Source organism: Syngnathus typhle, linkage group LG16 (genome assembly GCF_033458585.1).
Source record: "Syngnathus typhle isolate RoL2023-S1 ecotype Sweden linkage group LG16, RoL_Styp_1.0, whole genome shotgun sequence".
In the NCBI taxonomy this organism is placed as follows: Eukaryota; Metazoa; Chordata; class Actinopteri; order Syngnathiformes; family Syngnathidae; genus Syngnathus; species Syngnathus typhle.
The window spans coordinates 3,445,001-3,515,000 of NC_083753.1; the positions used below are offsets into that span (position 1 = coordinate 3,445,001).

The 70,000-nt window shown below is 45.7% G+C and overlaps 2 protein-coding genes and 1 long non-coding RNA gene across 4 annotated transcripts; 1 reads left to right on the forward strand and 2 right to left on the reverse strand.

Moving 5' to 3' along the window:
• Window positions 1-12,714: 12,714 nt before the first annotated feature.
• LOC133169754 (uncharacterized) lies at window positions 12,715-18,222 on the reverse strand. 2 transcript variants are annotated; one of them, XR_009718449.1, is made up of 2 exons: window positions 17,614-17,743; window positions 12,715-13,592 (listed from the first exon to the last, which is right to left on the reverse strand). XR_009718449.1 is itself a non-coding variant. In XM_061302232.1 (2 exons), exons 1-2 carry the CDS (start codon window positions 17,879-17,881, stop codon window positions 13,031-13,033), a joined length of 624 nt encoding a protein of 207 aa, XP_061158216.1. In that variant the 5' UTR covers window positions 17,882-18,222; the 3' UTR covers window positions 12,715-13,030. The 2 variants fall into 2 exon arrangements, 1 of the variants encoding a protein (XP_061158216.1); XM_061302232.1 differs by lacking the exon at window positions 17,614-17,743 and adding an exon at window positions 17,820-18,222.
• Window positions 18,223-26,086: 7,864 nt separating this feature from the next.
• On the forward strand, window positions 26,087-35,103 carry foxg1a (forkhead box G1a). The gene is made up of 2 exons (XM_061302115.1): window positions 26,087-27,767; window positions 33,707-35,103. The coding sequence occupies exon 1, from the start codon at window positions 26,307-26,309 to the stop codon at window positions 27,735-27,737; it is 1,431 nt and encodes a 476-aa protein (XP_061158099.1). The 5' UTR covers window positions 26,087-26,306; the 3' UTR covers window positions 27,738-27,767; window positions 33,707-35,103.
• LOC133169715 (uncharacterized) lies at window positions 32,022-33,808 on the reverse strand. Its single transcript, XR_009718439.1, has 2 exons — window positions 33,666-33,808; window positions 32,022-33,568 (listed from the first exon to the last, which is right to left on the reverse strand). It is a non-coding gene; the product is annotated as an uncharacterized LOC133169715 (long non-coding RNA).
• Window positions 35,104-70,000: the final 34,897 nt, after the last annotated feature.

A 70,000-nucleotide genomic window follows, 5' to 3' on the forward strand; every position in this document is an offset into this window, starting at 1 on the left:
GGGTGCGCATTATACATGGGTACAAAAAAAAATTGATTTTTTTATTTTATTTTTTTTAGAAAACAAAACCAACAACAGGACTGACCGACAAAGTCGTGGAACAAAAAGACAGGGTTACATTACCAAAGACAGGAACAGAAAGCAAACAGACATCATGACAGTGAGGTAAATTTTGGATTCTATGCGTCACTGTATGTCACCTTAAATGGCGACCTTGCAGCAGTGAGAAGACCCTAAGCTATTTTTGCGGTACAGAGAAGATCTAGTTTCAGCAATGTGTAGGTGCTTAGAATATGGAAGGGCCATTCGTCCGTGACCAGGAATACCTTTGTCCATGCACTTTTAAGGGCATCGGAAGTAACCAATAGAGTGAGACTCGGACCACAGCTGTTGTCTTACGAGGTACAAATGATGGGGGAGAACAGATAGAGGGGGGTCAAGAACGCGAAGAGGAGAGCGCGAAGAGCAAGGGGCGCGCAAGGCGCAGGGGCGCAAGGGGCAAGAGCAAGAAGCGCGAGGGCCTTTTTGGGGCGAACATCTGTGCTGTCAAGAGCTGAACCATCTTTGCTTTTGGGGCCACTCAAACTTTTGGAGAGACATCACTTTGACATCGGTTGAATAAATCTTTTCCCAATCAGCCGTGTGTCACCGAAGTGCTTCCTTACCCGGACCAGCCATCGTCCACTGAGTGTTTTTTTGGAGACCAGCGAAACAACAAAGACCATTCACCACATTTTTGGCGTCACGAACAGGATTCGTGTTCCCCCGGGGAATTCGCGCCCGCTTCCTGAGCGAGAATCCAGCGGTCGACCAGCGGCTGTCATTAAGGTGAGATGCTTCGCCCGCAGTTGCCGCGATATGCTCGGTTCTTGGACAGGTGGGGGGTCGGCCCCTTGAGGGGGGCAGTTACAACCGAATCTGATGTGGCCATGAGCTGTCTCGGGAGTAAGTTGTCTCTCCCAGTCAAAAAGTCGTCATAATTCGACTTTCGAAGGGGGAGTGGCCCCAAATAGAAGCAGCAAAGGAAAATAAAATAAAAAAAAATAGAAAATAAATAAAAAATAAGAAATAAAAAGTGAACAGTAACTTAGAACTTAATGGGGAATGTGCACAGTGGAGTGAGTGACATGTCTGGTGAGAATGATGAATGATGAAAAAGAAAAAGCCCGAAGTAGTGTGGCTCGTGACGGGACAGGTTGTCAGGGACATCGCTGTTGACCGTCACAATAAAAGAATGGTAGAAAGTCCCATAAAACGTGGACTTTAGTTTGGCGACAGATCCGATGGAGGATAGAAATTTTAGCTGGGTGAATGAGGCGAAAACACAGATACGATTGAACACTGTTGCGACAGGAAACTACCCGCCCCAGATGCAGTTCCTGGAAAAGCCGAGACACTGCAGTCGCACTCAGTGGCCGTACGGGCCAAGTGCGCACCTGTGGAGAGTTTCGATGGCTGGGTTAGTCTCCGTCAAAAGTCCGACCAAAAAGGGAGGCTTGCGCTGACCGCGTTTGGCAAATAGGAAAAGTGCGCAGCCTTGGCATCCGTAACTGTGAGCATGAATGTGGAAGTGACCCGGTCAGACCCTTTTTTAAGGGTGCCGAAGTGGTCCGGTCAGACCCAGTTATGGGTGCCGAGATCCGGTCAGATTTTAAGGGTACCGAGGAAAATAAAGCGCGCGTAAGCCACGTCGTTTGGACACTGATCGAATTAGAAGTGTGTGGGGGTTACAAGGCTCCTCGATTTAAACGCTGGTGCAAGGAAATGAATAGGTAAACCCGGTGGGCTGTCATTTTCGAATACCGAGGTAGCTGGTGCGTTATCGCGGCAACGGTCCGATCCCGATTTGTCGAGGCGCACTGTAATAGCATGCACGTCTGTCAAAGTTTGATAAATTTGAGCCGGCGACAAAACCGATATTGGACGAAGGTTTTGTGCGGCTGCTGTGTGAAAATGGAAAACGTGGAAAAGAGGCCTCTGGGGGGTTTAGTAGTGATATAAAAAGTAATTTGTGTGCACACTTAAGTTAAATTCTGCAGAATAAAGGGGAGATATACAGCGCTATTAGGAACGAAACGAAACGACACAAAAGTTAAGTAAGACGTGCGTATTTGTCAGTGCATCTGCTCTGATGACAGTTAAAATGACCAAACTGCTCAACAGCAGTTGGAAAGAAGCAAAATGTGGAATGGATTCGAATCCCGTTGTATGTCTTTTGTGTCCGTGTGTAATCTTTGTGAACTTTGTCATCTTTATGTTGTCTGTTTGAGCTTCCGAATGAATGGACGCTTGATGTGTGTACTTGTTGGGCCCCGTAAGTGTGTGTGTAGGGGTGTGTGCGTGCGTGTTTGTGTGGGTGCGCGCGTGTCCGTAAGTACGTGTGTGTGTGCGTGAATGTGCTCATGAGCGCGCATGGGGGTGAGTTTGAGTGTTTGGAAAACCACCAAAAATAACGGATAGTAGAGTGCGCTCTCGTTGCTCTGGGGCGCGTGCACGCCTGCGGTGCCCGCGCGCGGGGGGAGATCTGGCGGTGGGTAGGGCAGGGAGTGGCCAACCTGTATCTGCCCACTGTGTTTAAGGCTGGCCCCTCCCCGCGCGGTGATGCCGAGGCGGGGCGCAGGGCCGAAGTTATGCCCAATTAAGGGGGCCTGCCCTGCCAGCAACGAGAGAAACTATGATAGAATGGTGAAAGACGGAATGCTGAAGGAGCAAAAGAATGCATGACCAACTGGAGAAATAGGAGCATGCGTGTGTTAACCAATACGACACCAATATAGATGTATCCAAAGAAAAACATGCTGGGACGACAGCAAGCGGTGGCAGAAGAGTGTGGCCCCCTCGTAAATAATGGGGGACCCCTCTAAGGCCAGCTGACGCTCCTTTTAGCATTCTGAGAGGAATAGGAAATTGGATCTGACGAAAAGCTCAACTTATTAATTTAAATTGCTGAAAGGATGACAAAATTGAAAACAAATTATTGATACTCGTTTCTTTGGGGCTCTCCTCAATACTTCTGATTTTCTCGTTACATAAAAAACCTGAGACGGCGGATACATCCGTTGTCTCATGGAGGACATAGAGACACAGCATGAACTTAGAATTAATGTTTAACAGCCGTCTAACACGTGGAGTAGGAGCATGCGAGGGCTAACCACTACAACCCAAATATAGGTGATTTGAGTGTCTAAAGAAAACTCAACCGGTCAACACTAATTTATGAGAGCAAGAGAGGTATCAAGTGAGGGCCACAGCAGCAGCTGGAATTAAAGGAATTCTCTGGATTTAGACATAGGACTGAATTGTATGCATGGAGAGCCTGCTCGTAAATTGCGTTGGCCCGACAAGGCTGACCAGTGCCCACTGTAACAAGACGTACAGGTCAAAAGCAGCAAGTTCAAAATAGAGGAGGAGATGCCAACGAGGAGAGATTGGATTTGGTAGTAATTTGTTGGTTCTTTTAATACTCTTGTAAAAGTATGCTCGGTACAAATAAATTAGCGATAGGAGCATTTTAGAAGTCCAAAAGCAAGAAACTCAAATGAAAATCACATTCTAGATTCGAGTAATGGAGCCTAACTGGAGCATGGGAAAAGTGAACAGCTGAGAAATGGCCTTCGATGTAGTGGCGGAGAATTAAAAATTCAAGATAGTCCAGTAATATCGGTAAGTGAGCATAACACCAATAATACTGAGGGCAAACCAGAGAGGATGCAATGTTTGGAACATGACTTAATTATGAATAATGTACATTCTGTACGCAAAATTGGGAAACTTTATCTGAAATTGAAGGCTCAAATCAGCAAAGGTGAAAAGATGATAGAGAGGATTGCATAAAATCAAAGGCAGGAAAACAAACAATAGAATGTAGCCTGAAATTAGGATGATCTTCTGGAAATCACAGTATAATTGAGAGAAACCACAGTTAAGACTTGCAATTTTAAGTTTGGGGTAATCTGCCACTTTAAAATTGTTCAAATAAGGTCCATCACAATACAGCCGAGAGCTCATGAAGGAAAGGCAACGTTTTTCTCAAATATATTAAATTCTTGTTAATAGGAGAATTGGAAGTTTGATTAACAAAAGGTACTAGGTAATTAATGGCTAATTGGAAGACGATATTTAAGTTTGGTTTCCCAGTCTGTCTTTTCCAGTATCCAGCAGTGACCCTGAAACTCGATCCCGAGACTCCACCGACAGCTGAGAACAACAAGAAAACGGTGCATGGCTCTGAGGCACCTTTGACCTTTTGCAAGAGCAAAGAAGGACTATATTTGTGCTTGGGGGGAGCACAACGCTCCGGAGGAAAACGACATCCTCTGAGGCGAGAGTGAAGAAACTTACAAGATGTGAATGGACTCAGTTGAAAATGGACTCATCCGAGAGTGAGGAATGAGTTGGCTCTGAGGCTACAACTAAAGACAACAACTTGAAAATGAGGTGCGGCGAAAGAACCATGAGACCTGAAATGTGCAACAAGCGAACTGGACTCCTTGCTGGGGCGTAATCAATACTTGGTGGGCTTGGCTCAAAGTGAATGGAAGCTTGCTTGGGCACTGAACTTGACACAACTGAGGAGTCTTGATAAAAGATAAATAAATAAATCAGGAACAAAATGTGTAGTGTTACAGAAAAAGGGAAAGGATCATAATCAGAGGATAAATTTGGATAAAACAGGCCAAATTGTATGAAGTAAGAGTAGGATCACATTTAGTCCACCCAGCTTAACAATTAGACATAGAGTCATTGACAAATTGGAGATGAAAATAGGACATTAGGACCCAATAGGATGCAGTCAAGAGGTGGCTAAATTGTACAATGGACCTGATTATTATTAATTAATAAAATTAGAAGTTAATTACAACTCACGGGGAATTCAGAAAGTCCGATAAGTTCAAGGAATAACAGCCATGGAAACTTTTGACAGTTAAGAATAATGCGGCATAAGAGTCACACAAAATGACAGTTAACGAGATGACAAACGTGATAGGACTCAAATAACAAATGCATTGACAAGGCAAAGTGAAAACACCATAGGGGAGTAGACTGTCGGAGGGACCCTTTTGAGTATCTTTACCCAGCGGTTCGATCAGAATGATTGATTAGGATAAAATTATTTAAGGACCATCTGAGGCTGCTTCTTTCCCCATGCTCACCCTTGGACAGGCTCAGCAGTAGAAATAACTGAATTTTTTAGGCATTTAATTGACAGTTTTACGGTAAAAGTGAGGTACGATTGTATGAAATATTTAATCGAGAAGAACATCCAGAAATGAAGTGTTACCTTCAATATTCACTGATTGCCTACTCACTTACACATACTAAATTTGTTTGGTGTGGAATGAGAGCTGAGCGATGAAGGTGACCGAATTGGCACTTGTGTGGTTAAGAATGTGTATGTGTGTCTGGGACAGGGTGAAAGGCCAAAGTATTTTGGAGTTGGGGTGAAAGGGTCACAGTTGAGGGTAAGATTCCTCTCACATGAGACTGGAACACCCAAGTTTGATGAGTGATGAGTTGTAACCTTAACCAACAGCTGATGGTTACTCAGAGGCATCATGACCAACAAAATAGTTCATGGAGAAGGCCCATTTCAGCAACACGAATGGACAAGACAGGACTAATATCAAACACTAGGACAATGGACGATATGACGTGACAGACTTGGACTCACCCGACGGGATGACTGACTAGGTGGATGACAACCAAACATTTGAAACTTAAGCTTGCTTGTGGCAAGTGCAAGCTTTGCTTTGTTTCTGTGCGTCACTTGACTTATTGCAGCATCAACCACCAGCCAAGGAGCAGATTGCTGGCTGTTGTATAACTTGTAATAATTTTGCAGGTTGGCGATTGCAGTCTTGGAGAGTTTATATTGAATGCACGTGAAAATGTTAACCCTAACCCTTTTGATTTTTGTGATGATTGAGGATTTTCAGGACAGAATCCCCGGGCGCCATGATTCGTTGTGTGTCTATGTTTTATTTTGATACTCTATGCCTGTGTACTTTTTGTGAGCACAAGGGTCCGCTGTCAGCAGGGCTGTATGCTCACTGGCAGGAGTGCGATGATTGTTGTTTTGTTGCCGAGTGTGGGGTGAACAGTCAATTTTCAGGAAGTTGGGGATGACAGTTCTGAATGAGTGAAAGGTTCGACAAACTGGCTGCAGGACATATGATGATGCGGTAGGACGTTTTGCCGGTTCCTTTTTGAATGCCTGATGACACATTGAGTGAATGTGTCAGAGGGGGGAGTTACATTTAAATGAGTAAGTAGATATAAAAGCTATTTGTGACATTCAATGTTTTTTCGGATTCAATTATTTTTGAGGCTTTAACAGGACGTGCCAGAATTCAACAGGCAGTGATGGAAGGAGCAGAAGAAGCATCTCGAAAGGAAAGGAGTTAATGGGAGACAACAGCCTGGAATGGATGCAAAGCGTGGCAACAATCTAGCGACAGTAACGGTTAAAGTGTCAACGGAAAAGCACGAATGATGACAAATCATACAGCTAATAGGGATTAGACTGCAGCGCAATAGACAACAAATGTTTGGAAGGTAATTAAATAAAATAGGAAACTGGACCAGAAACAAGCAATAGGGATAAATCCTTAACATATGAATGCATTAAAGCTGCTAATGAAGGGAAAGTATTTAAGAACACATTTTAAGAGGGTTAATTTGCATAACAAATGTTGAAAAGAGTTGGATAGTTAAATCATTTTGGGAAGATTACAGGTTCATTCAAAAGGGCGACTGATTTGAACAGTAAGATGACTTGAAGGGGAGACAAAGATAAGGTACATAAACTAATTAGGTGAACAAAACTGACAGGACTGATGCCCATTTGAGAATACTGAGAAAAATTGGATTCAAAGAGGAAAATTTGGAGTAAAAATTAAGATTTGAACTGGGAAAAGCAATTGCAAAGACTGATTGACAGGACTTCAGACAGGGACAGCTGCAGCAGGAAAGACTAACTTGAACAGGCAGAAGTTACTCTGCTACAGGACGGATCTTGCGAGACCGACAACACGACGAGAAATAAGGGGGATTATTCATAACTCCTAGGGGGAGTGTTTGTTTGTTTGTTTGTTTGTTTCAGGGATCACGTGGACCTCTGGATCATAGGAGTAGATGCCGAGAACGCCTCGGAGGTTCTACTGAGCACTTCGATGAGACGACGACCACCAGTCGTCCCCGTGCCCCAATCAACCCCAAAAGAGAAGATTTAGTTTGCAGACGACTGGTTATGGAGATGTCGTCTACTGGGGCTGACCGAAGGGGGCCGGGCGGACTTCCGGCCTACGCTGGGCATAGCTGCTTTTTTCATTGCAACTCAAGGTTTTGTGCTGTTGTCATCGTTAAATACTGGCAGTGGCTCCCGATTATTGCAGACCCCGTGGACGCTGACCGGGGCCTGGAAAGAGACTCTGAGGACGGTGAAGTGGACAAAGATTTTGGATGGACGGCAGGCCCTGAGCAGTGATCCCGGGGCAAATTCACTACTGAGCATTCAGTGGACTGGACTTTGCATCGACAGGCACTTACATATGCAAGGGGGGCAACACTGAGGGCGCTTCAACGTTTCAGTATGCTGTGATATTGCGTCAATATTTTATCAATCAGTACTTTATCTGATGACTACGTGCTGCAATTACTTTATCTTATTCATTTAACTTTTCACATGTTTACATTGACAATGCAGTTTGACTGTTTAGCGGTCGGTGAACTTGTCATTTCTTTTCCTTCTGTTTTGTGAGCTCATACTGTTTTGTGGATTGTGATATGTGCCGACTCCTTGTACCTGGCTGACGCCAGGTGGAAGGAATCACTGAGGATGTTAGAAAGGGCCTCCCTCTTTTTCCGTGTCATTAGACTGGCAGGGTTTTTTCTCGAGGGAGGGCCGGCAACTTTTTGAGGTTTCTAACGGACCACACCAAATTCATTGCTTCATTAATTATCGACGGTATTGAGATATTACCTAAGGGGGGTGGTTATCGTCATTTGAATAATGTGGACTTCAATTTTCTTTATTTGTGGTTCCTGAGAGGCCTCAGATTGCTTTCAGGGAGCAATTGGATAACAAAGTAGTTTGAGCTTTCCTAGTTAAAATAACCTTAAGTAGCATGCCTCGAGCGTGATATAGGCTGTGCAGGTATAGGCCAAATTGTAGACGTGATCAGAAAATTTGGTTGGGTGAAGATTTTTGGATGTTTACCGATGTCATCTCTTTTTGGACCGTTTTCGGGACATTTATAAAGTCCCGGAGGGGGGAATGAGGTAAATTTTGGATTCTATGCGTCACTGTATGTCACCTTAAATGGCGACCTTGCAGCAGTGAGAAGACCCTAAGCTATTTTTGCGGTACAGAGAAGATCTAGTTTCAGCAATGTGTAGGTGCTTAGAATATGGAAGGGCCATTCGTCCGTGACCAGGAATACCTTTGTCCATGCACTTTTAAGGGCATCGGAAGTAACCAATAGAGTGAGACTCGGACCACAGCTGTTGTCTTACGAGGTACAAATGATGGGGGAGAACAGATAGAGGGGCGTCAAGAACGCGAAGAGGAGAGCGCGAAGAGCAAGGGGCGCGCAAGGCGCAGGGGCGCAAGGGGCAAGAGCAAGAAGCGCGAGGGCCTTTTTGGGGCGAACATCTGTGCTGTCAAGAGCTGAACCATCTTTGCTTTTGGGGCCACTCAAACCTTTGGAGAGACATCACTTTGACATCGGTTGAATAAATCTTTTCCCAATCAGCCGTGTGTCACCGAAGTGCTTCCTTACCCGGACCAGCCATCGTCCACTGAGTGTTTTTTTGGAGACCAGCGAAACAACAAAGACCATTCACCACAACAGTAACACATGCAATGATCCGACGGTGAGCGAGGGGCAGACAGGACTTAAATACAAAACACGTTACATCGATTGAGGTGACACAGGAAGAGAGGGGCGACGCGAACAGAAACTATGGCAATCTAGACACATAGCAAAACTGGGGACGAGACATGACAAATCTCCCCCGAAATAAAACTTGTAATCACCTTTCTTCTTGTTTGTTGTCAATGGCTGCCCCGTGAGGATATGTTCCCCCCCCTTATTTTCAGAACGGTGAGTGCTGGACTCCAGCTGTTTTTTTCTGTCTTCCTGGGGGTCAGTTCAGGTTGTGTGGCAAATTTGAACAGGTTCCCTCATTCCTAGGCCAAATTACAGGGGGGGAACACATCCTCACGGCTGGCCCGTTAGGATGTGTTCCCCCTCCTTATTTTGAGAACGGTGAGTGCTGTTAGGAGGGAGCCGATTTGATTCCACCTCCCTGTGTGAAGTTTGCATTTTCTTTTCTCCGGGCATTCCGGTTTCCTCCCACATCCCAAAAACATGCTTGACAGGCCGATTGAGCACTCTATATTGCCCCTAGGTGTGAGTGCAAGTGCGGACGGTTGTTCGTCTCTGTGTGCCCTGCGATTGGCTGGCGACCGGTTCAGGGTGTCCCCCGCCTACTGCCCGATGACCGCTGGGATAGGCTCCAGCACGCCTGTGACCCTGTGGGGACAAAGCGGTACAGAAAATGGATGGATGGATGGGATAAATTACTCCTTTTGACCAGCAGGGGTGTTTGTGTGCACATGAAGCCTCGAGAAATGAAACTATTTGCAAACCGTTTGGTGGGAAAGCCTCAAAGCCCAAGGAAGCCTCATGTCCCCATCACTAGTTGTATGGACAAGTCTTCAGTCGATGATATCGTTTAATCAATCAAAAGGTTTGCTGCGCAAGTAAACGCTACCTCGTTTAAATTAAGCGGGAAAAAAGTACCGTAATTTCACAACCATAAGGCGCACATAAACGCCTTTAATTTTCTAAAAAAAACGAAGGTGCGCCTTTTGTGTGGACCAAATTCAAAAATCTGTAAAGTTGTTCTGTGTGGCTTCCGTAATATACAGGCGTAGACGTAGATCGGGACAAACAAAACAATCAGAGGACTAGACGTAACACGTTGAGGAGAACGTACCTTCGCTGCCATTTTTTTGTGTGGCTTCCACCACGTAGACCGGGACAAAAAAACAATCACAGGACTAGATGTGTCACGAAAAGGAGAACGTACCTTCGCCGCTATTGTTTTGTGTGGCTACCGCCACACAGAGATGTATATACAGGCACCCAATGAACCAATCAGAGGACATTACGTTATACGTAGATCGGGCGGTAAACCAATCACAGGACTTCACGTAAGACGTATAGTACGTACCTCCACCACCATTGATAAATAAATACAATCGTTTGTGCAAAGAAAACAGCATTAGGACCCTCTAAAATTGCAGAGACAAAGAGACATGCTTACGAGGCTTCCTGGAAAGCCGGGATCATTGCTGAAGAGCAACGTGACAACGACGGGACAATGATGAAGGAAATTGGTATGTCAGATGGCGAACTTTCCCAACTGTTTAATTTGGATACAGATGGGGACTTAGACGAATTTGCGTATGAATATTGATCAACAATAATTTGAGTACAGTAGAGTACATGGTTAACCAGTAGAATAAAGTACATCTGAACTCACTTTTATGTTCCCGTGACGTTTTTTGTTTTTGTTTACCGTAAATCATGGCATGCATGCGCCCTATCATACACTCTATATGTGTGTTAAATACAGGAATGGCACACATAACTGAGACTGCGCTTTTTAGTACGGTGCGCCCTTTGATCGTGAAAATACGGTAATTGCTACCTCGGCTAAAAAAGCTACAATTGGCGACCGGAAAGGGAGGTACACATCTTACGGCCTGAGGGGTTTGAAGTACCTCATTTGCATTTAATGAGACCACACCAAAACAGCTTGCTCTGAGCCACATCTCAGAACAAGTAGAAAAGAGGGACCTGTGATGGTATCAAAACAAGGAATTCAGACAAAAGCATCGCTGTTCCACTATATATAGACCACAACTAAATGAGTAAAACGTAAAACAGTAGATTTTATTACTGTCAAGTCAAGTCAAGTTAATTTGTATAGCCCTAAATCACAAGCAGTCTCAAAGGGCTTCACATAGACAAAAATTGACAATTATTCTCAAAGCATCCCCTGATCTTACGCTCCCAAAAGGGCAAGGAAAAACTAAAAAAAAACCTACCGAGGGAAAATGAGAAACCTTGAGAAGGGACCACAGATGGAAGGATCCCCCTTTCAGGATCATGGATGCAGAGAGGGCCCAAATGATACAATATGAAAATATATTAAATAAAAAGTGGATGTTGATGTCAGAGCGAAGGGCTGCCGAAGGAGCCCTCAATTGTCCTGGCAGTGTCTTCGAGGAGGTTGAGCTGCAGTTCCCCCATCCTGAATTGGCCCACGAGAATCCAGATAGCCGCTGTCAGCATGGGTGCCACCTAACCACCTCCCCGGCCGGGGAGGGGGGAAGGAGGGGGTGGAGAGGGAGAGAAAACAAACTCCAGCCGAATCGGCCACTACAGGTTAGTTAAAGGCCATGTCGTAGAAATGTGTCTTTAAACGTGTCTTAAATGTTTCTACTGAGGTAGCAGTCCTAATCAGGGCTGTGTACTCGGTCGGATTTTTGCACCGAGTCCGAGTCCGGCCTCTTGGCCATGAGTCCAAGTCCGAGTCCGAGTCCGGCTGTCCATTTTTTCTGTTAATTCATGTGACTGCTTAGTCTTTATTCAAGGCTAATTTAGATCAAAATCTAAATAATTACAACAGTTTTGTGATGGCTTTGTCTTTATTAAACATATAAACAAATACAATAAACAGATACTTTCAAATTTTAATCATTAATTACACCATTATAGCTCAGACATTTATCTAAACACAAATAATTAGTGACGACCCCTTATTTGGAAAGCGAAAAACCCATGTCGTACGGCGTCAGCACTATGTTGTTTTCAATAAAAACATGAACTCACGTTTGCGTCAGTCAATTTTAATTTTTATAAAGGATTATTCTCATTTGATGCCATCCGCGTTCTGCCATTGGAGCGGGGTGCATTCAAAGACCAGTCGTACAGACGGAACACTCATTCACTTCACCAAAACGCAACAATATAATTACGTGAGCTCTTTGCATAAACATCGATGCAAAGAAACTCCTCTTTTTGGGTACAGGCTACAAGGAGTATATATTACAAAGGAGACTTTCTACTTAATTGTGATCATCATTCATCCATCCATCCATTTTATTTTATTACTCAGGTATTTTCAAAGCAAATTAATATTGTTGCATTTATTAATTTGCTTTAACATGACAGCGCAATATAATTAAAAGCTGACACGATAGCAATGTCAAACGTGTTCATTTAAGAAAAAGCCACACACGTTTTGTGATCAAATCTTTCATAACGAGAATGATTTGAGTGAATTGATTTTACAATTTTTATCCCCCTCCCCACCATCTGTCACTTTGCTTGGGACAAAAGGAGCCTTCAGAACTGAAATTTTGTCTCAATTATTCATTCAAATGAATTCACTCAAATCATTCTCGTTATGAAAGATTTGATCACAAAATGTTTCCGTCTGTATGACTGGTTTTTGAATGCACCCCGCTTCAATGGCAGAACGCGGATGAATTTAAAGACATCAAATGAGAATAATCCTTTATAAAAATTAAAATTGACTGACGCAAACGTGAGTTCTTCATGTTTTTATTGAAAACAACATAGTGCTGACGCCGTATGACGCCGTACGACATCGGTTTTTCGCTATAATTCGGTATAATTTGACGTAGTCCAAACGCACCCAAAGTTAAGGTTTCATGGGAATATTATTGTCATAATAGTCTGGACCATATATGATATTTGTTTAATGGTAGTTGTTGTGTTCCTCAATAAAACAGTCTTTGTTTAACTTCAACTCCTTTATTTCCACATGTCCGTTTCTTGTTAGCTGCTGACCATTTGCTGTTCTCGCGATAACATAACAACAGCGATACTACATATTCCTCCTTTGTTTAGAATGCAAGATTTTTTTTTTCTTTTTACATCAATACAAGTTGTCTCACATATAACAACAAACAAACTTATAGTCTCTCTTTTCAAGTCTCTCTGTATCGGATGGGCTTTCTTATCACTCGGCCCTTCCTGGTAGTGATGATATCAGATACAGTTGGGTCCGGTTCAGGTGGTCTCTCGGTTGCATGGTCGGTATTAGCAATCGGCACATCCACAGAATCACTGTTGATTTGAGCATGAACCAATGGATGCTCAGGAACATCAAAGTCCATTATAATGGGCGTATGTCGTAGATGTTTGACATTCCTGATCACTTTTGATCCATCCTCTGTATTGACCAGCTCAAAAGAATTGTCGGCTGTGTTTCTCAAAAGAACATATCTGACATCTTTAAAAGTAGAATCCAGCTTTCCGTTCTCCATACTAGCAATGTAAACAACATCACCAACTTTAAAGTTGTGCTCCTTTGCTCTGTTGTACTGGTCAGCATACTGTTTCGTTTTAGTTTTGTACTCCGTGTGATGGCTTCTGATATCAACAGTTTTCTCCTTTTCTTTTGGTACTTCACTCGCCTTCTCCAGAGTTGGACACTTGGTGCGGATGTCTCGTCCAAACATAAGCATGGCTGGCGTCTCTCCTGATGCTCTGTGTGGTGTAGAGCGATATGCCATTAAGATTTGTGAAAGCCCCTTTTTCCACACCTTTCCTTCCCATTTAGTTGCTCTTAAGGCTTTCTTTAGGTATCTATGAAATCTCTCAATTTTCCCATTGCTCTTTGGATAATAAGGTGATGCTCTAATGTGCTTGATTCCACAGGATTTAAGGAAGTCTTCAAAACAGTTTCCTACAAACTGCCTGCCATTATCAGTGACTGCCTCTAAAGGGTAACCAAATCTAGCAAACACCTTCTTTACTTCTGCAACTACAGTGTCTGATGAAATGTCAGAAATGATGACAGCCTCTGGAAATGAAGTATAGTAGTCTATCATGGTTAGGATGTACTGGTTCTGGATAGGACCTATCAAATCAATACCTATCTTGGTCCATGGTCTAGGTGGTAGCTCTAATGGTTGAAGAGGTTTATCTTCATGTAATGGCTGGTTAAGAACAGAGGCGGAGCAGTTTCTAATCAGTCTCTCAACATCAAGGTCCATGTTGGGCCAATAGAATTTGCTCCTTAGATATTGTTTTGTACGGACCACCCCTTGGTGAGTCTCGTGTCCGATCCTCAGTGCTTGTTTCACCATTGCTCTCGGCAGCACTATCCTGTGTCCTCTCAGCACAAGTCCATCATACCTGCTGCACATCTGTTATAGGGCTGCAATTCCTCTGGAATTGGGTTTGGCCATTTTCCTGTCTCCAGTATTAACTTTAGTTTCTCCATTGTGTCATCCTCTGTCATTTTCTGTTTTATGTCATCAATACTTATGGCTTGTATTTCATTCAGGGTTACTGACAACACTCTGTCCACGTATGTTTCTACATACTCACAGCAGTCTGTCTCTTGTAATGGAAGTCTCGATAGTGAATCTGTAACATTGGTCTTTCCAACTATGTGTTCTATTTTGTAGTCATATGGTAGTAGTCTTAAACCAAGTCTCTGTATTCGCGGTGGTGACAGTGTTGCTTTCTCAGGGTTGAACATGTAAATGAGAGGTTTATGATCTGTTTGTAAAGTAAACTTGGCCCCCCATAGGTAAGGTCTAAAATGTTCCACTGCCCATACACATCCTAAAGCCTCCCGTTCTATCTGTGAATAACGACGTTCTGTTGGGGTCAGTGAACGACTTGCATAGGCTATTGGCTTGTTCTGTCCATCCGATTGTGTCTGCATCAAAACAGCACCAAGTCCAACTGGACTTGCATCACTGATCACAACAGTTGGTGCCTCTAGTTTAAAGTAGGCCAAGCATGTCTCACTCACCAAAGCATCTTTCATTGCTTGGAATGCTCTTTCTGTTTCTTTTGTCCACTTCCATGCTTGTCCTTTTCTAGTGAGTTTTCTTAGTGGTTCTGATAAATTTGCATAATTTGGTATGAACTTCATCAGAAATCCACAAGTACCTAGAAATGAACGAAGCAGTTGAATGTTCTCAGGTCTAGGCGCTTTGCAGACAGCCTCAACCTTTTTTGGGTCTGGTTTGATTCCTTCGGAAGAGATCACATGTCCAAGTATCTCTATTTGTTGTAGTCCAAAAGCACACTTGTCTCTGTTCAGGGTTAAACCTCTGTTCTTGAATCTCTGAAAGACTTGTCTTAGTCTCTGTTCCAGTTGCTCATCATTCTCTCCAAAACCCACAACATCATCCATGCAGCAAACTGTGCCAGGCATTCCGCATAACGTAGAGTCCATAGCCTTCTGATAGGCTTCAGGTGCACTTGATAGTCCAAAGGGAACTTTCTTGAAACGGTAGCTATGTAAGATAAATGTCGTCAAGGGTCTGGATTCTGGAGCTAGATCACATTGCCAAAACCCTTTCCTGGCATCCAGTTTATCAAACACTTTTGCTCCCTGCACTGCTTGTAAGATGCTATCTACTGTTGGTACTGAGTGTCTTTCCCTAATCACTGCTTTATTCACTTCCCTGAGGTCTTCACATAATCTTACTTCTGGCGTTTCTTTCTTGGGAATGATTAGGAAGTTAGAAACCCATTCAGATCCTTCATTCACTTTCTCTATAATATCTTGTTCTAGCATCTTGTCTAGCTCCTGGTTTACAGCTTCTATCATGTGGTAAGGGACTCTCCTTAGTCTCTGTGCTATAGGTGGTACTTTTTCATCGACTGTTACCTTGTGGCTGTATCCTTTAATCTGACCAAGTCCTTTGAAAACTTGTTGGAACTCGCTGACAAGTTTGTCAAATCTCTCTTCTTGTGATACTTTGTTCACCGTTTCTCCTGTGTTAAGTATTTCTAACTCAAAGCTTGTTTTTCTGCCTAACAGTGCTTCTACATCTCCTTCTATCACATATATGTTATCTTTGACTTCATTGTTTTTCCATCTCAATACTGCCTCAAAGTAACCTACACATTTAAGTGGAGTAGTTTGTGCATATTAGGGGTGTAACGATACATCGATACACATCGATTAATCGATATAATGCTCTACGATTCATTGGCATCGATGCTAAAGGTAAACATCGATTTATATCGCCGTGTTTGACCTCGGACATTAGACGCGACTTTAGTTTGAAATCCAGTTCATTGTTGCTTGCTTCCTCTTTCCGGGAGCGCACTGCGCGTGTTATGTTGTGAGCAGAGCACGCACGTGAAAGGGAGGCGATAACTAGAACGCGGCTCCTGGGCTGGTGCTATGGCTAGTGTCCAAAAAGACGAGGAAATTTGCTCCCCTTTAGGCTTCAAGTCATTCGTTTGGAAGCACTTTGGATTCCAAAGAAAAGATGGCTCAACGGACAAGACACGTGCAGTTTGTAAATCCTGCCATGCGGTGATCAAATATTCAGGGAGCACAAATCTCGCCGCACATTTAAAGAAAAAACACGACATCAAAGTTAAGTGTCAAAGTAAGCAATTTGTATACTACAATACTCTTGTAATTTCCTAAATAAAGAGTTTGCAGTACCTTGTTGATTTTGCGTATGAATTGTTATAAATCAGGATATTGTTCTATATTTTTTATTAAAAAAAAGAAAATCGACCGTAGAGCACTATATCGCGATATATCGTGAATGAATCGCAGCAGGCTTTAAGATATCGGCAAATATCGTATCGTAGTTCTTTAAATCGATATTATATCGTATCGTGACAAAACCCGCGATTTACACCCCTAGTGCATATGCATAAAATCTCTTTTTAGTCGGTTTAAGTTTTGTTAAAGTGGATAATGTTCTTTGGAACAGGTCCTCTCCTATGAAGTTTCTTCCACTTCCTGTATCTATGACCATTTTCAGCCATTGTCCATTTACATTGACTCTTTCTGTGCCTTCAGGATCTACAGCATGGATAAACTCATCTGAGTCTGAATCAGAAAGTTCCTGCACTACTGCTCTCACTGGTTTACCAGTCTTTGATTTATCTTTTTCCTTATTTCTGTCTTTATATTTGTCACTGTTACTTTCTCCCTGTGCTTTCTTTTTCTTCTTGAGACACATGTGAGCATAATGTCCCGTTTTCTTACAGAAAAGACACGTTGCTGTCTTAGCTCCACAGTCGTCTGCTGTGTGAGTGTCAATTCCACATCTGTAACACTGGGTGGTGCAGTTGGCTTGCCCTTGGCTGCCTCTCCTTCCTTGCTTCGCATCTCCGGTCCGTCTGGGATCCACACGCACACTCCTCTCGGTGAAGCGAATGCGGTCGTCTCCAGCTTTGTGATAAGCACTCTCCGTGAAAAGTTTAGATTCTGCCTGCGCTGCTTCAAAAGCTCTTGCAGTTGACAATGCTCTATCTAAACTCAGTCCATCTTCCTGAAGCAGTTTGTCACGCAGCTTTCTCATTGCACATTTTTCCACTATTTGATCTCTTATCATATCGTCCTCCAGTGCACCAAAGTCACATGATTTCGCCAATTCTCTCAACGCATTCACAAAAGCATCTACTGACTCATCAGTACACTGAGCTCTCTGTCTAAACTTGTGTCTCTCCAGGACTACATTTCTTCGTGGTGTGAAATACGAGTCTAGAGCAGCAACAGTCTGTGCATACGTACTTTTGCTTCCAGGTAGATTGGCAAAAATTCTTTGCGTAGGTGCTCCAATGCAATGCAGTAATGTGGCCCTCCTCACTAAGTCTGGTGCATTAATAGTTCCACTGGCAACTTCGAAAAAACTGTAGGAGTCCTTCCACAGGCTAAATTCTGTGAATAAATCAGACGCCCCAAGGTTCAACGCAGCAGGCGCGTTCAGTTGGCCGTACCTGGGTTCAGGTGCAGCTTGTCCCAGCGCGGCTCCGGCTCCGGGACCATCGCCGTTCGACATGGTCAACACGATACAGGTGTCTTCTCACTTTTTTTTTCAGTATGGACGTAGAATCCTAGTCGTCCTTTCTTGCTTCTGGGTTCGTGATAAACCGTTTCCTCGTCGCCAAAATGTTGTGTTCCTCAATAAAACAGTCTTTGTTTAACTTCAACTCCTTTATTTCCACATGTCCGTTTCTTGTTTGCTGCTAGTTCCTTGCTCGCTCTCTAGTCATTTGCTGTTCTCGCGATAACATAACAACAGCGATACTACAGTAGTTATTGATAGATCTTGAAGATGTCAAGTTATAGGTGCATATAGCACGTTCATTGTAAGAGGGGAAGAGATGTTGTCTATTTTGGGCTAACTCAAATTCCGTAGTAGAAAAACCCCGGAAGTGGGATGGGCGCATTCTGTGTTGTTGTGGTACGCCCTGTGAACGCACTGTGAGTAAGGAATAAAGCAGTTATCATTCACGTCGTTGTCCGACCTATTCTTGCTATCTAAGAACCTGGAAAATAGTAAGGATATAACATATATCACGGGTCATTACGGCGAGTTTGGTGGAGTTTTTACTGCTTCTTACAACTCCTACCGCGCTGACTGTAACGTGACACTCTCTGGCTGCGTCTTGCCTCTTTTTTTTATTGTCGGACTCGGTGGACTCGGTCAAAATCAGCACTGAGTCCGAGTCCGGCAAAAATGACCGAGTCCGACCGAGTCCGAACCGAGTCCACAGCCCTGGTCCTAATATCCATTGGTAGGCCATTCCAAAGCTCTGGAGCCCGAATAGAAAATGCTCTAGAGCCTGCAGACATTTTCTTGGCCCTCGGTGTCGCTAAAAGGGTAGCGTTTTATTTGGGCTTTCAATATTTCTGATTGATTGAATGATTTGCAAATCCGCCATGTTTATTACTCGGATTTCCGTTTGGCAACACCTGTTACCTTGTTTGGTTTGTCCTGCCCCAACAGATTTGATGTAATAGATTTAAAAAGTCATATAAAACGGAGAAAAGTAAAATATAGCCCCCCAAAACGATCATAACAGTGTCTCTGCAGCACCTGGAGGGATATATTACACTTTTTTACAGTCCTGGATACTCCAGATACACACGGAAATTATTTTAAAAACCAAAAAAGTGGATTTTCCATGATGTGTCCTTTAAATAAACAACATTTAATCACAAACGATGGCAACCGACAACATGACGCATCCTCACGCAAAACCACAAATATGAAGGCTGCGTTAAGGAGCTCGTTTTGTCTGCATTCCACTCCAAAAACACTTTTTCATCGGGGATCAACTTTGAACATGGCTAAAGGATAACAAAAGGCCACGTGCTGCCGTCACTTCCTGCTAGCGCAGGTATGGGCAAACTACGGCCCGCGGGCCACATCCGGCCCACGGGACCGTTTAATCCGGCCCGCCAACCCTGAATAAATTGTATTATTAAACATTAGTTTTGGTCATTTTGCCTGCAATGACTGCGTTTACCCAGTAGATGGGGAACCGCTCGCCTGCGCATTTACTACCGGAAGCCGTGTCAGAAAGCTCTGTGCACACTCACAAGTGCGTGTACGTACTCAGTAGTACGGACATGGCGCACTCGCGCTCTATTTGTATCAGTGCCGAATTTAGAGCGTGGGCTGTGACGACTGCATTCTTGTAATTTGCGCCCTGAGCTTTCAGATACAGTTTTACGCTAAAGCCACCCACAAACCTTCCCCTGGAATCCTTCCATTAAAATGAGTCGCCCAAAGAAAAGCAAGGTGGACACTGAGTGCCGAGTCTTTAAAAGAGAGTGGCCAATTTGGCTCGACGTACGTGACGTGACGTTCAGCCACATGAACATCTACATCAACCCGTCACAGATCTAGGTAAATGGACCAACACCTCGGATCTCTCCTAAGAATTGCCACAACAAATTTTACTCCAGACTATGACGCACTAGCAAAAAAGTGAGACCAACAATACTGTTCCCACTGAAAATGAAGGGGAGGCTCTCCAGTTTGTTGTAAAAAAATGCATTTTGAATATGATTTGTACAAAAAGCAGAGATTGAAACTAGCGACCATTCTCATTTTCAAACAATGCAGGATGCTCAAGGACATTGATGCACCACCTGTTTGCGACTAATCTTAAGGCTTACTTTAAGGAAGTGTTTCCCGTTTCCTCACCTCTGTTACCAGGTGTTTGCGAGTTAAAACTCTGCTCTGATTTTCAGATACCCCTCACCGTGTTGCCGTTTTGATTACTTCATTTGGATGTATGCTTTCACCGATTCTTCAAGATGATATATTTGGTCAGAATGTTTGCCGTTTCATGTGATCTCATAAGATAAACATCTTTCATTAATCTGACCTGCAGGCACTGAAGTGATAGAGACTGTTATTTATAATAACAGTGTCGTATTTTATGAGAATCACTGATAGCAGTTTTTTTGTGAATTTTTTTCTTCTAATGCTGTTAATATTTGCATTTGTTTTCAAAAAACTTTTTTTGAATATCCATGCTTTACTACCTACTAAAGGCCAAAACCCTTTATGCAATGACCTTTACAGGTCGTTTATATTACTCCACACAAACACTACATCCATCTGCTCCTGGTTCGGCCCTCCGGTCCAAATTTAGGACCCAGTTCGGCCCACAAGTCAAAAAGTTAGCCCACCCCTGTTCTATTCTCTCCTGCAGTTCGGCAAAACTACTACCTACATTTTGTGTTATACAAGCCACCGTTGGTATGTACCTTTCTACAAGTTATTATGTATCGAAATACATCCTTTGAGTTCTGAAATTATTATTACCGTTTTTTTCCGTGTATAGTGCGCCCCCATGTATAGTACGCACCCCTAACAATGGCATGCTGATGCTGGAAAAAAGCTTGTACCCATGTATAATACGCACCCAATTTTTATGAATTTTTTAAAAAAAAAATTTAAATTTCTTTTTTTTTTTTTTTTTTTTTTTTAAGTCCCAAAGATCGTCACACACGCAGGGAGGCAATGGGTCCCATTTTTAAAGTCTTTGGTATGGTCTTAACTAGGCTGGATGTCATTTTTTTTGTTGGCGTTGATTTCTCCGACTGCCCCTAAACGCACCACCGCGCTCCCTGCGCAGGGGAAAGAGGCGGCTCTGTATGGGAGAGACGTTGAAGAGGAATAAAAACAACCTTGGAAACCAAAACTTGCCCCTCGTCGTGACTCGGAGCCGCAACAAATGTTTCGGATTTGTGTAGGGTACATTGTGGCAGACGGCAAACTAGCAGGTGATCGAGCGAGCGTCTGATACAAGAGCATTGCGGTCGTATGGAGCGTGTTTGAAATGAACAGCAGAGACGAAAGGAACAAGGCAAAGTGTTGTGAAATAAAATATTACCTGTAATACGCATTTTGTTATTTGCTGATTGAAACTGCTAATTAAACTGTGAATTGAAACTAATAGGTGGAGAACTGAACTCTCGCTCTTTATATAGCTGACGTGTCTTGCGCAACCGTTCTGCGCATCTGTAATGGCGGCCTCCGTATGACGTCCGGTCCGCGATGGAGATTAAAAAACAAACAATATTTGACAATAACACACCATCGAGGATTGCACCATCGCATCAAACGATGTGTCGTCAATTATGAATTTTACTAAGTGTGTTGGGCAGGATGGCTGAATGCGATGCGCGATTGACAACAAACAAGAAGAAAGGTGAGTTTTATTTCGGGGGAGATTTGTCATGTCTCGTCCCCAGTTTTGCTATGTGTCTAGGTTGCCATAGTTTCTGTTCGTGTCACCCCGCTCTTCCTGTGTCACCTCAATCGATGTAACGTGTTTTGTATTTAAGTCCTGTCTGCCCCTCGCTCACCGTTGGATCATTGCATGTGTTACTGTCATTCTGTTCCTGTCTTTGGTAATGTCACCCTGTCTTTTTGTTCCACGACTTTGTCGGTCAGTCCTGTTGTTGGTTTTGTTGTACCATGACTTTATTTAAAAAAAAAAAAAAAAAAAAAAAATTTAAAAAAAAAAAATTACATTTTTTTTTCTTTGTACCCATGTATAATACGCACCCCAGATTTTAGGACAATAAATTAGTAAAATATTGCGCACTATACACGGAAAAAAACGGTATTATAGTTTTCTGTGATGTTAGACGATCTGTTGGGAAAGCTAACATCATGTCGGTTAGCATTGAGTTTCATGGCTAACGTTAGTCATTCTCCTGTCGCCCTATTGTGGCCGTAGTCAATGTGTTCATGTGGAATAAATATGTTAATAATGATTCACTAATTCATCGATGTCATATTGATTTAATTTATTTAGTTCGTATGACTGATTATACAATGTGGTTTGTATTCTCCCAGTTTCACCCTTTCCCTTGTTATTAAACCTGGAGTCAACCTTCAACCTGGCCTTCAGAGTCTTGATGAGTGAAAGTGGTTGATATTCAACATATTTGGAGGGCAGGATAGTCAGTCTGTCCTGTGATGCTATCCGTATGCTCACTGCTCTCTAGCCGTCTGACTCCCGTTGCCGACCTGTTCCGTTCGCTGACTTGACTTGTCTCGTTTTGCCTGCCGCCTGCCCTGACCATCTGCCCGTTCTTGACCACGTTCTGCTCGCCGCCCATCCTGACCGATCGCTTGCTTCCAACCACGTCCTGCTCGCCTCCCGCGCCGACTCAACGCTCGACCATGACTTCGCTTTACACAGGCACTTCCCCACGCTATGTGCCTGCCTCGCTGATGGCGAAGAGAAAAAAAGATGACGGTTACCGAACATTTCAGAGTGAGTGGACCGAAGAATTTGCATTTGTGGAGAGAGAAGGCTTTGCTACGTGCCACATATGCAATGACAAAACTGCATCAATGAAACGATCCAATATCAAGCACCACTGTGAGACACGACATGCTACATTTGCAACCAAATACCCAGCTGGGGACAGCAGAAAGAAAGCGTGCGATGAGCTCCAGAGGAAGGTCAAAACTAGTCAACAGCAACTCCGTGTATGGACCAGACAAGGTGACTTTAATTCAGCTAGTTTTCCTGGCGCCTTAGCAATTGTGAGGAACGGAAAGCCATTCACGGATGGCGAGTATTTGAAAACATTTATGCTTGATGCGGCTAATGAACTTTTTGACCAACCCAAGGTCACGTCTAACTGATGAGAGCCTCAACGCATGGATGAAGCTCAACCTCAACCAGACTAGTCTCATTAATGTTTTTTTTTTTTTTCTTTTGTAAAAAACGTAATTAAAAAGAATATGTTTGTACACACAAAAAATTGTTGGTCTTGCACAACACATGCATTTAATTGTATTTAGCCTATCGGTTTTTTTTAATGGCATGGCTCTTACAGAAAATTATTTTTAGAAAATGGGCATTTATGGCTGTCCGCCAAAAAGATTCCTGACCCCTGCTGTAGATGCATTGCTTTGACGTCAAGCGGCTTGGTGGCGCACTGGTTACCATGTCCACCTTTCAGTTAGGAGGGTGCGGGTTCGATTCCACCTCCAACCCTCCTTGTGTGGAGTTTATTCTCCCTGTGCCCATGTGGGTTTTCTTCGGGCACTCTGGTTTCCTCCCACATCTCAAAAACATGCTTTGTAGGCGGATTGAGCACCAAAATTGCCCGTAGGTGCGGATGGTTGTTCGTCTCTCTGTGCCCTGCGATTGGCTGGCAACCGGTTCAGGGTGTCCCCTGGCTACTGCCCAATAACTGCTGAGATAGGCTCCAGCATGCGCGCGACCCCTGTGGGGACAGGCAGTATAGAAAATGGATGGATGGATGGATGCTTTGGCGTCACCTTGTGGATTTGTGGGCAGTTACAACCCATTTTGAGTGGGCCCCTGGAGTGTTGCTATTCGGTAGGGTTCACTGTAAATATAGTGGTTCCCCACTTGCAGAAAAGCTCTACTTTTGTCTAAATGAAACATCCCAACTCATCTTAAAATAGTTTCTTGCCACAGAGATGCCCGAAGTTGGCGGCAAAGCGCCTCTATGTGCAGAAAAGTAACTCCCAACTGACTTCCTTGACACAGGTGCAAAAAAAAAAAAAAAACACACCAAGTGATCTCGAATTTTCTGCAAATAACAAGAGGATAGGCAAAAAAAAAATCAGACGCTTCATCGTCGGCTTTGAATTTTTGGCCACAAGATGTCAGTGTCGTCATTTGCAGAAGCTCCCGAGCGACGTGTCTGAGCAAGGCAAACGTACTTACATTTGTTGTAGAGATTTAAAAATCGTTATTAGACAATCCAAGTCAGACCACTCCTTCCTCATTCCTACCACTAAAATACAAGCTACGTATTTCTCTACAGCGAGAACGAGATTTTTTGTATTACAGATGATAATTATGGTTGTAAAAAACAAAAAGTTACTGTTATGTTTATTCTCTTACATAACCTTTGTAAAGAGCACAGATTCACGTTACTTTTGCTAGAGTGTTTTTATTTCCTTAACAAGCCTCATCACAATGATATTCATCCGCTGACCCAACACACCTCCACACCGCACGGAGAGGGGCAACAAAAAGTAGAGCATACCAAACAATGCAATATGCAAACGAGAAACAACACTTCCAAGTCAATACATAACAGTTACCTTCACATCGACTGTAAACATGAAGAATATTTTATATTTTTGAAACGTCGAATGTCAAGATTAGCGACATTGGGAACTTTTATGTTTGGGCCGCTTGGGGGCGCCGTTGTCCCACTTTAATTGGAAAACGAAAAATGGGAAGCAAACTTTGCATCAACTTTTCATTTGATGGAGGTGCAAGGCGTCGAATCTTATGACGACGGCCTGGCACAGGCCCTCGGAATGTTGCAAACACAACATTGTGGACATGAAGACTGACTGTGAGTCGACAGCAAGACTTCACATGAAGACTTTGTCTTCGAACGCATGATGAATACAAAGACTTCACATATGAGGACTTGATACAAACGTTTGCACAGCACAAACGCTTACAAATATCTGACGTACTAATCACACTCAAAATATCGAGGAAGCACAATACCTAATATGAAGACTTTCCTGCAGGAATTAACTCGAAGTTTTCTCTATGACTCAATCGGGATCAACTTCAAAAGGGAAGCTGCAATTTACTCGGGATTGGCACTTCAAATGACGACATCAGAACTTGACAAACAGGACGCAGGACGTGGTCACAAACGAAGAAAAACATGTCTTTCCAACTGGCACTTTTACATCCTTCGGGTGTCCGTGTTCTACTCAAGTAAAACAGATATTCATTGGTTCTTTACATGTTCGACTCATTTATTTATTTAAAAATGATTTCAAATAGGCTGGTTACTACATCTCCCGGGTTGTAGTGAAATGGTAAGAGCTCAATTGTTCATTTTGCACTTGATCAAAATTTGTAGTTTGTGCTTTTTATTTGAACACGAGTTGAATCACCACTTTTTTTCCCAGTAACAATTTATTTTATTTTTGGCTTAAATACATTTCGGGTTGCACCTTTTTATTTTTATCTAAGTCAGGAAATTGGATGACCTCTTTCCACCGATGGGGAAAAACATTATTTTATGTTTCAAAATGTGTCCTTTGTTTCAGTACTTCTGCTTTGACTGTTTCTTTTTCACACAAGTATCTGAGTACTCCTGGCTCGAGTACTTTAGCTTCCTCTGTTGATAGGCAGCCTGAGTCAGGTTACTCCTATATACTGCTATCGTTACTAAAAGTTGTTTAAAATAGTGCGTGTTTGATACGTTACGCGGCCCAAATCTTCTTCTATTTTATTTCTACGCCTCAGAGCATACACGTGCGCATGCAGCGGAAAGAGAACGGTTGTTTTCCCCACCGTAAGAAATGAAAAGCGCAGTTTTGGTGGTCAGTTTCTTTCCACGAAGCGAAATTCCGTGACGACGTCACATGCCACGCAGCGTTCTGCTTCTCTCTGATTCTCCATAATCACGCACGCACGCGTGTGTTTTCGCCCCATTTTGTGCGACGGGTGCAGCTGAGACGCGTCGCGAGTGGCAACGAGAGCCTGGAAAACACTTGGCCTCACGGTGCATGCTCGCGCCGGGCGCCGACTTCCTTGAGCGTGCGCGTGAGCTAGTGGCTGCAGGCGCGACGCGATTGGCTGCGCGCTGGAGCTCACGCGGCGCCGATTGGCCGACGAGCAGGAAAAGCCGACCAATGTGTTGTGCCGCTGCGGCTCGCTAATTAATTGCTGCTATCTGTCTCCTGTCCTTGTGTGCGTGCGCGCGAGTGTGTGTTCGTGCTGCGTGCCGCGCGTGTGTTTGCCTTTTTCTCCCCAAAGCGAACATGAACTAGTTTGTTGGGCTACACTTTCCTTCTCCTCCATCCATCCATCCATCCATCCATCCATCCATCCATCCACCCGTCCCCCCCTTTCCTCGCCTCCTTGCTCCCTTTCCCGTGCGTCCCGTCGATCGGCTCGGCGGCACACTTGCGACTCCGCTGGGTGATGTTGGACATGGGCGAACGCAAAGAGCTCAAAATGATCCCCAAGTCGTCCTTCACCATCCACAGCCTGGTGCCCGAGGCCGCGCAGAGCGACAACCGCAGCCACGGCCACCGTCACCACCCGCACAACGGCAGCGGAGGCAACAACCACCAGCACCACCACGTCCAGAACCACCACCCCTACCACCACCACCCCCAGAACGACGAGCTCAAGCCCGCTGCCGCGCAGCAGGATGCCAGCAAGACGGAAGGCAAGAGCGATCCACCACGGCCCGAAGGCTCCGGCGGCGGCCAGGAAACCCCCTTGGCGGACTTGGCGTCAGCGGCAGAGAAGCCCGAAGACAAGAAGGAGGGCAAAGACGAGGCAGCGGCTGGCGGCGGCGACGCCGGCTGCAAGGAGGCTGAGAAGAAGGGCGGCAAGTTCGAGAAGCCTCCGTTCTCATACAACGCGCTCATCATGATGGCCATCCGCCAGAGCCCGGAAAAGCGGCTCACGCTCAACGGCATCTACGAGTTTATCATGAAGAACTTCCCCTACTACCGCGAGAACAAGCAGGGCTGGCAGAACTCCATCCGCCACAACCTGTCGCTCAACAAGTGCTTCGTCAAGGTGCCACGCCACTACGACGACCCGGGCAAGGGCAACTACTGGATGCTGGACCCCAGCAGCGACGACGTCTTCATCGGCGGCACCACCGGCAAGTTGCGCCGGCGCTCCACCACCTCCCGAGCCAAGCTGGCTTTCAAGCGTGGAGCGCGCCTCACCACCGGCCTCACCTTTATGGAGCGGGCCGGTTCGCTTTACTGGCCCGTGTCGCCCTTCCTGTCGCTGCACCACCCAAGGGCGGGCGCCGCCGTGGGCTACAACGGGCCCGCCTCAGCGGCGGCGGCGGCTGCCGCGGCCGCGGCCGCGGCGGCCGCGGCCTACCCTGCCCACCCGGTGTCTTACGGAGCCGTGCTGGGCCAGAACGTCCACGGCGCCGGGCACCCGTTCTCGCCGTCGCCCAACGGCCTGAGCATGGAGCGGCTGGTCGGTGGAGAGCTGCCCTACGCCACGCACCATCTAACGGCGGCGGCGCTGGCGGCCTCAGCGATGCCCTGCGGCCTGTCGGTGCCCTGCTCCGGCACCACCTACTCCCTCAACCCGTGCTCGGTCAACCTGCTGTCCGGCCAAACCAGCTACTTCTTCCCGCACGTCCCAGTGAGCACCGCGGGCGGCGGCGGTGGTGCGGGCGGAGGAGGCGGCGGCGCCGGCGGCCAACCCGTCGTCCGGGCCCCGGCCTCCGGCTCCTCGCAGGCTTCCACATGTGACTCTCTGAGACCCCCCATGGGCGCCTCTCTGCCGTCCTTTTCGTCTGGACTGTCCGCCGGACTTTCTGACTATTTCACGCACCAGAACCAGGCCTCTGCGCCCAATCCGCTCATCCACTAACGGAACCGACAACGGCGAAACTCCGCAACTGTAAGTGGAACATTTAACAAAAATAATTTAAAGATTAGAACTAGGCAAAAGACAACCGGAAAGTTTCCAGGTATTTTTTATTATTATTATTGTTATTCTTAATATTATTCTTCGTGCTCTGTGTGTGCGTACGTGTGTGTGCGTGTGCGTGTGTTATCGCGCACACGCGTGTGTATAGTGCGTGCGCGTGGCACGTCGACTAGAATGTTAGTTCAAAATTTGTATTTTTATTTTTTTTTTAGTCAACATTTTCACTTAACATGTTTCAGTATTAAACGTGACACGGAGTTCTTATTTGGGGATTTTTTTTTCATATCTGACCGAAGAAATGTAAAACAAGTTGACTGACTCGCATCAACCCGCTTGTTCGTCCTTTCTCCTCCTTTGTTGTTGCCGTTGCCAACATGTCGACTCGTCCTCTGCAAATATTCTGCTACTTGTTTTGGAATGTCTTCTTCTTTTCTTTATTTGTTTCCTCTTGTGTCGCTTTGACCTAAAAAATAATACAAGAGTGCGAAGGGGGAAACATTTTGCAGTCTTGACGAAATAAAGCTAGCTGATCTTCCTAAACATTTTCTGTCATTTTTTCTCTTGCTGCTGGCGTGCACGCGATTTTTGTTTAGATTTGAGCAATAAATAAATAATGCGCATAGGCTTGCGGCATATAAGTGTGTCACGCGTTTTGTTTTGAGGGACAACGTGCACGCATAATGATGGGTGATCAGAAAATAAAATTGAACAAGAGCATTTGGGCCGCGTGAGGACGTCAAGTTCTTTTTTTGTCAATGCCAGGAATGTATTATATTTGTAAAAAAAAAAAAAAAGAAAGTGTGTTTTTTTAAATTAGTTAATAATTTTGTTTTGTTATAGATGTCAACAATTTTTTAATCTTGAAAAAAGAAAACCAGTAGATTAGTTCCTTCTAGAATTATTCTGCATTCTGGAATTTCCCCATGAGGGACGAATAAAGGAATATCTTCTTAATTTCTAGTAAACTTATTTGAATTTTTTTTGGGGGGGGGGGGGGTAATAATAGTACAAATGACTCCTAAATTATTTTGTTCGTTCAGAAACCAAAACTTTAAAAATAAATCCAAAACATATTGTGCCATTTTTAGTGAGTGATTTTATTTTTTATTGTCACAATGAGCGAACAGAAAAAACGCCCACCCAAAAAAACTTAACATAAAATACAATTTGCCATAAGCAAAACTTCGTTGTGAGTTGTCTGAAGCATTGAAGAAATCCGAAAGACGTTCAAGAGGAAAAAGAACAAGCACAAAGGAACTAGAAAAAAAGAACAAGCACAAAGGAACTAAAGTAATTTTGAAAATTGGCAAAATGACAAATATTTGAAGCACTCAAGACTTTCTTTTTTCCTTCATTGAAAATATTTGTTCGTATTAATGTTTAAATGTGATGTTTTGATGTCAAAAGAAATTTGGACTGCAGAAATTAATTTGCGGGCTGCTGACAAATGCAACTAAAAAAACTACAACAACAAAAACGCGAAGGAGATGTAAAATGGTTGATGATGCCTTAGTTTCCTCTCTTTGTCGCTTTTGGATGTAATAAAAAAAATAAAAGCGCGTTTTGAATGTGAAGGCGAGTATTCCTCTTGTTTTTTGTTGATTTCAGCTTGGCGAAATGTCTTCATGCAATCATTTTCCTTTTCTAAATGTTTTCCATCTCAAAATCAAATCAAATCTTGTAAGCTAATTTAAAACGAGATGTTTAAGAGACAGAATAATAATAATAATGATAATGATAACAATAATAATTAATATTAATAACAAAAATAATACACCAATAAAAAAAATGCAAGGAATGAGTACGTGAGTATTTTATTTCTGGATTGTGTGCCGAAGCTAAAGATACTAATTTGTGCTGAATTTGTTGCTATTCTTGGATGAACAATGACTCGAGCACAACCCTCCTTGTGTGTACGTGTGTGCGTGCGCGCGTGCCTTGTTCCGACGAACCGGTGTCAAGTGGCCCCAAAGAGAAAGAAGAAGCGCAGAACATGTTCTTCTTGTCGTTCTTTGCAGTCATTGAACATTTTGAGTTGCAATAGAACGGATTACCAAATGGGGGGGGGGGGGGATCAAGAAAGTTGAATAAAATCACCTTCGTTGGTCACACAATAAGAAGCCAATATTTATTCAGAACACTCAATGTGCATAATAGCAAAATACATAAGTGCATGCATCAAATGTGCAGTAGAGTAGAATTTAAAAGATGTGGAAACGAAGTAAAGGAAATTAAAAACAAAAATCAACATTTCACAGTTGCGCATTTATTTGTACAGCAGATCAAGATTCTATTTGAAAACAAATGTATTTTTTGATCGCTCAAAGATCTTGATTTTTTTTCAACTTTCAACCAAATCGTCCCTTATTTCTGATTTTTATGCAAATCCTCACCTCAAGGTAAACAAAACAAAACGTATATATATATATATATATATATATATATATATATATATATATATATATATATATATATATATATATATATATATATATATATATATATATATATATATATATATATATATGTATGTGTGTGCGTGTTGTTGTGGGTGTCATGGTGGTTCAGGTGATCCCTGGTGGGGGTGTGACAGGTTAAATGGCGAGGGTGAAAGGCTGCGGTCAGACTTCCTGCTGAACTTTTCGCTTGGGAACTTTGATTCAGCAACAGTTTTCATCTTCATCAGCACGATCATTTCAATTTTCTTGTCACCTGTCCCGCCTGCAATCAGTAAATCTTTTTTTCAGTGTCTGTCGTTCAAAAATGAACTTGCTAAATCTTTTTTAGTTCTTTTTGCGCATGGACATGCACGTATAGCTTGTTGGCTGCTTCCTCGTCATTCTTTTTTTCTTCTCAGTATTGAATTTCCCATGCATGTCCAAAATGAGTTTTTTCAAACCAGCCTTTTTGAGGCCCGCAAGCGGTCTTGCATGGGCGTACGTTTTTGGACCGTGACACATATGCGCGGTTTGTGCGTTTTTCTTGCAGGGGATTATTTCATCCGTTTTGTTTGTGCCTTTTACGGACTTGGAATATTTTGGCGGTGGCAGAAATTGGGAATGACGTTTGAGACTGGAAGCAGAGAAAGATGTTGGACAACAACGAGGACGTCGACGGCAGCGACCACCTTGAGGATTTTGATCTCGGGCTGCGACGTCGGCGTCTTTTTTTTGTCACACACACACGCGCGCGCGCGCGCGCACACACACACACATCCCATCATATGCGGGAATCGAACTCAAGGTGTCGGCACACAAAACAGACAAGTGCACCCCATCTCCTGATGTTGGCGTCTTCCGAATGTTGCCGGTGTTATGCGTAATGCCACCCGACGAGTCCAAATATGGGAAACGTCAGAACGTAAGGAGGCCAATCGGCTGGATAATTTCACGTATGCAATGCCAGCTCAATGCAACAAAAAAAGACAACCGGTGTGTGCGAGTATGATGTCACAATGAGCGAGCCAGATTGAGATTTTTTGATGGAGTGAATGTACCCAATCCCACATTTTGTCCCCAAATGTAGGAACAACGTGGAAAGTTTTTTAAGAACAAGGAAAAGAATGAAAAATATTTTTAAGTGCGGGTTTCATATTTGTCCTATCACATTTTGTCTCAAAGAAAAAAAAAAAAAATTGGGGGGCAAAAATAAACCAAGTTAGAGCAACATGATGATTGCGTGGATGCATGTGAAGTGGATCCATGTGAAGTTGCGCATGCATGGAAAATGTGCAAATGAGCATAACCTGCTCGACATCAGTATGCTGCATATTTGACTGATGTCATGTGAGCGAGAGAGCCACTAAAGAAGCGGCAAAGGTGACGAACATTCGACATGGCTTTGCATCATCAACAATAATTCAAATAAAGATTGGCACAGGAAGCTCATTGCGCCAACCGTGGGAATTGGTCGAGAAACGTCATCAACCAATGACTGGTGAGGAAAGGAAGGTCGGGATTCCACGTAGCCAATTGCGCAAAGGAGGTAAATCCGGGGAAAATATTAGCGTGTGTGTGCGTGCGTGGCTGAAGGATAGCACCGGAAGGTTAACAAGGGTGCTGTTGGATTTAATCCACAATTTGGGAAGCGTGCTCCCCGGGGCTCAAGACAAAAGCCATAGCCAATCACTTGTTATCCAATTCACACACTGCGTGCTCGTCTTCTTTCTTCAGTTTTAGGAAAATACTAAGACACCGAAACAAAATTTAGACTTACACAGGTGGGTTGAGTTAAATCACAATTCTTGTTAAGAAAGCTCTGTTTTCAGGAAAGTACAATACAGCGCTGGGCCTTTCGTGCGACAATGCTCAAGAGCAGAAAGTCTCCATTCAGAAAAGGCAACGTTCAAGGTTCTTTGGTCAGTTTATATTCAGTAGCACATGCCGGTGTGGGCAGAGTTTGATGGGTGATGAGTCCAGGGGGTGGGGCAAGTTCGCAGGAGAGTTCCATGGGAGTGGGTGCTGGTTCGGTGAGAGCTGGTTCCGTGGGGTTGGGTGCTGGTTATTGGCGATTTGATATGTGTGGGGGCTGTTATTTTCCATCCCGTCTTTCGGCCTTGGCCGATGACCGGGTTTTCGGCTGTTTTCCTCCTGCTCCAAGTGTCCTTCCTGTAAACATTTTCCTCCATTCTTGCACAAACATCCACTTTACCCACTGTCACACACCGTCCATTCATCGTCCTTCCACTTTTGTCATTTTGTACGGAATTATTTGAAATTTTGGGTGTGACATCATCAATTCGTTAATGTTCCCTGACTATGCAAAGTTCTTACTCACCACTTACCATGCATTTGTTTGTTTGCTCTTTTGACACTCCATGTACTTGCTTACTTCGTCACATTTAATCATGCTTCCAACTCTATCTTTTCATTGTTAGGCAAAACATTTCCTCCTGTCCAGAACATTCAGTAGTAATCCAAAGGTGGCGTCTAGGATTAGGCGACATACGACGTCACATCAAGCATTAATCAAAACATAAGATATAATCAAGTACTAAACATTCTTAGACGCCTTTGGCAGTGTCCGTGATTTAGAAAAACATCAGGCATGCATTAAACAGTTCCTTAAGCGTCGTTAAGCTATTCGGGCAATATATCAGAAAACATTTATTTCAAAGTGCACAGAAATACATATCAGTTCATGAAGTTATAAAAACCTTTCTCATTACCACATATCAAAAATGTTCAGTTATGTCTTCTTTATTGATTTGGTAGTAGGTATAATTATATGCTTAAAATGTTTCTGTTATTGATTTAATATGTGAATATACTTGTCTGCTTATGTACTTTATTCAATGAGGTGTGAGCATATCTGTTTTTGTAGCTAGACAGGACTTTTTGGTTTTCGACTTCATTTCATCAGTGCTAACAAGGATGCTAACAAGGAAGCTAGTTAGCACGATGCTAAAACGTTCAACTAGTGACTGCGTACGCGCGTGCTACAGGAATATAACAGTCGTATGGAAGTGCGTTAATAGAGCAAGTGTGTGTGTGTGTGCGTGAGCGCGTGTGCGTGCAAACAGTCAACGGCTCGTGAAAAATGCTTTTAATGAGCAAAAAAGCAGCTGTCTAGTTAAACATACTCAACTACTCCTTTTGTCCGAGTGCAAACTGTAGTGGCTGCCGCTGAGCACTGCTGCCTGTCAGACGTCGCTCCTTTCTTCCTTGCTCCCTTACTTTTTGCTCCTTGCTCCTCCCGCTCTTCCATCCGTGCAAGGCAAGTTCCTTCAACTCGCTCTTGTGCTGAGCTCCTTGAGCGGCGCCCCGAGCTCGCTGTGGGATGAATAAAGTTCTATCATCATCATCATCATCACCTCCACAAAGCTCCCAAGCGAGCAGGCACCAGCATGCTTTGACCTCTCCCATGCACCTTCTCACTCCTCCTTTTCCACTTTGCTTTGTGGCCTTCAGCACGTTGGGGTCCACCAGAAGGAAGCGGTGTGTCGACCTGGACAGACTGGACGGAAAACGCGTCCGACATCTTTGAATCCTTAACAAGGGCTCGTCTTCAACTTTGACCCATGACCTGAGAGTGGGGCCGGCTGGGGGAAGAAGGGGCTCACGGTGACGTCCGGTCACGACACACGCTCACATGGCCGGGACGGTCCAAGCACACGCCGGACTTCCCGCTTTGATCGATCGAGCAGCTCAATTCTTTGTCCGTCAAATTTCAAAACATTTGTCATGTTTGGTCTGTTTTCATGCTCACTGTTTTAACAGCAGCACCGTTTTGAATTGTCAACTTCAACGCTTGACCACCAAGAATTATTAACTCCCATTGTAGAACCAGGCTACTTTTTATCCAAGCACAAATGAGGAGGTCCCAAAAAGAATCATTAAGGTAAAGTAGAGACGGGCAGATAGGTCCACCGGTGCTAACGGGGCTTTTGCTACCTTGGAATCTTAGCCACCGACATGCCAGCGGGAAGCTAAGCTAATAACCGCGTAGAATCACTCATTGACTTTGCCACATTACTGCCTCGCATCCTGTGCTTGTTTTGTCACCGTGCCACCTATCTTGTCAGCCACTTAGCATCTTAGCTCCTCGGTATGTACCACAGTCCCGGTTGCTGACCAATCACAAGATCAAATGTTGGACATCTGTTTCTATGGTGACCATTTGAACACAACAAGCGCAACGCTCGCGACACTCAACTTCATTCTACCGTACCTGCACTGAGCTACCCGAATGTCTGAGACACTAGCCGACGTGAATCTCAGCACTCATGCACGGACACACACAACACACACGGTCGTTTCTTGTCATTTTGCCGTCCGTCTGTCATGGGCGTCGGAGTGTCTCGTTTTGGGAAAGCGATCTTCCTGGCGGCCGGCAGGAAAAACTGGTCTTGACAAGATCTCCGTCTCGATAGGATCTCCCTCCCAAAACAAAGCCTCGGCTGTTTTAGCACCGCCCCCTCAGCGCCTCGTCGCCAAAACACTTTGCCCACGTTGTACTCCGCTTTGGATGCTTTGATACCTGAAAAGGCTTCCACTTGTTCACCCCTTTCCGAAAACCCCTTTGCATCCCCCACTTCCTCCTCCATGCCAGCGGAGCGGAAAATGACAGTATTCTCCCCGCAACCCCCCCAAAGTGGGGCCCAGACGTCAAAGTTAGCACGGAGGAGCCAAGTGTCCGATATCAGCTAATGCGAGCAACAACTAACTAGCCCATTAGCAATGGCGACCACTCACATGCTATTTATTATTTAGTACACTTTGCGGATGTGTGTCCTCTCCTCGCACGCAGCTGGCTAAGCTAACGTTAGCATGCCCTAAAATAGGGGTGCCCAATACGTCGATCGCGATCGACCACCAAGCCACTATTGGTCGATCGCGTGATATTAAAATGTTTTTGGTTTTTTTAGTGGGTGTAAACGCGTGTAAAAACAACGGCGCTAACAACACAAACACGCTAGCTCGCGAGTTCCCTCCAATTGTCAGAACCCTGTTTTTTTCTCTTAAACTTAAGAAAGGGTATAAAAATGAGTGGGGCAGCTGGCCATTGTAAGAAGTATCACTTTCTTAGGGAATGGGAGTAGGACTTTTTTTTCACGATATATATACACACATATATATATATACACACACATATATATATATATACTATACTATGATGTAGCATACATACTATATATAAATTTATATATATATATATATAAAAAAATTGTTTTAGTGTGTAGATCTTTGTGACTTGGTCATTTCAAAAGTAGCTCGCGAGCTGAAATAGTTTGGGCACCCCTGCCCTAAAACATTTGTGGTTAGGGGCTCAGACGGTTGGCATACGTTAGTTGAACGTTTGCACCATTGAACGAACAAAGTGACGCGTGTTGCTACCTTTGCCGACGGTTGAAAATGTTTGAAGTGATGGCTCGGGCCTGAAAAGTTCAATCACATAGCACGTGAGCCAGCTAGAATCTTAATGATGTAGCATTTTAGCCAGTTAGCCAATTAGCTTGTACGAAGACGTCAGTCCACGTCAGATGTCGTATTGGGGGGAAAAAAACAAGTTGAACATGTTCATTATGTGTGCGTGCATGCGTTAATCAGCGTGACAAGCATGAGGGCAGGTGGTGTTGACTTTTCAAGTCCCAGCTGTACCTGCTCTCGCTAACAACCGTGCGGGTGTGTGTATGTGCATGCTTGCTGATCGAATCCACCAGAGGCAGCGGCGGCGTGCTTTCCCACTCCCCGTAAATCACACATCCACACCCTCAATACCCCCAACGCCATATTATATCTTGCCACTGTTGTTTGTGTGACTTGTGTGAATTTTCACAAGCCGCAGTGCGCGCTTCCCATGATGCTTTGGGAGAGGCGCGGTGCTGCTTTTGTTACAACACAAACACGTCCAAACAAACAAAAACAACAAGAGTCCCTTTTTGTTGAACAGTTCAAGATCCTGGCACGTTAACCTTCAGCCATGTTAGCAGCTAAAAAACATACCACGCACACGCATGCAAAAAGTAAGGACGGAGGGACGGTTCATTGAGGAAGGACAAACAAATGAGTGTATCCGCAAATATGGTGCCGGTCCTATGATGCTTTGGGAGAGGCGCGGTGCTGCTTTTGTCACAACACAAACATCCAAACAAAAAAAACTACAAGAGTCCTTTTTTGTTGGAAAGTTCAAGATGCTGGCATGTTAGCCTTTAGCCATGTTAGCAGCTAAAAAACACACGCGACGCACACTTTTACACAAATGCAAAAAGTAGGACAGACGGTTCCGTCACCGCTTCTGCCATTAAGCGAGTTCGCTAAAACAAAAAGACAGGCAAAAAAAGCAAGACAAAAGCCAGTCCGCCATCTTCGGAACATTCGGGCGTCCGTCAGCAACAGAACGACGGAGCGTCACGTCGCTCGAAAGCGTGGCTCGCCCTCGTGGACGGATGCCCACAAATGCAAATGCGGTGGCAAAATGCACGACATCTTTGTCATCATCATCTTCGTTATCGTTGTCGTCATGATCACGCCGCCATCCTCAAACTTTGCATTGTTTGTCGTGCGCATGAAGACGTCGAGGAGGATGAAGATTACGAGGATGACGATGACGACCGTGGTGACAACGACCGCGCCATCCGAAACGCAGAAAATTGGCATGTCTGTGAGTCGTCTGTCAGCCGTCCCCCCTTTTGTCCTGCTAAACATGTTTCGCTATTTCTCGCTGCCATTAGCCGCCGAATTTCTTCGCTTTTCTTCCTCGCCGCCGCTGTATCACAATGCAACAACTATTCAGATCACTCTCGCTTGGGGGTGGGGGTAGGGGGGGCTGGATGGCGTACGGGGCAGAGGGCTGATGCATTAGCGCCGCTTGAGATGCTTCACTCCCTTCGCATGCGAGAGGCTGACAGCGCGCAAAACCCCCCAACAAAATCGCTCTTGTGCGCCTTTTGTCACACGGCTGTCAATCAAACGGTCGTGGACAGTCACACACGAGCGCGCGCAAAAACGTACGTGTGTTATCGTATTCCTCCTCGTCTGCGGCGTCAACGTAATTGTCATAGTCATCTTCATCGCCATCATCGTCATCCCCGTTTTGGTCATCACGGCCGTCATCTTCCTTCAACCTTCCTTTCAAAGCAGCTCAACGTTTCAAATGAGGGTCTCGGGTTTGGGTTCCCAAGACATTGTTGCCCTTAAATTCGGGTTTAGTTTCCAAATTGGGGTTTTAAACTAGGATTCAGATTTCAAAGTAAATTTTTAATTCAATTAATAAAAATTTTAATTTTTGAGTTAAGGTTTCAATGCCAGGATAAGCGATTCAAATAGTTTTCGAATGGGCTTTTCAACGCGGCTTGGGCTTTCAAATGAGTCTTTTCGAAGGCCAAGGTTTTCTTTGCCGCATTAGCATAGTAAGCTAATGCGTAGCATCGATGGCTTCCTGTGCAACGCGGGAAGCGACGCGGGAAGCGACGCGGGACTTTCAAAGTCATTGCAAAAGTCTTTTCATTGGCAAAGAGCTGCTCCATTCATGCCTGCTTATTACACAATTAGCGGCCAAAGATTAGCTGGTCACCGAGCACGCCGTCACATGATGAGCGTTTGTCAGTTTAGCGCGTCGCGCTGATGTGTCAAAATGCACGGGGACAGGAAGTTGGCAACCCACTTAATGATCATGTCCTGACTTTGTGGCCCAAAGACACGAGCAAGTGAAGAATGCAAATTAACAACCAATACATTACAATCACACACAAAACACACGCACACACACAGATGTGAGTGGCAAACAGCGAGCGCCCAGAATGGGCGGAGTTCAGCAGGCGTGGTCACAATCAGTGTAGTGTGTGTCAGGTGTATGTGTTGTGGTCGTGTCATTGCAGGTGTCGAGGATTAACGCAGTCAAAACAAAGAAGAAAAGAAAAACAAGAGATTAAAGCTGACTTTCAGCAGTGTGCATTTGCGTGTGCGCTTGGGTTCAAGATGTTTGTACGTGATGCAAAGTGAACCCTATGTTCCTCTTTTGTTGGTGTTTGAAAATCAAAACGAAAATCTCGAAGCCTGTTTTGATGTAAGGCGACCACACCGACGAATATTGGCACGCACTCATGAATACGAATGCGGGCGGACACATGCGCCTCGCTCTCCTGAGATGGCATTTTTTAAAGGGAAAGACTAGCTCGCATGCCGGCACGGAACGCACATGACGCACTGGACAGTGATGAGCGTGTTTAGCTGGGAGGGAGGGGGAGGGGGGAGTAACTTAAGCTGTTAATGATGGTGCTTGGGGGGGCACTTACAAATGACTTGAAGACAAGAAGGTAACACGAGCACCTTCGGACTCACCCTGAAAAGCAACACAAGCTTTGTCCCTGCATGTGTGTGTGTGTGCGTGTGTGTGTGCGCGTGCGCGTGTGCGTTGACATACTTCCTGTGACTAATTCACCTGATTCCGACCTCCAACAGCCGCAACACAAAACAAGCGCTCCTTTTTTGCATCCTTTGGATTTGTAAGCACGCCTGCGTGCTGATGACTGCGCTTCTTCTCGCTAATTCTCTTCAGTCAGACCTCCAACAACGTTTGACCTTTCAACTTCATGCTTGTGACACTTGCTGTCATTAATTTACCTGATTCCTGTGCATGTGTATAGCAAAGTGTGAAAGAGCGAGAGACATGCATGCGTGTTTCAGAGAAAGATGAGCAAGAAAGGGAGCACTTGTTTTGTGCAAGTGTATGTTTGAGTGTGTATGTGTGGGGGGGGGAGGTTTAGGCAAAGGGGGGGTATGAGTCAGGTCGTATGTCAGCACAAATGCACGTGCATGTCTGAGCAGCGCATATGAGGGAGCGCTTATTCAGTCTTTGTGTTGTTGGCAGCATGAATGAGGCACAATTTTCTCAGAGGTGAGTCGAGTTATTCGTGACAACGCAGAGCGCTTGTTCGCTCCAAGGCCAACACGCGTGTCGCTCAAGGATGTCAATAAGGTGACATGTGACCATGTTGCACGTAACAAACGGGTAGCGCCAAGCGGTTGCACATTCTGCAGGCGGGAGGGTTTGATTTGTGTGTTTTTGGACAAGGAGAAAGTTGTGCAAAAGGCACAAAAGCAATTTGTCGAAACAATTGCGCCACATGCGCATTCGCAGGCCGCATCCCGCTGAGGTGAGACAACTGCTGTTCGCACTCCACGTGTAATTACAGCCACTTGGATAACACTGTGTGTGTGTACGTGCGTGCGTGCGTGGTGTAGGGGTCATGTTTGTGTGCGCTGGAGGAGGAAAGTTGGACCACAAAAGAGTTGAAGGATGAATCGGAGGGAGGTGAAGAATAAAAGATCTGACACGTCGACTTTCTCAACAGCTGAACCTGATCCGCCTGCCGTTTCTGCGCGTGCGTGTGCACTGTCGGAATTCCCAAAGAAACTAAAAAGCCGGAGGTGCGAGCGCACGCCGACAGAATCGTTAGCTGCGTGTAGCTCCATGCTAACAAGGAGGCTAACCATGCAAACCTGACGTCCTCGACATGTGAAGAAGAACATTTGCAACGTGCGTTCGCATGTGCGTCGCCGGCAGTGGCCTCCTGGCGGCGGCCCAGGATTGACTTTACGACGTGGCCTCAAGGACGACACCAAGAGGCGCAAAGAGGAATAAATGGAGACGTAATGTGAGCCGTCGATTCGTTTCACTACCGTGAATTTCAGACTATAAGGCGGTACTTTTTTCTCATATTTTTAACCCTGCGGCTTATAGTCCGGTGCGGCTTATATAGGTTTTTGTCCGGGATTTTTCTCATGACTAATATACTTATACACTCATAAAAAGGCTGTGTCCCTAAATAATCGTCTCTTTCCTGACAATCATCTTTGTGTATATTCTCTTACAAATGGTAATTAAACATTAAAAACCTTACGTGATCATGCGACGACTTTACATGCATTTTTTCTAACGGCCATCAGGGGGGGCTTGAGCAGAAAAGGTAAGAATGAGAGAGGTGGAATATAGGCGTCGAGGAAGACAGCAGTGGTGCGTTGTGCACGAGGAAAGTGAGCGTAAACAGAGCCAAATGATGGAAGACACTGGAAGGCATGCGTATGACGCAGCTTTCAAGTTAAAAGCCATTGAGCTGGCTGATAAAGAAGGGAACAGAGCGGTTGCATGTAAACTTGGAATAAATGAATCGATTTAAAGTGGCCCTCCAACTCGAACGGGAGGCTTGGATGACCAGCGGCGAGAAATGCATGTGACGCATGTGAAGAGCAACTTTCGCACAAGTCTGCCAGTGGATCCTGACAGCGTGGAGCAGTGTGAAAAAATCCACCATCACCAACGGATTTTGAAAAGCCGGTCTGCTGTGTGACGGAGAGGAGAGCACAAGCTCAGGAGTGAATTTGCCTCAGGACGAGAGTGACGATGAAAGACAACGAAAGAGAGAATGAGAAAGACTGTTGCGACGTACATCTGGTGCTATTCCAATCGGACACGGTGGAGGAAGATTTTGCTGGTTTCAGTGGAGAGGAGGAAGACAAAGACAGCTCTCAGTGACTTTGTTGAATGGTATGTTTTTTTTTTTACCCGTCTAGTTAGTGCTGTTAGTGTGATTAAAACTTTAAAAAGGCTTTCTGTGTACTGTCTTTCTTTGTAAATAACTCATGCGCACGTGCGGCTTATAGTCCAATGCGGCTTATATAAGTATAAAACAACAAAAAAAATCACGAATTTTAGCTGGAGCGGTTTATAGTCCGGTGTGGCTTATAGCCCGAAGTTTACGTTAGTTAAGCGAGCCACCTAAGCCTAACTCCGTTGCTGCTTGTCACTTCCGACCACACGGGACCACCCAGAGCTCGTAGATGTTGATGGTGAACTCGCAAGCGGACACCACTCAGAAAGAGATGTGACCGGAATGTCAAAATGTGCCACTCTCTCGAAAAGATTTGACTCGTACGAGCAATGACATGACTTGCGAGTACGCATGATTGTTGTCGGCTATCTTGTCTGCGACCGAGACGGGAGGCGGAACCAGAGTTGTAACTCGGACCGAGATGTCAAGTGGCAGCTTGACATAGCAAGACGAAAGCTGGAAAAGTAGCAGTTGCTATGTTTGCTAGCATCCTTGCATGGCGTTGCACAGGGATTTGCATATTGGGGCGCCAGAGTGCGCATGTCGCTCTCCTTATGGCTTTTAGTGTTGTCCTTGTTTAGCGCCTCTCGCAGTACTCCGGAGGAAGTGTTGTGGGGGTTGATTGACAGACGTGGCCGCCGGCCGCCAGACGCCGGCTGAGAATTGACTCGCGTGCACGCATCCACGCACGCACTCAGCGAGTGCCTTAGCGCTGTGGCATTATTTATTTGCGGCGGCGTATTTGCTCCACACGCGGCGGCGAGCTAACAACACGCAGCGCTCTTATGCAAATGACTTCACATCAAGGCGTGATATTTGGCAAATGTGAAATAAATTGATATGGCTCAATTAGATTGAAGCTCCCGGGCGTTCTCGCCTCGCCTCAAAGTGCTTCGCATTTACGTTGGGCGTCGTTCGCTCTTAATTATGCGCTTATGTGTGTCGACATTTGGCGGAACAGCCAGGAGGCTTTATGCGGCGCCGGTGCTCACCTAGCCACGTGCAGCTAGCGGGCTGCTAAAAGCTTCCTCTCGCGGGGACGGCTTCCGGAGGCAAAACCTCCGGCCCGATGACACCGCTTGCAAAGACGCTGTGACCACACGCCAAAGTCCAAAGTGGAAGATAAATCCCAAACATGCGTCAAGCTTTTGTTTGTGTTTTTCAATATGATGTTTTTTGCGGAACCTTTGTCAACTTGATGACAACTAACCCAACCAATTTGATAAATGGGAAATTTGGTGCAAACGCTACATAAATCCATTCAACCTTCTCTCCATCCATTCACTTATGACCGTTCGTCCGTCCATCTGCTCATCATCTCACTGTGCAGGAGACCATGTGCCTAGCCATAGTGTGAACATTCAGCTGCCCACCCCCCCAGTCGATTTGTTTCATCGGGAACGCCTGCATCGATTTCCTCTTTTTCTGCTCTGGCTGCTGCACACGTCAACATGCCAAACACGAGCTCCTAACATGACACACACCAAACTCACACACATGCGCACGCGCTGTGCAAGCTGTATGTTGACCTGCCGACAGCTGATTGGTGGATTGGATGCGGTGACTAAAAGCGTGCTGGTGATCTACTTTCCTTATTTCAATTACCAGCCTAAACGCAGCAATCAGCCACATAATGACGTACTCCGCCACGTGGGCGGGGGGGGGGGGGGGGGGGGGGGCAATATATGCACGATTGTGGAAAATCAATATGGAAAATATGAACATAAACTTGTGATGAAGACGCTTTGCATATCTTAAAATGCAGACTTGGTGCAACTTTAGCGTGTTAACTATTATGTTCAATATCTATTCATGTTTGTCATTACATGTTGTGTTGAGTTGTGTTTAGTGTTCTGTTCATTCATGTTTACGCACATTGACAGCATTTTAGCATGTTTTGATCATGTTAAGTAGCATGTTTGATAACACTTTAAATAGTATGTTTACTATCACGTGGATGCGCTTCATGTTCTTTGTTGTGGACTGTACTTTTCAAAGTAAACATGCTGCCCCTTGCTGGCATGGAGTGTGACTGCTTAGAGATTTTAACACTTAACCCAAAGAAGCCACCCCCGCTCCTCTTTGCTTTTCCCACCCACCTTGAATGCGTGCACCCCCCCATGTCTGCGTTTGATTGACAGGATGGACAGATGCTGCTCTATAAACAGGTAACCCGATCTCCAGAGCCCATCTGCTCGCGGCTCCTTCAATTCACACTTTACACACATGCACGCGCGCCAGAAAGATTGACGGGCATGCACGCGCGCACACACACACAAACACACACACACACACACACGCACACACACACAAATATGGCCACGTATCAAATAAATATGGCGAGGACGCACACAGTGACTGGTGCACCCAAACACGCGAGTGGGCGGGAAAAGAACACAACCAATCGAGCAAACACAACACAACACAACCGTGACCGACATCCAGAACCAAACAGAACAAAGACTCGCAACCAAACACAATAACTAAAATCCAGAACCAATGGAACTATAATCCAGAAACATGGCCCCTAAACATACACCAGTAACATAACAAAGAACCAAAAACAACCGTGGACCAGAACCATGATGCAAATTCAGCTGAGGCAAACGCTGATGTTGACAATGAGGACAACACCTCCACCAAGAATGTGCTTACGCTCAAAAAACAAAAACAAACATTACAACACAATGTTTTCCTTGATGGAGGTAATGACAAAGTCCTGATACTTGTTCTGCAACGCCGACACGGTCAGGCGGTGGCGGTTACTTCCCATGTTCAGCTCTTTAACGAGGTCAACGCCGTCAATCATGCGAACGCGCCACCTTGACGGAGAAAACGCTATGCGGTAATGACCACCTTGAGGCCGAGCTAATGGCTAACCACCTGGCGTACATGCTAGGCATCCGCATGCGCTAGGCTGTAATTATGCGCGGCCCCTGAAGGACTCATCATGTTGTTTAGCCATTAGCAAACGCTAGCATGCCGCCCTAGCGTCGCCCCGCCGCGCTCTGGCATTTCAGAGTGCTAATTATCACAAGTTGTTGGCGAATGCTACTTAATCGCGGCTGGGGGTCCGACGACGGCAGGGGGTGGGGGGTAGGTGTACGGTACTGCCGGTCCAAGAGTCCCTTGGGGGAGGGGGGGGGGGTTAGCGTGTCCGCAGAGTGCTTTGTTTTGGATAATAATAGATTTGTGGGCGTGGGTCACTTGAAGGCACCGTCACCTGCTAATAGCTTAGCGGCCCGTCCTCGCCCGCTGCCACGCCACAACAAACATCTCAAGTAAACAGGAGGACGACCACTCTGTTGCTAGGCGACCGCTACCGAGTGCTTGTGTGTGTGTAGAAAGCAAAAAAAAAGAACACAGAAAGAAAGAAAGAAAGAAAGAAAGAAAGAAAGAAAGAAAGAAAGAAAGAAAGAAAGAAAGAAAGAAAGAAAGAAAGAAAGAAAGAAAGAAAGAAAGAAAGAAAGAAAGAAAGAAAGAAAGAAAGAAAGAAAGAAAGGGCGGAAGCTTTTGTTTTCCAGTGGATCCTGAATACGCTGGTGACAGAAAAGGACGTGTTATTCTGATCCCACTTGACTTCTAGGCGGGACACGTCCGCTGCGCTACAATTGGCTGCTGCGCGGCAGGAAGGGCAGTTGCATTTTTCATAAGCGGACTATTTGCATATTTAGTAGCATGTAGAGTGGCACATTGAATAGCATGTTTATTAGCTTGATTATTTGCATCTCAAACAACAGCTTGATTCATAGTTTTAGTCACATTCATTTGTTTGCTTTAAGTCGAGCAGCATGTTTAGCTACACAATGTCAACATTTATTTTCATAGTTTCGCATCAACATTGATGCAGCCAACTGTACGGAGACACTTGTAACACATGCGTGTGCGAGCGCACACGCACAGCAAGACAACGGGCAGTAATGTGGCGCTAGTGCCGTTAGCATTGATTAGCATTGATTTCCAGCCCTCTCGCTTTAATAAATGTCTTGTGCAGCCCTGACAGGAAGTCAACAGTGCGGCTGGCAAATCGACCGCGGCGACTTCATCGCACGCCAGGCGCACTACTTACACACTACTTAGTCATACTGGGAGTCCATTATGCGCGCGCGCGCACACACACGCACACACGCATACACACACACGGACGCACGCATGCACACACACGCACGCACACACGCACACACACGCGTACACACACACGGACGCACGCATGCACACACCCACGCGCACGCACGCGCACGCACGTACACACACACACACACACACATTTAACTCTTCTTCAACACAACTGGCGTTGGGAGCCTTACTTCAGAATATGTATATTCCCATAGAGTTATTAGTCACCTGTTTAAATAATGGAGTCAGCAACATAATCCAAGCAGTAAAATCTTCATGTGATGTAAATAGAATTACTTTAAATACGAATGTACAAAAATAAAGAGACAAAAATAAATGTCAATGCGATAAGAGATGTCTCTCTAAAATGTGATACATAAACTGCGAGGCAGACGTGCAACTGCCGATTGGATCGATTGACGGAAAGAAAATATTGCGTTTTTTTCCCAATTCCCGGTGACAAGTTTAGCAGCCGGTACGGCACCGGGAATTTGATCGTGAACTGGTGAAAACACGGGTCAGACTTCAACGTACGATTGCCTAAACATCAGAATTTCCCAAAATGCAAAGTGCATTTCCAACACATTTTTGTCTTCACATGCGAAGGAAAACGCAACGTAGTGTTGAGTTTTGTTCAAGATGTCTGTCGTTGAGCAAGAAAAACAAAGATGTGGAGTTGGTTCTTTATTTGCAAGATCTTGAGTTGTTTAATGGCGGTCAGTACACAAGGCACTTCAGCAAATGAAACAACAACGCTATACAGATCATTTATACTGTCTGCGAGCAGGAACTAGGAAGTGAAGGGAAAACATGTCCTTATAAGGTAAACATCTGTTCTGTTATCACTTGAATGTTCTGTTATCTACTGAATGTTTTGTTTCTATGTGTCATGGAGAAATACTGAGCTTTGTGCCGTGTCTGTGCTCTGTGCCAATGTGTAATGGAAAGTTACAAAGCTCTGTGTGCTGTGTCAGTGTTCTGATTGTGTAAAGGAGGATTTGGCGCCCAATGTTGGGGAGGATAATACGCTAGATCTGGGGGTATATAGTGTACAAGATGGTGTATCGGTCAGAATACAGGAGGCAGCAAAGGACGTTTGGACACAGGGAATGGCCAAAAGGTAGATGGAGGGATGGACAGGTTTATTGAGTAGCAGGATTGAAGGTCATAATAGAATTGCAGATTGATAGAATTGCGGAATGATTGCGGAGTCTTTTGGTCATGAACTCGGCTTTTTTACTTGCTTCAACTATAACTAGAAAACTTCTACCCCACCATACCGCGAACTGCTCTCTTCCGGAGTGCCCTGCTCATGCGCAGAGAACGCCGCGTCACCCCATGGAATCACGTGACATGCGGAGCGGGAAAATAGGCAGAGCCGCTGCCAACACAGACATGCACATAGAACAACACAACATGCAAACGATGTCACAGCCTTTTGTACAGCCGCCCCCAAATGTGCAGGGCACATTTGTTTCAAACAAAGGCTCATCAGTCTTTATGAGAGTCCTGAGTCACTTCCGCTGGGAGGGCTGGTAGCACCACCAGTCGAGCTACTGGTCGGGTGTACTGCCGCCCTTTAATGTCGACATCAGCTGACCTTATGTGGCCATCGTCACTGCGATGAATCTTCGTCACATGACCAATAGGCCACATGGCACGGGGTAACTGTGGCTCGGTGATCATGACCACTGACTTCTCCAGGAGGTCGGGGGGGGAGGCTTGCCATTTCTGTCTTGTTTGCAATCCCGGTAGGTAATCCCTGATGAATCTTGACCAAAACTGGTCGGCAAGGACTTGGGAGTGCCGCCAGCGCCTTCGGCTCAGGATTTCGCTCTTCGGGTAGACGATCTGGGGGAGTGATCCATCAGGCCGCCCCAGTAGGAGGCTATTGGGGGTCACGGGGTCGACGTCAGACAGGTCAGCAGACACATAGCCCAAAGGTTTTGAGTTGAGAATGGCCTCCACTTCCAACAGGACGGTGGAGAGGACATCCTCATGGATAGGCTCAGTACCTAGACAGGTGCGGAGTGCAGACTTGACTGCTCGTACTTCTCTCTCCCATACTCCACCAAAGTGAGGGGCTGCTGGGGGGTTGAAGTTGAATTTGATTTTACGTGGAGCGAGTTGACTTTGTAGGGTTGGACACATACTTGTGAAGGCTTCCCGAAGCTCCTTCTCTCCCCCCTTGAAATTGGTCCCGTGGTCTGACCACAGTTCCGAGGGGGTTCCTCTTCTGGCAATGAATCGCCTCAAAGCCATCAGGAAAGCATCGGTGTCCATATTTCGTATGAGGTCCAGATGTACCGCTCTGGTGGTCAAGCACTTGAAGATGAGACCCCAGCGTTTCTCATGGCGTCGTCCAACCTTTACCAACATGGGACCGAAACAGTCCATGCCAGTGGCGTGGAAGGCAGGTTTATGCAACTGGAGGCGTGCGGTTGGGAGGTCAGCCATTTTAGGTATGGAAGGCTTGGCCCGCCAGCGCTGACAATCTACACAGGAACGTTGATAGCGACGAACTGCTTCACGGCCGTGAATGATCCAATAGGTCCTCCGCAACTCTGCAAAGACTCGCTCTGGCCCTGGGTGTTTAAGGTCCTGGTCATATTTCTTTATGAGCAGGCGGGTCACAGGGTGTGAGGCGTCGAGGACGATAGGGTGTGGGGTGACCTCGTTCTGGCCCTCTAGACGGCGTAACCAGCCTCCTACTCTGATTAGGTCGATGGAGGTGTCGATGACTGGCGCTAGAGTAAGAAGTCGACTCGAAGTTTTAACAGGCTTCCCTGCAGACAGCTGAGCACAATCGTCTGGGAAGGATTGCTTCTGGGCTCGTTGAAGGATGAGTACTTCAGCTTGTCGGTATTCTTCAGCGGTAGGTGAGTAGATCGGAGGGGCCTGGCCATGAAGCTCCCTTGCAGTAGCGTCCATGAGTTCCTGCCAGGTGTTGCACGTCTTGTCTTGTAGAATGGCAATGTCAGGTGAGGTGACGGTGGACCCACAGAACGTACCTTTCCTTAGTTCAGCGGCATCATCAGGTGGAATACCGTGTGGCATTTCTGGCCAGGTGGTTGGACCCTGTAGAAGGAAGGTGGGTCCTTGTGACCATCGATTGGGCTCCAACAGGGATATCAATGTCTTCCCTCTTGTCAGGTCGTCGGCAGGGTTGTTGTCTGAGTCTACGTAGCGCCAAACAAAGCCTTCCGTAAGCTCCTGGATCTCAGCTACTCTTGACCCTACAAACACCTTGTATCGACAGGATTGCGAGTGTAGCCAGGTGAGTACAGTGGTAGAGTCAGACCACAATACTGTGCTGTGTACTGGGAGAGCAAGCTCTTTCTTGAGGGTGGAAGCCAACTGCGCTGCTACAAGAGCCGCACACAGCTCAAGGCGAGGTACAGAATGCACACGCTTAGGGGCTATGCGGGAGCGAGCCAGAACAAAGGATAAATGTACCTTACCCTGGTTGTCTTCGGTTCGGAGGAAGGCTACAGCCCCGTAGGCCTTTTCTGAGGCGTCAGCAAAGATGTGCACTTGCCGAGTGGTCCCTTCGCGGTGGCTATCCGCAGGCGCATACGGACGTGGCATGGTAATGTCCGGCAGATGCTTGAGCTCCGCCTCCCAACAGGACCAAGCCTGTAGCAGGTCAGGAGGGAGGTTAGGATCGTCCCAACCTCGCTGCTTGTCCCACAGCTGTCTTAGGATGAGCTTGGCGCGAATGGAGAATGGCAGCAGGTATCCCAATGGATCGTACTGTGAGGCTAGGACTCTATAAATGTTCCTCAAGGTTGGTACATCGTAAGGGACTAACCGCTGCTTGTAGCCTAGGGAGTCTGCCTGCCAGTTCCAGCTGAGGCCCAGGGTCGACTCAAACGGGTTGGACTTATCTTGGGCTAGCCACAGGTCTAGACTGGTGGATCTGAGCTCTGAAGGTAGGTGGCTGAGAACATTTGGGTCATTGCAAGCCCACTGTCGCAATTCGAAGCCGCCCGAGGCGAGGAGTTTCCTGAGCCGGTCCACCCGACCCTTTGCTTCGCTGGGTGTAGCCACACTCTGCAGGTAGTTGTCGACATAGAAACAGTGCTCCACGGAGAACCTCATGTCATCGTTTGACTTACTGGGATCCTTGACATGTCTTTGCAGGGCGTATGTCGCACAACATGGGCTACAGGTGGTCCCAAAGGGGAGGACCTGCCATTCAAAGATCTTGGGTGGTTGTTCTACCTCTAGGTCTCTCCATAAAAATCTCAGAAGGGGGCGATCCTCAGGGAGGAGACGGACCTGGTGGAACATCCCTTTAATGTCCCCACTAACTGCAATGGGACCTTCTCGGAACCTCAATAGGACCGCTAGCAGTGAGGCACCTAGAGTTGGGCCTGGTAGGAGGAACTGATTAAGGGACTGGCCCAAAAATTGATGAGAACAGTTAAAGACGAGGCGGTTCTTCCCGTTATGGGTCACGAGGTGATGGGGGATAAACCAGCTCTCCGTTGATGAGGTGTCCTCGCTAATTTCCTGCACTGCGCCTGACTCGATGAGTTTCCGCATCTCCGCTTGGTATGCTTGTCCCTGCTCAGGGTTCTTAAGGAGGCGTCTCTCAGTGCTGCGCAGCAGGGCCATAACTGATTCTTTCGGTGCTTGCAATAGTGGCATAGCCGCATGGCGTAACAGGGGAGTAGCGTATCTAAGGATGCCACTCACCTCGGTACGTCCTGTCTTCGTCTCCAGCAGGGCTATGGCTTGCTGATCCTGCTTGGATCGTGTCACTTCCCTCTCTGGCCTGTAGGGGACTGTATCCACTTGCCAGAGTCTCTCCACATGCCTGTAGAGATCATCCATGGGTGGTGGAACAGAGGTGAACAGGCATTGAGCTGGGTGAGCTGGCCGCCCCGTCAACTGACACGGGCCCTGCAAGGTCCACCCCAGTCTAGTGCGGACAGCTGCTGGGCTACCATGAGGACCAAGCCTGACAGGCTCGATGGGGGTTACGAGGTGGGGCTGGTCTGAACCTATGAGAAGCAAGGGCTTTACTTCTCGGAAGGTAGGAATAGGGATTCCACGCAGGTGCTTGAACTTCCTCTGTAGGTGGCTAACTGGGTAGCTATGTGGGGCTAGATTAAGATGGCTGGCTGTAAAGGCATCAGTGATCTTAAACATAATATTAGGGTTGGTGGGAGAGGAGACCCGGAATGACACTGTATGGCCATGCAAGACTTGGATGTCCGAGCGCACTGTGCGCAGTGGGAGGTCTTCGGGAGCGCCGTTAAGGGCTAGGGACTTAGCAGCGGTGGGGAGCAGCATAGTCCTCTCAGACCCATCATCCAGTATAGCGTAGGTGTCTAACTTCTGACTACCATAGTGCACGTGTACTCGCACCACCTTCAACATGACTCGGTTCCCCACGTGTGGTCGGTCAAGGTAGAAGGACTCGGAGGCACAGGTAGTCAGGCAGCTTTCAGCCTTTGGAGGTGAGTCATCCTTAACTTTCTCAGGTCTTATGTTAATCTCGTGGAGAGCGAGAAGGTGCTTGCCTTGACAAAGGTCACAGGGTTTCTTGAGGTCGCACTGAGCGGCGAAGTGTCGACGGGCACAGCGCCAACACCGCTTGTGCTCTTGGATCCACCTCTTCAGCTCGTCTTTGGTGAGCTGGGCTACACCACTACACTGGCTGAGGTAGTGGTCTGTACTCTCACAATAGGCACAGTATACCTTGGACTTGTCTTTCCCTTTGACAGGTTTCTCTTTAACTAGTTTCACTGAGGGCTCCTGGCTACTATGCAGGACTGCTGTTTGCTTAGCCACAGGACGAATGTTCCATTTAGTGCTCTGCTTCTCCTTGGAGCTCCGGCTACTGGTAGGATCGTCAAAGTCCTGGCACCATGACTCGTGGCGAAGCCACTCTGACAGGTCCCGCAAGGTGGATGTGGCTCCAGATCGAGTGGGCTGGGAACGGCGGAAATCGGCTCGCTGTTCAGGCGGAAGCTTACTCAGTAGGCGAGCTACGTGAGAGCCACAGCTTAGTTCAACTTCTCCTTCGTGGCCCAAGGTCTGGAGGAGACCCACCAGTGATTGTATTTGAAGGGCAAATTTCTGGAACGCCATTGGATCACCCCGCCTGACCTCTGGGCCGTCCAGGACGCTGGATATCTTCTTTAGGGCAAGCTGATGAGGTTGACCATATTTGTCATAGAGAGCTGTCATGGTGTCCGTGTAGGGTGTTGGAGAGTTTAGATAGGCGTCAGATATCAGTTTGGCCTCTTCTAACTTAAGATGGTCTACTAGTACCTGATACTTGAAGAGTTCTGTAGCATTGGAGGGGAGGAGGTTCTCTAATGCTATACGTAGCCGGGCGAACTCACTAGGGTCCGGGAAAGTGAACTTGGGAATGGTAGGTTGGGGTCCTCTGTACACTGGCTCTGGGTATGGAGGTTGCATGTAAGGGGTGGTTCTGTGAGAGTGTGGCACTTGAAGATGTGGTTGACCAGTTGGGGATGCTCCTAGAGGTAAGGGTAAGTTACGCGGCGGTACAGGAGGAACGTGGGAGGACTCACGGCTAGAAGGAATGAACTGTGGATGACGGAATTGGGCTGGTTGTGGCTGAGGCCTGTAGTGTAGAGGCTTGGTCTCCGGTGGAGTCGGGTAAGGAGGTAGCTGATGAGCTCCCAGATTCAAGGCACTGAGGTTGGCGTTTAGGGCTTCCTCGGGTTCAGGCCATGGCGGAGGATCAGGCCAATCCTCCTCTTCCTCTGACTCAGTGAATCTCGAGCTGTTGCTCGTGGTGACGGCCCCATCAGGTGGTTTGGGACTGGAACATGCTGGTAGAGGGATGTTCACTTGACTCATGCCTATTCTTAGAGAGTGGGCCACGTCAATCAGCTGCTGAAGGTCACTACGGGCTTTATTTAGCTCCTTCAGTCCGGCATGGATGGCTTCGTGAGTCTCACGCAGAACCGCATTCCCATCTTGTACGGTGTGGCGGTTCGGGTGGTACTGGTCCTGGTTTGGCTGTTGTTGGTATGACTGGACAGGTGCAGATAAGGTTCTATCATCCGCATTCCTCCTCCGGGTGAAGCTTGAGGCTAGCTGAGGGGCTCTATACTGAGCAGCATCCTCGAAGCTCTCCGGGTGAAATTGAGGTGCACGCAAGGTGATCGTCTGGACTAGTCCCTGCTGTGGGTATGACGGTCTGCCTGTTGGGGTCGGTGTAAACGAGTCCCAACGTGGTTGGCCGCTGTGCTCATATCCCACGTAGTCCACCTCGAAGTCCTGCATCCAAGCTGGGGGGTGCGTCCGACGTTTTGGCCTCACATCCAGGTGTCTTTCTTGATCTTGCTCCATCCTGAACACTATATCCGGCTCGAAGGACCACAATGTAAAGGAGGATTTGGCGCCCAATGTTGGGGAGGATAATACGCTAGATCTGGGGGTATATAGTGTACAAGATGGTGTATCGGTCAGAATACAGGAGGCAGCAAAGGACGTTTGGACACAGGGAATGGCCAAAAGGTAGATGGAGGGATGGACAGGTTTATTGAGTAGCAGGATTGAAGGTCATAATAGAATTGCAGATTGATAGAATTGCGGAATGATTGCGGAGTCTTTTGGTCATGAACTCGGCTTTTTTACTTGCTTCAACTATAACTAGAAAACTTCTACCCCACCATACCGCGAACTGCTCTCTTCCGGAGTGCCCTGCTCATGCGCAGAGAACGCCGCGTCACCCCATGGAATCACGTGACATGCGGAGCGGGAAAATAGGCAGAGCCGCTGCCAACACAGACATGCACATAGAACAACACAACATGCAAACGATGTCACAGCCTTTTGTACAGATTGAGTAACTTAGTTTGTATAAATTAATAAGAATATTTACACATCGATATGATAAAGCAGTGTTTCCCAACCACTGTGCCGCGGCACACTGGTGTGCCGTGAGAGATGTTCAGCTGTGCCATGGGATTGTCCAATATTTACTACGGAGCGCATTGTAAACAGGATCGCCAAACCACTGGCCAGTTCGCGCAAGGCCTGGTCAGCCACTTGCTAATAGTGCATGCGTGGAGAATCGGAGAATCTTGAGATTTCATGTTGTGTTGGTCTGATTGTATTGCATCGGAACATATTCAGTTTATGTGTGTTGCTGTGTGCTTTTGCTAAGAGTGACAGATACTATGACTATATGGTTGTGGTGCGTTTGCGGTCCGATGGAAATCAGAGCATGCAGCTCAAACAGAGAACCTGGATTGTTAATTTTTCATCAACATAAAATACACAGTCAAATCGAGACACTTCGATTGTGATAGCCACTCAGCTGCTGTGACATTGTTCTTATTGTCGTAATATTTGTAGCATTAGTCTAAAAAAGTAAACAAAGTCATGTTGATTCTTTTGGATTTTAATCACAATCACTTTCAATAGTTTATTCCTTACGCTGTCTAAAACATTTTTTAAAAAGCTCATTTTTATTTAAAAAAAAGAAATACAATTAAAAGAATATTTTGTATTTATTTTTATTCAATTATTCGACTCTTTATACATATATAGGTGTAGGACTTTACGTCTTTCGTTGTAATATAACTGATTTTAATATAGAAGTTGGAGCAACACTTAACAGATTTTTGTTGGTGGTGTGCCTCGAGATTTTTTCCAATGAAAAAGTGTACCGTGAATGAAAAAAGGTTGGGAAACACTGTGATAAAGTATATAAGTTTGTAATAAGAGAATGTACACATTGCTGTTGCTCCCTCTTCAGTAGGAAGCGTGACGTTTCGCCGAGGGCCGAAAAGAATATGCTAACACGCCAGCAACCTCATTTGCGAGCTCGCTTTAAGAGGAGGTTCCGAGTCCGACTCGATACCAAATGTCTGTCTGCTGCTTTAAGACACGCACGCACACACGCACAGACATGCACTAACGTGTGTGTGCGCGTGTGTGTGTGTGCATAAAATAAACTTGTTGTGGGAGTCACTTTGCACATTTTTGATCCAATTTCGCAACATTTCCAAACGTCGGAAACCTGACGCCATATTTACCCTTCCTCCTCGCTTCCTTCCAGAAGTTCTAATGCGTCCGGGTGCGTGCTCACGCACGTGCGTGCGTGCCTGCGTGGGAGCTCGCTGATGAGATTTGCATTGAGCGCAGAAACACTCAAAGCATCAAAGAACAACATCAATCTCACCGCTATTGGCTGACAGGATGGCGAGATGGTGGCGCGGCCAGGAGGATGTAACCCTAACATGTAATCACACACGCACACACAACGACCAAGGCGATGAGTTGGAAGTTTACTGATGTTGAAATAGTTCATTTGGTCATTAACCCAAAGAAAAATAAAACAGTAAAAAAAAAAAAAACACAAAGAGAGAAATTTGTTCTATCAAGTTAAATTTCATTTCTAATTGATTTTTTCCAAATTCTCGTTTGCGGTGACACCCCCCCATCAACGCCCGCCCACCCACTTTTATGTTGCCACTTTTATGGCAGATCGTGTTGGTCTGCCGACAGCTATGTTGTTGTTGTCGTGGCCGGCCAGTCAATACGCAGGAATAAAAACGTAACCAAGCCAATCAATTAGGCCCACTTCATTTTCATAAATGCACTCATCGTCCTTGTTGTCGCGACAACAGACCACCCCCGGGATGCCCGGTACCCCCACCCCTCGGCATGCCCCGCCCGGAACGCCTGGATGTTCCGGCGGTGTCGTGTTCGTAGGGATGGATGTTTGGAAGCCGTCGAGATCCTCTTACATCTAAGAACTCTGGATCAATAACAATATTTTGCCCCTTCGCCATCCTCTTTAAAAGGCCTGCATTCATTTTTAATGGCGGCCGGCTAATACGCGAACAGATGCGAACGGGTGAGGGCGGTCAGCGTTGGGTCGCTGTCGGCGGCTAATTGGCTCCTTGATGGCAACACTTGATCCGCACGATCCAATCGGACGGCGGCGTCATAACGCGGCGAAAGGCGACACCCGGGAAGCGGACGCCGACAACAGCCGGGAAACAACGGCCGGCAACAAACACAAACGGCCCGGGAAAACAACCGCAACAAACATTAATGTACACGGCTGTCAAAGCACAGTGGTTGGGAAACACTGCTTTATCATATCGATGTGTAAATATTCTTATTAATTTATACAAACTAAGTTACTCAATCAGAACACTGACACAGCACACAGAGCTTTGAACACAGAGAGATGAAAAGAAAAAGGACAATAATTATTCGAGATCTCCACAATGATAAACTTCAAAAGGAAAATAGCAACAACAAAGCAAACGGTGGCTAACAAACCAAAAACAAACAACGTCCCGAACAAATGAAAAGGAAGAAACAGGCCTGAACCCGGACGACGGCAACGAACAGTGTAGACTTGCGATGCCTGACCCCAGGTGACCCTGACAGGAAGCGAGCCAGCAGGCGGCCACGTTATTTTCTTGTCACTGCGTCGCCAGGCTAATTACCGCTCCAGAGATTAGTCGAAGCTTAGCTTTTGTTCAACCCCTGCTGCACTAAACGAGGAATGCTGTGCTAACATGCTATTGCCACCTAATGCTAAAACCGCGTACACACACACACACACACACACACACGCATACACACACACACACACACACACACACACACACACACACAAACGTAGTGGTTAATGACAACTTTGCTAAAATGTTAATACATAGTACATAGACAAACACATAATAGTAAAACACATCCACTCAGACACATTGTGAGCAGAGAAACAAACATTTTCTCACATGTTAATGTTAACACACACAAGCACTCAGGCTTTCCACAAGCCTTGCTACTTGCCTTGCCTAACTGCTAACCTCACCGCTAGCCTCGCTACTAGCCTTTCTGCTGGCATCACGGCTAACGTGTCTACTGGCTTGGCGACTGCCTGTGGTTGTTTAACTAGTCATATGCCGCTTGTTAGCATGTTAACACGTTAGCTGTGGTTGTGTTGACCTTGTCTACTTGGTGTGAGTGAAGAGCGTTGAAGAGGCGAGCGCGACTCCTAATCCTCTTAAATCCGAACGTGTGTTTGTTAACGCGTCTTTTCTCCTGCGACATTTTAATCTGAGCACAGCTCACCAATCGCATGCCCTGGGGGACTTGGGGGTGGAGCCAAATGCAGGCAGGGGAGCCAAGGATAAGTAAATAAGAAAAAAAATCGTGTGAAGTTAAAGAATGAAAAATCTGACCTCCAGCGTTTAGTCAGAGCTGATGCATTCGGCAGGTACACTTGAAGGATGGATGGTGACCTTTGAACCCGGCCCCCGCGATCCTGTGTCCGCCTGCCTGAAAGTGAACACTCTCATCTTTCAACGAACTGCAATTACACACACGCATGCACCTGTGCACGCACACACACACACACACACACGTGCACACACACACACGCACACACACACACACACACACACACACACACACACACACACACACACACACACATTTGCAAACACACAATCAGAATTACAAATGCTAAGAGAATGTATGAACAATGTTCCACACCCTTCAGCCGTGTGTGTATGTGTGCGTGCGTGGGTGCGAGAGAGTGTGTGCGTGCGTGCGAGTAAGTGAGTCACTCAGTCAGTAAGTAAGTCAGTCAGTCAGTGAGTCAGTGAGTAAGTGGAAGCAATGGGCTAGAAAAACAAACGTTGCTAATTCCTGGTCACACCGCGTGACTTCAGATGGGTCCCGGGAGACGGCGGCGCCGACGGACGAAGGACGGGTGCGGATTTCGGGCAAAGCGTTGTCACGGCAAAGCCTCGACAGCTCAAAGCCGGACGAGCAAGCTCGACGCCTCAGTGTGGCAAACGGAGACATGTCATGGAAAATCCAGTTTTTTTTGCTTTTAGATTCTTTTTCTTGTGTATTTGGAGTCTCCAAGAGTGTAGAAAAGTGAAAAATATCCCTCCAGGTGCTGCAGAGATACTTTTAACATTTGTTTGGGCGGGCTATTTTTTACTCCGTTCAGTTTTCTCCGTTTTCTATTATGTCATTTTATCTATTACATCACATCCATTAGGGCAGGACAAACCAAACAAGCTAGCATTAGCTTACTTCATAGCTTGACTGCAGTGCTTGTTTACAAGACGTGTTCATAAATATTGTGAGGGGATTTAGTACGTGTTACGTATCTATGGACAAGTCTTCTTCCGTTGACATCTTTTAGTCCAGGGGTCCCCAACCCCCGGTCCGCGGGCTGGTACCGGTCCGTGGGTCACTTGGTACCGGGCCGCCAAGCCGCACAGAATAAACAACTTTTTTTATCGACGATCAATTAATTTAGGTCAAGACGTTTCCCTAGTCGAGCCCGCAAAGCTAGCAAAAATGAGTAAAAAATTATTCTGAAAAATATAAAAACATTTGTTTTTGTTTTGTCCGTCGGTTCAGGTCAAGACGCTTGTCTCAGTCACGTGACATGCCACCTCAGTCGAGCCCACGAAGCAAGCAAATATGAACAAGAAACAGATGTTTGGAAAGCTTTTTCGGAAAGGGAAAAAAGCCCAATGAGGAGACGGAAGAAGAAAAGGCTACGACTTCTAAGAAAAGGAAAGCTGAATTTAAAAGAAATTTTCTAGAGTCCTACTTAAAATATGGATTTAGTATAATGCATAATATGTGGCGACAGGCTAGCTAACAAGGCAATGAAGCCTGCTTCAGCACATGGAGAGACAAACCTTAACCACTTCGGGTGTCATTGTCTCCGATTACGCCTAGATAAGGCCGGCTCGTTTCTGAGAAACGAGCTCAGTGCTCCCACTAATTCAACGCAATGGTGAGTTTTATTTTTATGTCGTTTATACTTGTTTTTATGCCAGTCATATCATTTTATTTCATCGTATTTATATATTTATATTTATTTACCGTTTTTTTCCGTGTATAATGCGCAAAATCTAACAAATTTATTGTCCTAAAATCTGGGGTGCGCATTATACATGGGTACAAATTTTTTATTTTTTTTATTTATTTTTTAAGAAAATCACGGTACAACAAAACCAACAACAGGACTGACCGACAAAGTCATGGAACAAAAAGACAGGGTGACATTACCAAAGACAGGAACAGAAACCAAACAGACATCATGACAGTAACACATGCAATGATCCGACGGTGAGCGAGGGGCAGACAGGACTTACATACAAAACACGTTACATTGATTGAGGTGACACAGGAAGGGAGGGGCGACGCGAACAGAAACTATGGCAACCTAGACACATAGCAAAACTGGGGACGAGACATGACAAATCTCCCTCGAAATAAAACTTGAAATCACCTTTCTTCTTGTTTGTTGTCAATCACGCCTCGCATTCAGCCATCCTGCCCAAAACACTTAGTCAGTAAAATTCATAATTGACGACACATCGTTTGATGCGATGGTGAAATCCTTGATGGTGTGTTATTGTCAAATACTGTTTGTTTTTTAATCTCCATCGCGGACCGGACATCATACGGAGGCAGTATGACTGCGCATGCGCACTATGGATCCGATGCGCAGAATGGATGCGCAAGACACGTCAGCTATATAAAGAGCGAAAGTTGGTTTCTTCCTATTAGTTTCAATTCACAGTTTAATTAGCAGTTTCAATCAGCAAATAACAAAATGCGTATTACAGGTAATATTTTATTTCACGACACTTTGCCTTGTTCCTTTCGTCTCTGCTGTTCACTTCAAACACGCTCCATACGAACGCAATGCTCTCGTATCAGACGCTTGCTCGATCACCTGCTCGTTTGCTGTCACAATGTACCCTACACAAATCCGAAACATTTGTTGCGGCTCCGAGTCACGACGAGGAGCAAGTTTTGGTTTCCAAGGGTGTTTTTATTCCTCTTCAACGTCTCTCCCATACAGAGCCGCCTTTTTCACGTCCGCACGCCTTTTTCACATGTCCGCACTGATCGCGGTGGTGCCTTTACGGGCAGTCGGAGAAATCAACGCCAACAAAAAAAATTACATCCAGCCTAGTTAAGACCATACCAAAGACTATAAAAACGGGACCCATTGCTTCCCTGCGTGTGTGACGATCATTGGGACTTAAAAAAAAAAAAAGAAAAATTGGGGTGCGTATTATACATGGGTACAGGCTTTTTTCCAGCATCAACATGCCATTTTTAGGGTGCGTATTATACATGGGGGCGCATTATACACGGAAAAAAACGGTATATTATTTATTTATATAAATGTATTAATTATTTATATAAAGGCCGGTCCGCGAAAATATTTCCGATACGTAACCGGTCCGTGGCGCAAAAAAGGTTGGGGACCACAGTTTTAATCAATCGAAATGTTTGCTGCGTAAGTAAAAGCTATCTTGGCTAAAAAACTACAAATATGTCGACTGGAAAGGGAGGTGCACATCTTGCGGCGTGGAGGGTGTGGGGTGTGAAGTATCTCATTTGCATTTAAAGAGACTGCACCAAAACGGCTTGCCCTGAGCTGCACCTCAGAACAAGTAGAAAAGAGGGACCTGCGATGATATCAAAACGAGAAATTCAGACAAAAGCATCCCTGTTCCACTTTATATAGACCACAACTGAATGAGTAAAACGTAAAACAGTAGAATTTATTACCGTGATATGTGGGCTTTAAACAGTGACGTGCGGTGAGGGTTGGGGTTGGTGAGGCACTGTTAGTGTTTTCTTCACGGCAGTTTTTAGCTGTGTGTCCAGATCTCAACCTGGAGAAGGGGATTGCACTCTGTCAGGCCTCTACACTAAAACCTGTCCAGCTTGGGTGTCCCACCTGAAGATTAAAGCTTCTGCTGGTATTGCTCTTAGGGTCACTGAGGCACGCAAACCCCCTGACCACAATAAGGTGGCAATCTCTCAGGGGGGGGCATATAATATTAATGTTATATTAACGATTATTTGGTTGTCGTTAATCATTAGTTATATCACGGGTCATTACGACGAGTTTGGTAGAGTTTTTACTGCTTCTTCCAACTCCTACCGCACTGACTGTAACCTGGCACTCTCTGGCTACGTCTTGCCTCATTTGCATACTCACAGTGATTGGATGTTTACGGAGGGGTGGGGAGTCCTGACAGCAGGCTGTGTGAGGACACACTGCACCGACATGAGAGAAGAGAGGGGGCTGATTAACGTGTGTTTCTATCAGCGGATTTTTCACTTCTAAAAGTTTGATTTGAGGGGGTGGGACATCTGTTTGAGGGGGCGTTGCCCCCTCTTGCCCCTGCGTAGAGCCGGCCTTGCTCACAAGTCAGATTTACATGCATACATGGTTGTTATCCCATTCTTGATTAAATTTAATAACATTTTAAACACACCACTGTACATTTGAACACACCACTGCAGTATTCTTACCTTTACTTGTAAATGAAGTCCAGTCTCCTGTCTTTCTGGACGGAGATCTTGATGACAGGGACAGCAATAAAGTCGATTTTTGGCAGCACAACCACAAAGCCAGTCTTTTTTAGAGTACCAATCCTTTTGAAGCGAACGTGTTGTAGTCCGTCCCGGGAGGCCCGTAGTTTGAATTAATCCTCGCAAATCTGGCGTTGGTCTTCCCTTACTTATGATTTAGTGCTTTGACTGAAAGTCAAGTTTTGAAAATGTTCTTATTTTCGAGATTATATCCTCCATTTTCAAGGAAAATAAAGCCAAATAGCAATGCGTTAGCACCGAATGTTCTTTTCTTTTTTTTCTTCTTAATTTACTCTCGCATTTACTCGTGTCGTGAACTATTAGCCGCAGGCTCACTATCGCCCCATCTTCGCAGCAAAGATACTGGCTGCCTCAAGGCTCGTATTTTCACCCGCTGACTGCAAGCAAGCACGCGCCGTTTGCACACGCTCAGTACAGTGTGTGAGTGGTGCACACTCTCACACGCACGCCCTGAGAGGCACAACCTGTCACTGCCGTAGCCTCCATGATTCTCGTCTCCCGTTGTTATTTGAACAAGAAATACAGCTATTTTGACTATGAAAATGATCCAAATGTATAGGAAACACACCAAAATTGCATTAAAAGCATAGACCACAGGACAGATATTATCCATCCATCCATTTTCTGAACCGCTTAATCCCCACGGGGGTCGCGGGAGTGCTGGAGCCTATCCCAGCCGTCATCGGGCAGTAGGCGGGGGACACCCTGAACCGGTTGCCAGCCGATCGCCGGGCACACAGAGACAAACAACCATTTGCACTCGCTCCTAGGGACAATTTAGAGTCTTCAATCGGCCTACCAAGCATGTTTTTGGGATGTGGGAGGAAACCGGAGTGCCCGGAGAAAACCCACGCGGCCCCGGGGAGAACATGCAAACTCCGCACAAGGAGGGTCGGAGGTGGAATCGAACCCGCACCCTCCTAACTGTGAGGTGGACGTGCTACCTAGTGCGCCACCGAGCCGCCCAGACCGATATTATATTATGTTTTATTATATTATTCATTTTTTAACAACTTATGGTGACTGCTGAGGAAACCATGTTGAGCCCTTTACCGCCCCTGGTGGCAAGGTGAGGCACTGCCTCACCTGCCTCCTATGAGTGCACGTACCTGGCTTTAAAACGTCAAGCTATTGGCTCGCTGCAAGCCCGCCTAATTCTCCCCCAGGCTTCGCTCGACTTTGCACAAAGCAAAGTCATGTTTTGTGCCACTACAGGATCGGCCTTCAAGCGCGTTTTGCCGACGAGAGATGCATTTGAGTTCCTCGAATGCTTGAACCCGTGTCACGGCACGAAGTATTGGAGTGCTCGTAAAGTAGTAAGAGAAGCGCAAGTGCGAATTAACGTCCCGTCATGAAATGGCCCTCATCAATATTGATGCTGATCTGCTAATGAGACTTTGCAAGTAACGTGCACGCACACACGCAAGCACCGAGGTCACGGCGGCTGGACACCAGCCACTGTGTCTGTGTGTACTTGTTTGCGTGTGCGGAGCGCACTGTGATTGCATGGCCGCTACTCTGTGTGTGTGTGTCCATCTTTGAATGAATGCATCTCAGTCCATCTGTTTGGCGGGAGACAGGATTGTGAGGCCATCTGGGCTTTTCTTGTGTGCGTGTTAGCCTTGAGGTGTGTTTGATGCAAAGGTGATAAGATCGCATGCACGCACGAACGCACGCACGCACACACACACACATCCACTGCTTTGCGAAGTGAGAACTTGAGTTCTGCCATTGACGTGCACTTCATCACTGTGTGTGCGTGTGTGTGTGTGCGTGCGTGCGTGCATGCATGTGTGTGTGTGTGTGCGTGCGTGCAGTTTGTTTATGCAGTCAGGTCAGGCACAAGGCAGGAATACACACACACTCACGCTCAACACTCTTGTCACGCCTGATGTTAGCGGTTAGCCTTTCAAGCTAGCCACACATTGCCCAAATACCGCTCCAGTGCGTCAAGTGGAGTGCTTGACAGTTTAATTCAAGTTCATTAAAGAGCAACTTGGATCAGACATTGGAGGTTTTAGATTAGCAGTTTTGCTATCTTTGTGCCACTTATTTAGCAGTTAGCATCAGCAGTACTTGTTGGCGATACAAGGTTAGCCTAGCATTTTCTATTTCGATCCCTCTGCACCAGAAGTTAAGGACCACTTCTTCATCTGCGAGGCCCTAGTCCAGGGCTAGGGAACCCGAGTCGCCCGAGAGCCCTAACCCGCCTCCTCTCCATGTCCCTCTCTCTCCTCCGACACGCCTGACTGAAATGGTCGGCTGAGCTGCAACCTCGACAGGGTCTCGATCACTTTAATCAGGTGTGTTGCAGCGGGTATACGTGCGGGAAAACAGGCAGGATCGAGCTCTTGTGGAACATGGACTCCTCCCCTAGTGTCACAGCTCATGTTAGCATTAGTAGTTAGCATGAGCACAATGTTGATGCTAACATAATGCAGCACTGACAACGACTTGCTTGACGACATTGAATTTGATTCACGACCAACTCGGAGGATGTTTTGGAGCTACGCTGTTTGAGCCGCATCGGCACCAGTTAGCATACGCGCCAGTTCGCGTATATCTGCGCAGAAGGGAGAGGCATACTCTTAAGGGGAAACTCATTTTGTGAAGCCTGCGGCAGATGTTCTCTTAGCTGTCGTCACTCCTTGCAATGTGTGCGCGTTTCCAGCTGTTTCTGCGCGCGTGTATTTATTTTACACCGCATTCACGTAGCCTTGCACACACTCGCATGCACGCACGCGCACACTTCGGGTCGTGCGGATGTTGATCCAAACGGTCCATCAATCGAATCTGTGCTGAGAAAACAAACTCTGGAAGTGATGATTATTCCTCATTGACAGCTGCATGTGCGTGCGCGCAAGTTGAACTTTAGTGCGTGTAGCCTTGTTCTTTGACTTTGTGTTCTTGCGTTACGGCCGTATTCGGAACCTCTCAAACTTGGCCGTTGGGCCGCTTATTGTTGGAGGCAAATACAGAAGGTGAAAATGCAGTCATCAATAAGGAAGCTCCTTTGCTTGACGAGGTATTTTTTAGTAGTTGGGTTGCGCACACACGCACATGCGCACACTCAAGTGGACGCATGCAGTCTCACATGTGTACATTCATGCAAGACACGCACATTTAGCCATGCACACGTCTTGTGCACCCACATACGGCACGGAAACACCCACATACACACGCGCACACACCCTCCACACCGCATGGAGCGCCATCTCCATGGCAACGTGACCCGGCCGTGGTCTCCATCTGCAGGCGTCTACATATCTACGTGGCACGTGTACATATAGATGAGTATTTATAGACAGACGAGATAGACAAGTGGCAGCATCTCGCTCACCTTTCATCTGTGCTTGCCCTCCCCACCCTGTTTCACTCAAGGGTGAGTGACAGCCGCACTCAGGTACAGGCACCAGGCACGGGGGGTGGGGGAGGCTAACAAAGGACATTGTTGGACAAGAGACAGCAGTGTCGAGTGTGAAGTGACATGGTGACATCAGACATGAAACATGACACCAAAAGTATGAGACAATTTGAAACAAAACACGTAAGGGATGAGACATGTTGAGAAATGGCATGACAGAATGAAAAATGAGAGACATGACAGGCAAACATGACATATGATGAAATGAGACTGAGACAAAGTAAGACAAGAGACATGAAGAGACTTATCAAATCGGAACTTTTTGCTCTTTCCCAACCTTCACTGATACGAGCACCGTGCGGGATGGGGGGTGACAGTGGGGTCAACGTGACCCACTTACTTTTGACTGTTCAGCTCAATGCTAACAAACAAGGCAAACTGCCATAGAGGTCCGTGTCGGGATACCGTTTGCCTTTCAAGGCCAAGTATCATGGTGATAAATTCTACTGTTTTACGTTTTACTTATTCAGTTGTGGTCTATATAAAGTGCAACAGCGATGCTTTTGTCTGAATTCCTCGTTTTGATACCGTCACTCTTTTCTACGTACGTGTTCTGAGGTGCGGCTCAGAGCAGGCCGTTTTGATGCGGTCTCTTTAAATGCAAATGAGATTGTTGGATTTTGTCCACAATTTAGGGAGCGCGCTATCTGCGCCTCACGGCAAAAGCCATTGCCAATCACCTGTTGTCCAATTTACTCACTGCGTGCTCATTTGATTTCTTCAGATTTAGGAAAATGCTAAGACACTGAAGCAGAAATTAGACTTACACAGGTTGGTTGAGTTCAATCACAATGTTAAGAAAGCTCTGTTTCCAGGAACTACAATACAGCGCTGGGCCTTTTGTGCGACCATGCTCAAGAGCAAAAAGTCTCCATTCAGAAAAGGCAACATCCAAGGTTCTTTGGTCAGCTTATATTCAGTTGCACATGCCGGTGTGGGCCGAGTTTGATGGGTGACGAGTCTTTGGGGTGGGGCAAGTTTGCAGTAGAGTTTGATTACATGGGAGTGGGTGCTGGTTCGGTGAGAGCTGGTTCCGTGGGGTTGGGTGCTGATTATGGGCGATTTGATGTGTGTGGGGGCTGTTGTTTTCCTTCCGTCTTTCAGCCTTGACGATCATCTTTGGCCGGGTTCTTGGCTGTCTCCCTCTGGGAACTGCTGGTTTTATCTCCAAGTGACCTTCCTGTAAACATTCTCCTCCATTCTTGGACAGACACTGTCGCACCTCATCCATTCATCATTCTTTCAATTTTGTCATTTTGTACGGAATTATGTGAGCTTTTAGCTGTGACATCATCAATTTATTAATGTTCCCTGACTATGCAAAGTTTGTACTCACCACTTACCTGGTTTTTGTTTGTTTGTTTGTTCTTTTGATACTCCATTTGCTTGCTTACGTCATCATATTCTTAGTTTAATCATGCTTTCAACCATATCTTTTCTTTGTTAGGCAAACTATTTCCCTCTGTCCAGAACGTTCAGTAGTAATCTAAAACTGGCGTCTAGCATTAGTCAAAATATAAGATACAATCAAGTACTGAACATTTTTAGACGACTTTGGCAGTGTCCATGTTTTGGAAATCATCAAGATTCAAGAGTTTTTTATTCGCCATGTTTGAGCGTGCCAAACAAGGAATTTGACTTCAGTAAATCACACCCTCTGTTCAACATTTAGGTGACTAACAACACTCAGGACATGTGAAAAATGGCAACTATTCTCAAACATCCCCTGATCTTAAACTCCCAAAAGGGCATCGAAAAACTCAAAACCCCAGCTAGGGGAAATGAGAAACCTTGAGAAGAGTCCGCAGATGGGAAGGTCCCTAATCCAGGATGACCAGGCTAAAATGGATGCAGAGAGGACACATAGTACAAACAGTGTAGACAAATTCAAAAAAGGTGTGGAGAGCAGGATATTATTGCACAGTAATGTAATGACTCTGAGACCCTAAGAGTGGTGTGAGTTCATCAGAGCAACAGCCTGGGGCAGGGGTCGGCAACCTTTTTTACTCAGAGCCATTCGGGACCGCCCCCCAAAGAAAAGAAAGCACCCGGAGCCACAACCCATTTTGACATCATTATATATATTATGCATGTATATATTATGCTATGTACAAAAATCTATTGCATTTATGAAAATGAAATCAACGAACTGCTGCAGAGAACACAGAATTTTATTTCTGCATGTAACAAAAAGCTTTTTACACTTGGTTGATGCTTAATTTCAAATATAATACCCGGTTTAAAAAATCGATTTGAGTCCTCGTATTTAAGAAATAAAAATCCAAACTTACCCAACCCACTGAACAAAAAATGCACGTTTTTTTTTTCTTCACTGGCCCTAATCCTCTTCCATAGGGCGTGAGAGGTGGTTAGTAAGGCTTAAGAAAAACTATATAACTTGGCTAGTCAACAGCATAGCAAAACTGGCTTTTCCTCGCGGAGATTTTCGCCGGTGGTCCGTCACTAAAACGGGTCAGTGTGAAACGACACAGAACAAAGATCTGCCTCATTGATCACCATTAATAGGTAGGAACCAAAACTCGCCAGGTAGGAAATAAATTATTAATGTAGGAACCAAAATACTTTGAGCTGAAATACTGCCTCAGATGCAGTTACAAGAAATCTCAATGTTTATGAACGTCTTGTAAACAAGCACTGCAGTCAAGCTACGAAGTAAGGTAATGCTAGCATTAGCGAGAAGCTAGCGAATGCATTGAACACATGTTCCCCAAGAATAAAACAGCACCTTCGATGCAATTCATCTGGTACAACTACTCAATACACCCACAAGAAGTGAAAACAGAAAACAGCTCCAAAATCACCAAAAAGACTGATGCTAATGCTATGGACTTCTTGTAAACAAGCACTGCAGTCAAGCTAATGCTAGTGCTAACGAGAAGCTAACGAATGCATTGAACATATTAGTGTTCCCCAAGAACAAAACCGCACTTTTGATGCAATTCATCTGATACTAAAGTCAAAATACACCCACAAGAAAAGAGCGCACAGCTCCAAAATCAGCAGAAAGACGCAGACACAATATTATTAAAGTGAAATACAGTTTCTTTTTGTGTCATCTCAAACTTACCGCTTTACTGTGTCCGTTGTGTCCATAGATTGAAGGAACCGAACCATCAACGAAATTAAGTATTTTGGTGATTCTTTCTCTATATCAGGGGTCAGGAACCTTTTTGGCGGACAGAACCATAAATGCCCATTTAAAAAAAAAAAAAAAAATCCGTAAGAGCCATACCATTTAAAAAACAACAACAATAGGCTAAATACAATTAAATGCATGTATTTTAATTAAGACCAATGATTTTGAGCGTACAAATGTATTTTTTATAACGTTTTTACAAAAAAACAAAAAAAACAAAAAAAAACCCAAAGAAAACAAAAAAAAACATTATTAATGAGACCTCTGGGGCTGCATCGTTTTGCTGATGGCTTTGTAGTCCGGTTGATATGTGGTGGGGTTGAGCTTCATGCAGGCGTTGAGGCTCTCATCAGTTAGACGTGACCTTAGGTTGGTCAAAAAGTTCATTAAACACATCAAGTATAAATGTTTTGAAATACTCGCCATCCGTGAATGGGTTTCCGTTCCTCACAATTGCTAAGGCGCCAGGAAAACTAGCTGAATTAAAGTCACCTTGTCTGGTCCATACACGGAGTTGCTGTTGACTAGCTTTGACCTTCCTCTGGAGCTCATCGCACGCTTTCTTTCTGCTGTCCCCAGCTGGGTATTTGGTTGCAAATGTAGCATGTCGTGTCTCACAGTGGTGCTTGATATTGGAGCGTTTCATTGATGCGATTTTGTCATTGCATATGAGGCACGTAGCAAAGCCTCCTATCTCCACAAATGCGAATTTTTCGGTCCACTCACTCTGAGATGTTCGGTAACAGTCATCTTTTTTTCTCTTCGCCATCAGCGAGGCAGGCACGTAGTGTGGGGAAGTGCCTGTGAAAAGCAAAGTCTTTGTCTTGAGTCGGGGCGGGCGGCGAGCAGGAAGTGGTCGGAAGCAAGAGATCGGTCAGGACGGGCGGCAGAACGTGGTCAACAACGGGCAGATGGTCAGGGCACGCGGCAGGCAAAACGAGACGAGTAGAGTCAGCGAACGGAACAGGTCGGCAACGGGAGTCAGACGGGGAGAAAGCAGTGACCATACGGGGAGCATCACGGGACAGACTGACAAAGAAGAATGCACAGGTGGGGTTTAACTCAGTGGTCCCAACCTTTTTTGCGCCACGGACCGGTTACGTGTCAAATATTTTTGCGGACCGGCCACCATATAAATAAATAATACATTTATATAAATAATTAGGGGTGTAAATCGCGGGTTTTGACACGATACGATATCATATCGATACAAAGAACTACGATACGATATTTGCCGATATCTTAAAGCCTGCTGCGATTCATTCACGATATATCGCGATATAGTGCTCTACGATCGATATATATATATTTTTTAATAAAAAATATAGAACAATATCCTGATTTATAACAATTCATACGCAAAATCAACAAGGTACTGCAAACTCTTTATTTAGGAAATTACAAGAGTACTGTAGTATACAAAGTGCTTATTTTAACACTTAACTTTGATGTCGTGTTTTTTCTTTAAATGTGCGGCGAGATTTGTGCTCCCTGAATATTTGATCACCGCATGGCAGGATTTACAAACTGCACGTGTCTTGTCCGTTGAGCCATCTTTTCTTTGGAATCCAAAGTGCTTCCAAACAAATGACTTGAAGCCTAAAGGGGAGCAAATTTCCTCGTCTTTTTGGACACTAGCCATAGCACCAGCTCAGGAGCCGCGTACTAGTTGTCGACTCCCCTTTCACATGCCTGCTCTGCTCACAACACAACAACGCCGCGCGCACTGCTCCCGGAAAGAGGAAGCAAGCAACAATGAACCGGATTTCAAAATAAAGTCGCGTCTAATGTCTGAGGTCAAACACGGCGATATAAATCGATGTTTACGTTTAGCATCGATGCCAATAAATCGTAGAGCATTATATCGATTAATCGATGTGTATCGATGAATCGTTACACCCCTATAAATAATACATTAATAATTAAAGTTAAAAAAAAGTTAAAGTCCCAATGATCATCACACACACATCTGGGTGTGGTGAAATTTGTCCTCTGCATTTAACCCATCCCCATGTGATTTTAATCCATCCCCTGGGGGAGAGGGGAGCAGTGAGCAGCAGCGGTGCCGCGCTCGGGAATCATTTGGTGATCTAACCCCCCAATTCCAACCCTTAATGCTGAGTGCCAAGCAGGGAGGCAATGGGTCCCATTTTTATAGTCTTTGGTATGACCCGGCCAGGGTTTGAACCCACAACCTTCCAGTCTCAGGGCGGACACTCTACCACTAGGCCACTGAGCTGGTTTACCAGGTCACTGAGCTGGTAATGACTATATAAATACGATGAAATAAAATGATATGACTGGCATAAAAACAAGTATAAACGACAAAAATAAAACTCACAATTACGTTGAATTAATGGGAGCACTGAGTTTGTTTCTCAGAAACGAGCCGGTCCCATCTAGGGGTAATCGGAGACAATGACACCCAAAGTGTGCACAGGACAGACTGACAAAGAAGAATGCACAGGAAGGGTTTAAATAGCTCCGTCCACTAACCAGCAACAGGTGTGCGTGATCTAGCTAGATTGGAGGGGTGTGGTCGTGCGTGTGTGACAGGCGGAGTATTGTCCAATAAAAATCGCGCTTTTTTGTCCGACCTGGCGTCACCCTTCTGTACACCGAAGGGCAGCTGGGATTGGCTGATATGACGCATCCGTGGATTTCAGCAGTAGAAAACAGATGGGATGGATTGCAAACGTGATCATATTTTATATTTTGAAAGCTAATTTAACATTATGATTTCAGTAGTCTATTTTTTACTTGGATAATACAACAAAATTATTTATGATTTTAATTAAGTGAACAAATGTCAGATTTGTCCATGAGCCAGTTGCAGTCACCAAAAGAGCCATATCTGGCTCGCGAGACATAGATTCCCGACCCCTGCTCTATCCTGACAAAAGATTTCTGAAACACTCCTTAACAAGCAGGACTCTGTTTCTACGTCTTTCTGCTGATTTTGGAGTTGTGTGCTCTATGTTTTCACTTCTTGTGGGTGTATTTTGAGTACCGTATTTTTCGGACTATAAATCGCGTTTTTTTTC

Coding starts and splice junctions, on each gene's coding strand:
- LOC133169754 (XM_061302232.1), bottom strand. CDS start 17,881: ATGTCGAACGGCGATGGTCCCGGAGCCGGAGCCGCGCTGGGACAAGCT. Junction 13,593..17,819: donor CAAGCTGCACCTGAACCCAG/GTACGGCCAACT, acceptor TACACCACACAG/AGCATCAGGAGAGACGCCAG.
- foxg1a (XM_061302115.1), top strand. CDS start 26,307: ATGTTGGACATGGGCGAACGCAAAGAGCTCAAAATGATCCCCAAGTCG.